At 39.2% G+C, this 72,089-nt stretch overlaps 2 protein-coding genes and 2 long non-coding RNA genes across 21 annotated transcripts; 2 read left to right on the top strand and 2 right to left on the bottom strand.

Moving 5' to 3' along the window:
- Nucleotides 1-18,252: 18,252 nt before the first annotated feature.
- LOC110926036 lies at nt 18,253-20,914 on the top strand. Its single transcript, XR_002584949.1, has 3 exons — nt 18,253-18,359; nt 19,103-19,188; nt 20,724-20,914. It is a non-coding gene; the product is annotated as an uncharacterized LOC110926036 (long non-coding RNA).
- Nucleotides 20,915-40,711: 19,797 nt separating this feature from the next.
- On the bottom strand, nt 40,712-41,940 carry LOC110924438. The gene is made up of 2 exons (XM_022168443.1): nt 41,851-41,940; nt 40,712-41,269 (listed from the first exon to the last, which is right to left on the bottom strand). Exons 1-2 carry the CDS (start codon nt 41,938-41,940, stop codon nt 40,712-40,714), a joined length of 648 nt encoding a protein of 215 aa, XP_022024135.1.
- An 8,886-nt stretch (nt 41,941-50,826) lies between these two features.
- On the top strand, nt 50,827-56,429 carry LOC110921090. Of its 18 annotated transcripts, none has more exons than XR_004887268.1 (16): nt 50,827-51,028; nt 51,203-51,228; nt 51,423-51,658; nt 51,758-51,818; nt 51,936-51,993; nt 52,112-52,198; nt 52,308-52,324; nt 52,410-52,568; nt 52,658-53,218; nt 53,348-53,429; nt 53,538-53,644; nt 54,220-54,268; nt 55,470-55,532; nt 55,712-55,809; nt 55,918-55,951; nt 56,191-56,429. It is a non-coding gene; the product is annotated as an uncharacterized LOC110921090 (long non-coding RNA). The 18 variants fall into 18 exon arrangements; XR_004887260.1 differs by having other exon boundaries at nt 50,833-51,228; nt 52,658-52,831; nt 53,082-53,218; XR_004887256.1 differs by having other exon boundaries at nt 50,833-51,228; nt 52,658-52,896; nt 53,082-53,218.
- A 3,467-nt stretch (nt 56,430-59,896) lies between these two features.
- Nucleotides 59,897-66,595, bottom strand: LOC110924434. Its single transcript, XM_022168441.1, has 2 exons — nt 65,455-66,595; nt 59,897-59,901 (listed from the first exon to the last, which is right to left on the bottom strand). The coding sequence occupies exons 1-2, from the start codon at nt 66,593-66,595 to the stop codon at nt 59,897-59,899; spliced, it is 1,146 nt and encodes a 381-aa protein (XP_022024133.1).
- Nucleotides 66,596-72,089: the final 5,494 nt, after the last annotated feature.

Here is a 72,089-nt window from a genome sequence, read left to right as displayed (position 1 = left end):
TAAGTGTTTAGTGTTGTTTTATGAACTTATGGAGCAAATTATATTTGTTAGGAACAATAAGTAAGAATGTAATGAACTTATGGCATGTTTAGTATCTTTAGATGATATTTTGGATATATTTCAAAAAAAACAAACAAACCTGTAGGACACAATTTTAAATACGTTTGTAATTTGTAATGACGTTTGACGTGTTTTTGATGATATATAAATTTTAGTTTGATGTTCTTTTGTCTTACATGATCCGACCCGACCCGCTATGAACCGATATTTTTATACAGCTAGGGGCCTAAAATCTTTGAAAATATTCCGCACCCCCAGGAAAAAATTCCTAGGTCCGCCACTGCTCGTATGAACAAAACACCCAAAAACCTATTTTCTTTCAGCCGTCAAAACGATGATATGAAGAACGATGATGGAAGTAATGATACTCCGGTGATGATGGAAGTAATGATCGGAGATGGAGACAGACGATGAAGATGGAGGAACGGTGACCGGTGATCGGAGTTTGAACGGAGAGGATGAAGATGTGCAAGTAGAAACCGCGGTTGCGACTCGAGAACTCGGTTGCGACTGTGGAGGTTGCGAGTCGAGACTGGTTGATGATAAGTCGAGACTCGAAATCTCTGATGAAGAATTGAAGTCGAAACCGATACCTCCCTCGAAACAGAGTGACTCGAGACCTGTTGACTCGAGAACTAAGTTGCTGCTGAAGATGAGTCGAAATATACTGAAGATTACAACCCGAGACCGTGTGCTGAAGATTACTCGAGTAGAGACCGTGTACTGAAGATACAATCAGCTATAACCAATTACACGAAGCAACTCGAGACTATGTTCTAGAATCGTGTGCAACTCGAGACTATGAAATTGAAACTGTGATGACTCGAGACAAATTAACCACTTACACAAAGTCAACTGATATTAACAATCAGTTTCAATTTACCTAAAATAAAGGATTTTTAAAATCTTTCAAAATATGAAGATATTTCAAGATACGTAATTTTCTTTTTAAATTTAACTTTATCCTTTAAATAATTTAAACAAAAATCGAACAAGCAGAATAGAATGGTTTTTCAATAAAAATCAATGAACACTTCGAAGAACGCGATGAATGCGAAGAACACCAAACCAAAAACAATGAAAATCTTGAATCTTTGATATCAAACCGAGCCTAGCAATAGGTTATAAAGGCTCTGATACCACTTGTAAGTCCCGTGAAACGGATCTTTCAATGATATCAAACCTAATCTTGTGAGAGTGCGGAATCCAATCACAAGATGGTTCAAGATAAACTGAAAACGATAAATAACAAGAACACCAAAATCACTTTTAACTCACACAAGTTTCGATTACTTGAACAAGCAAAAACGTCTGGTATGAGTACACCACTACAAATCGCCTCCCTTCTCTGATTCTCTAGAATTGTGTAACTGAGGCTCCAAAGATTCTAAGATATTCAAACCCTAAAACAAGTTAATAACTTGTTTATATACTAACTCAAGCCCACTTCCCTACATGGGCTTCCCTTGGGCCTGCTTGGCCCACATGGCCTAAAGCTTGGCCCAAGTGACCTATAAAGGTCCACAACCTAATATAAACTAACCCAGTAAAGCCCAGTTCGTAACCATAGCCCGTTGTATTAATTTGATGCGTTAGTCTCACACTTTAGGACCTAACAATTACGCATTTACTTTCTGTGAACTCGCTCAACTAGTTGTTGACTCTCTGTTACATGCCTTGCAGGTCGTTAGTTATACATGGAGCTTGCATGGGGAGGCGCGGTCGTTGTGGACAAGGATCGTGATGCTTTGATTAAACACTATGACTTTACATACTTTATTTACATTGGGCTTTTACTCAATTGCTTCCGCTAAACTTTGTTATTATACATATGTTTTGGAACACCTTTCATATGGATTGGTTTGGTTTAAATACAAATACTTTTACTATTTAGATTGTTCTATATGATTGGTGGCTTGATCCTGGTCAGTCACGATCCCAAGCGGTGATACTCCGCAGGTGGATTTTGGGGGTGTGACATAACCGATCGGGTGTTCAAAGACACGTGTTCAACTTTCCAAAAAAATTATGTCACATCCTATAGCTAATCTGAATCCACTTAAACCGACCCAAAACTCATTCGACCAACAGTTACACTAGTCAACCATTCATTGTGCCTAATGGTACTAAAAGACAAATGTGCCGCTAATTTTGTTCACTTGAAATGTAGTGATTTAAGAAATTAATGGCCGACAATTACTTCACAGTAAAACTATGATTGTGCCTTTCAAATTTTCACATGCAACTGTCAATAGCCTTACATGCACATTTAATAGCTGACATCAGTTCACATGTAATCCTGAATATGTTGACTCTAATGAAAACTGTTATTAGCTGATTGGTGCAAAAGTCGGTCGATCGAATAGGAAAGCTGGCCGATCGGCTGGATGCTAGCCGAATGCATGTGACGGTGGATCGAACAGGAATCCTAGCCGATCGGCTAGGGTCAACAAGTCAACATCCGTCTAAAATGAGTGTCAGTGATGTTGCTGTTCGATCGGCTAGATTCAAAAAGTCAACTCATTAAATGTTGTTCGATTGGTTGATTGTTACGGTGAAACGAATAGAAGTCCTAGCCGATCGGCTAGAGTCAACAAGTCAACCCTTTTAATGAAATGTAATGAATCGATTAGCCTAGCCGATCGGCTGGCTTGGCCGATCGGTTGGCATTCATCATCTTAACAACAACAGTAACCATTATTTCAGCTTTTTCGAACAGAAAATCCAAGATTTCTCCCAAATGGCTTGGAATTTTGACCTGAAAATTTGTAGGCTTGTAGATCAGATAGTTTCGCACAACATATCAAAAATTCAGCAATTTTTAACCGTAAAAAGTCATTTAATTTAGCAATTTTCAGTCAAAAACGTGAATAGATGAAAAAGTGAAGAAATTTTGACAAATCTGAGTGAAATCGACTCTGAATCTGATGAATTTCTGTGTGAATTCGTGCGTTTGATCCGTGCAATCGAGCTCCTGCTCTGATACCACTTGTTAGGACCGGTTTGACTCCGAAACGATTGCGTATGACACGTTCGACGTGCGGAATCCGTGAACGTGAACGACCGAAACACACGAGACGTACTCAATCTGTGATTCTATAGAAACGTATGAAAATGTACAAGCAACACGAATCACCTTTTGCCTTTCTCTCTCTACTTTCTCTCTCTAGCTTCTCTCTCTAACCTCTAACCTTCAAAGCTCCAAAATGGCAAAAGTTCTAAACTCTAACCCTAAGGGTTCTATTTATAGGCCAAGGCAATAAGGAATCTTTCCTTATTTACAATAATCCCACCTTGCCTTTACTAACTAGATATTACAACATAAACACTTAAATTCTTTGGTTTCTGTTACTAACGGAGTTGACAGAGGCGATAGACATTACTGCACTAACATTGTTTCAATTCAGAAAATTGTAACGGTCAGATTTGGCTCAATATTTCTCAGATTGTGCGCATTAGAACAAAGACAAATCCTGGAAAGTTTCATGTCAAAATACGAATTAAAAATGGATAAAATGACCTTCGGACATAGTTTAGCTTCAAGGGACACTTGAGGTTCCGCTTCAAACTACTACATAGTTCCGCTTATTCGGTCATTTTTCAGTGATTCCGCTTCAAATTACGAGATAGTTTCGCTTGTGTGTCACCTTAAGTGTGTTTCCGCTTCAAAAACATCAAAGATTCCGCTTCAAGATACACTAAGGTTCCGCTCCAAAATTCATCAGGGTTTCCGCTTCAAGGTTCCGCTTCAAGAGTCAGTGTTGGAATTTCGCTTATTGGTTTCGCTTCATTTATCATCTTAGGTTCCGCTTCAACAGTTTCGCTTATCTGAACAACTGTGGTTCCGCTTATTGTTACATCAACAGTTTCGATTCTGTGAACATCAGTTGTTTCGCTTATTTGTCACTTATTTTGAAAAACGTGTTAAGTCATCATGGATACCGAGTTCTACAACGCGTTTGCTACTCCGTCTGGTCCAGCTGCGATTGCTCAGGCCATGAACTTAGAGAACGAGACGGGAACCACCCAAAGGCCCCCGAAATTGATGAGTATCGAAGAATATTATGGGTGGAAAGATCGATTCGAGAACTGGGTTCAAGCAAACCATCTTAGATCATGTGAGTGTATATTGAAGAAGTATGTGTTGCCTCGAACAGAATTGCAGGTTATCAAACAGTTATCCGAATTCACGGATCAGGAACGGGTGATGTACAAAGCCGCGAAGATGATGACCAGTTTATTGCAGCAAGCGATCAAAGAAGATATATTCATTCTGTTACAGCACGACAAAACTGCGAAGTCGATCTGGGATGCTTTTAAAGTTAAATTTGAGGGAAGCGAGAACATGATAAAGAGCAAGAAAGCATTGCTAAAGAAAGAGTTTGATTTGTTCAGCAGCTTACCGGGAGAGGATACAAAGAAGCTGATTGAGAGATACCGTCACTTAGTGCGATCTATGTCTATGTTGAGCATTACTAAAGATCGTGAAGAGTGGGTGGATAAGTTAGCTGATGCACTACCGCAGAAAGAGTGGGGAACTTATCTGATGATTCTTAAGAATACAGGTGTTTATGATGGGTTGACAATCTCACGGTTCATCGAGAAGATCGAGAGTCAGGATCTGGAACAACAGAAGATCGCTAGGATGAACAGTCCAAGTGGTCAGCAGGATGTGAAGATGTACTATAAAGGTAGCATTCCAGTTCCTGAAGCTGAGAGAAGTCCGAAAATCCAAACTGCTTTCAGTGCTGGTGATTCAACAGAAAAAGCTGATCAGAGTTCAACAAAAAGCAGCAGCGGATTCTCTTCATTTCCAAGTGTCAATCCTAAAGAATCTAACACAAGCTTTCAGTCTCAAAGCACGAAAACTGGAAATGGTTATGTGATTCAATGCAACATAGCTCTAAATCTTCCAGAAGGTCAAAGCTTTTCAGAAGACACTGCTAAAGATCACATGGCTCTTCTTGGTTCAGTGTTGTTACCCTATGAGGGTCTAGTAGCTGGTCGGATTGGAAATCCTATGCTCACCAAAAAGGCTTACGACCAAATAGACGCCGAAGAGATGGAACTTATGGATATCAAATGGTTTCTTGCTAGTGTTCTTCGACGTGCTGAAAAGTTCAAAACAATCACCGGAAGAAATGACTTTCTGGATGCTCATGTATCTACTTTAGGTTTTGATAAATCTAAGGTTACTTGTTTTCGTTGCAGAGAGAAAGGCCATTTCAAATGGGAATGCAAGAACAGAGAAGCGAGTGGAGCTCAGAATCCGTTCGGAAAAGATGACTACTACCGGAAAGCCATTTATCAGCAGGTTGGTCAATCACAAGACTCACAGACGGCTCATGGTAGGAAGATTGAAGATTCTAAGAGAGCATGTTTAGTGGACTTCAACTGGAGCAACTACATATCTCCTGATAGCAAAGCCTGTATAGTTGATCAAGATGATGAGAGACTACCTGATGGCTTTAGTTGGGATATGTTTGTTGATGAGAAAGGAGAGTTCAAAGCTTTTATCGCCAAAATTGTCAGAGAGCCAGATATGTTTGCTACATGGATGAAATCTATCGGAGTGAATGTGTCGAGTGAGGATGAAAAGTCTGTTACATCTGATGAAAATTCAGAAAGTGTTGATGAACTTTCAGAAAATGTTGAGGAAATTTCAGAAAGTTCAAATGAGAGTGTTGAAAACGTTGCTAGTTCTGAAAAGGAAGTTGTAGTTGATCAAACACCATCTGATTCTGGTTCATCAGATGCTGATTCTGAAAAATTTGTACAGTTTGATCAGTCCCCAGTTGATAGTAGTAGTGATGATGAGGAAGAGAAACATATAAATGTTGCAAAATCTCATTTTTCTCCTGAAAGTTTTCATTTCTATTTTGCAGATCGCTTGGAAAAGTTGAAGGCAAAGAGAGCTGCAAAAGAACAAATGGAAATGAAGACTGAAAGTGTTGCTGAAGAGAATGATAAGACTGAGCTGGTGAGTGATGATAAGGTAATCGAAGCTGAGAAGGTGAAAGAAGAAGTAAAGGTGATTGAAGTTGTGAAAACAATCGAGATTGAAAAGATTGTTGAAGTTGTCAAGCCTTGCGAGAAGTGTTTGAAAGCTTGCAAGGAATGTGCAGCAAAAGATGACATAATAGCTGAGTACTAAAAGAAGAAAGAGCAGTTACTGTTTAACCTCAACTACGTGAAAGAATCATATGATGTCTTGAACAAAACAGTAACTAGTCTACAAAAGACGAACTCAGAGAGAGAACAAGCACTGACGATGATGAATGCAGTTATGATGTCAAAGCAAAAAGCCATAAATTTCTACATCGAAGAGAGTGCCAAGTGGAAACAAGAGTTGGAGACCGAAAAGATCGAAAATGAGAGGATTAGACGTTTACTGCAAAGCTATTCTAGTTCTGATTATCTCATTGATCATATTTACCCAACTGTTGCAGGAATGGAAGCTTTTCAAGACGAGAAGCCAAAGAAGAAGAAAGACTGTGGTAAGAAACCGACTGTTAGCTATAACAAGTGTCCGCCTCCAATTTGGGAAGGGTACTCTCCTAGAAAACCAAACGAGGAGCAACTTGAAAAAGCAGTCAATATAAAGCTTAAAACCGACACAACTGACGTTTTACCAGATAACATTGATGTCACGTTTACCTCGTCCGATACTGATCATGAGTCTGAGATAATTAAAAAAGTGGTTGATCAGGTGTTGGATACTGATGAGGAATCTGAGTCAAAGTTTGAGTCTGGAAAGTCAAGTTCGTCAGTCAACAGGGAAAATTCGTCGGTCAAACGGTCTTATAGTAAAGAATTTTTGTTATCAAAGGCAAATTTGAATGATGAAACATTCGAAGTTGTTTATACTTTGAATGGTTCTGACAAATTATATTACAACAAAGAATTCCCAATAATGAGTATTAAAACAGAATTAATTAACAAAACTTTCAAACTAATAGAAATTAATATTCCTGAGTTCAACAACGTCTAAACAAGAAAAAAGGTTACAATTCTGGTTCTGGTTTTCAAAAGAAACCTAACCAAAATCGTGGCTACAAAAAGAAAGGATTGGGTTTTGTTCCACCAGAAAATCATAAAAATGAGAAAAATACTAATACAAAAACAAAATTTGTGTCAGGTGGAAGCTCAGATGAGGAACAGAAGAAACCATTCTGGAGACAGTCAAACCAAGAGTTTCTTGCTGAAAAGAGAAAGAATGGAGTTGAAGTGGTATATCAAAGAGAGACTCGTACCTGTTACAAGTGCAATGAAGCTGGTCACATTGCATGGAATTGTTCAAAGAATGCAAAAACAAAACAGGGAGTTTCTCAGAAACGAAAAGAAAAAGTTGTTGATGTTGAACCACCAACTGAAAAACTTAAAGTTTTTAAAAACTCAACTTATGAGGTTGGTGAGTGTTCGAAGAGGAATTTGTATGAAAAGAAAGGAAAAGACAACCAAATGTGGGTTGTTAAGAAAGTTGATGTGAATGTCGGCGATGAATCTGGTTCCACAAAGCCAGAAGAGCCACAGGTTGAGGAGAAAATTTCAATGACTGATGATGAATTTCCATCTCTGAAAGTTGAAGAAGTTAAAAAGAAAATTGGAAAAGTTGATATTTCGAAACAGTTTTACACACAGAAAAATGAATTTGATGTCGAGAAAACTTTTAATGGAAGTGTAAAGAAAATTTTTGGGAAAATGTTGAATGGGAAAGCGAAGGGGGTTAAAGACTTTTACGCAACTAAAAAGGCAACATACAACCCCACTGTGCAAGAATTGAAAGCCATCAAGTCTGAGAAGACTTGGATGGAAGTCTACTTTCCATGATAGTTGAAAGACTATGCCGGAGATCCCAAGTTTATACCGTGGATCATGAATCGGCATCATTCATGTTTTGATAATTGTGCTTGAAAGATTTTGAATAGTGTTTGAATTTTACAGGTTGAATGACTACGCCGGAGCTTCCAGGTTGGTAAGTGTGAAGCAGGAATCGGCACTTTGATGAGTAAAATGTAGATGATTCATTCCTATAATTGGAGTTGATAGGTTATATCTACAAGTGGTTATTTTTTTACAAGTAATACAGGTTGCTTAACTGCAAAACAGTGAATCAAGGACATTAAGTTGTACTTGATTTACTTCATTGGATTAAACTAACAAGATGATGAACCATATCCCCATGCTTCACACGTGGTAAAATTAAAAGTGGTAAAAAAATCAAACTCATTTTCTGGAAAAATCATTTTGATTAAAACAAACTTAAGTGTTTTGAGATCTAAATGAGAAAATGGTTTGTGATAGGAGGAGTTCAGATTGTTTATGCCGAATGAATGGCGATTTGATGTGATTCGATGTCAGTTGTCAAGTTTCCGTACAGTTTGTGTTGTTTTCAAGTGGGTCAAGAGTCTAGTAGTTTTCAAATTTCTTTTGAAATGTGTTTGCATTTTAGGGGGAGTAGGGAAATTTCAGAAAATCCAAAAACATTTGAAAATTTGAAAAAGACAAAAACATGATAAAATTCAAAAATGAGTTTTGTTGTGAAAAGAGGAAATGATAGTACATCAGTAGGCTGTCATAACATGCTAAAGAAATGTAAAGATAAAATGTGATAAACAATCTCACCGAGGATGTGCCAGTAGGTTTTTACACACTTAGTAAATTGTGACGAGATATAAACTAAATTTCAAACTTGCTTGTTCTGTGGGTTAACACAAACTTGAATATATAGGTAACCCCTGAAATCTTGTTTGAAAGGTCCCTTATTCTGAGATACTAGGTCTTTATGCTCAGTGATATCTGGGGTATTATCCCGGGACTTCTGCTGTATGGAAGTACTGACCTAGTCCCCGGATAATGCTTTCCGCAAAAGCTTGAAACATAGCTTCGCCCTCAGCATGCTGATGAAACAATAAAATTGATAGTCGCTGCTGTTGAAATAAAAAGATCCTCTAAAGGGGACACACCAAAAGTCGAAGCCATCATCTCTCTGCGTATACGGAAGTATCGACCTGAGCTCTCACGGCCCTCGCATCTAACCCCTATACAGATATCAGCTGTGGTATACTCACCTGTAAGACTGAATATTGGGATCTGGATTCGGGAGTATATTCAAGCAGTGAGACACACGAATAAGTCAGTATCTAAGACATTAACATCGTATCTCGGATCAATTGAACTTTGTGTGAGAATTTTAGTGGACCGATATACTGACAATCTAGGTGAATTATTTAAAACTTAAAATGAAATGAAGCTTAATGGTGTTAGTGACATGTCTCATAAACTGATATGATCCTCTTACACGAACTCACAAAAATATGTTTGTAATTATTTCTTTACTGCATTTTTTATTACAAAATCCAAAAAGATTTTCAGTTTGTTTTAGCATAAAGTTTTGAAAAAGTCAAAAAGATTTTCGACAACTGATGTTGGAAAGCCGATTTTCAAAATTCCAAGTGCTAAACATGATGACATTGTTGTGAGGGGGAGAGTGTTTAATTGACAAAATATGTTTTTCAAATTATCAAGTGGTTCATCATAAGTGAATGATTTGAGGGAGAATTGTAGTTGGTGCACTCAAGTTGTTAAACTTAGAAATCTTATTGCTGGGTTAAGAATGTGCAGGTATAGTCAGGTTTGATCTTGGAACTGGAGATAGAATGTCAGGTTTCTATTCCTGAAGACCTCTTTTTGAGTCAGGCTGATCAATCCTGAGAACCTGTGTAGGCTAGACAATGATCCTGAAGATGTTGCTGAAGAACAAAGGAATACCAGCAAACCGAGAGGAGGAGTCTGAAGATATCTAAGTAAATTGAGAGCCAGATTTCAATCTTGGAACTAATGAACTTAAGAAATCAAGAGATCTGATCAAGAGAATTGATAAAGATAGAGAGAGAAAAGCCCAGAGACTGATCAAGACAGAAGATGTGAAGTCACAGCATGGTGATGAACGACTCCATCAACATCTGAGGGGGAGTCTGTTGGTGCACTACATCTGTTGATTTCGTCTTGGATCAAGTCAAACATTGTATTGTATAGATTAGGGCTCAATATACGAGAAAATAGGAGAGTATACATGTTGAGTGAACAGGTTTCGCTTATAAGGACATGGTATATAGGTTTCGCTTGAACAGACATGATGGTTCCGCTTATATGTGCACAAGTGGTTCCGCTGGTGTGGACATGTATGTATAAGCGGAATCCTCACACCTATATATAGCTGTCATATAAGCGAAACATGTAGAACTTTGACGATTTCCATACCGAGGAGGTGCCGGTGTGACGATTGAGCTGTAAACGTTGATAAATCAATAAAACAGGAGATTAAAGTGAAGAGCAAGCTATTTCTACCTAAGTTTCTTGTTATTCCGCACCTGAAACATAGGAGAACGCCTCTGAATGACTCGTTCGGGTCAGATTACGATCCTACAAGGGTGAAGATGAAGTTCCTCTTATGAAGCAGGTGGCTCTTTCGGCTCAGGAGATTCGGCCTGTGGTTCCTCAAGACGTTCCCGAACAAGCCGCAGCGGAAACCACTTCTTCAATCCCTCAAGGCTCACATGATCAAACTGTTGCAGAAACTACATCTTCAAAGGGCGCTGTCGGTTCCTCCGGATCACAGGCTGGTAAGAAATCAATTTTAGATGATGTGGATAGTGATTCGGAGGTTCGCAGTTTGGATGAGGCCCTTCAATACCGTCCCTCTTCTGCCTCTTTGAAAAGTAAGGGAGTAATGCATGGGGCAGACCATCAAACTCTTGTTCGGAAGAGAAAAACTGAATTTGTACAAATCTGTTCTTCTGATCCTCTCCCAATGCCGAAGATGAAGAAAAATAAGAAAGGTTCCTCACACTCTGGTGGCGACGTGATGGACGAGCTGGATGAACACCTTACTGGTGGTAAATTTTCTAGGGAGGAGGCCGCGTGGGCTCGCACTGAACCAACCCCTACTTTTTCTGGTGGTTTTCTTCCTGTTAATGAAGTGGAGAGTATGGAGACGGAGATTCCGGAAACTACGAGCAAGGAGAAGGAGAAAACTCATAATGAACCTAAGGTGGTGACTTTTTCAGGTATGACTTTGAGTTCATCCTTGGGTCCGGACCGTTTTGTCGGTGGTGAGGAAGATCAAGTATCCTCTCTTCCTTCGTCTTGGTTCGGACCTGAGTTGATGTCCTTCTTTCGATATGCAGATGTTTTTTGGGATGATATGGAGATTGATCCAGCAACAGCTGAAAATAAGTTCGTTCCTGACTGGGATATTCGGAACAAGGACTCTGTGATGGATGAACTAGTCGCAAGAACTCTCCTCTTTAATATAAGTACTCCGCTAGACCATTCTCGGAGCCAGAGAGTGAAAAGCCAAGATCTGGGGGTCGCGGTCTTAACCAACCAAGCCAAGTCCAATGTTTTGGTAACAGAAGTTTACCGAAGGTGGGTTGAGGCGGAATCCGTGAGGGAGAACTTGGAGAAGGAAACTCGTTCTTTAAAGCGCAAGATTCAAAGGGCTCCGGATGCAGAGAAAAAGATTGCTCAGCTTACTCAAGAACTTCAGTCCCAGCAGGAGAAAGTCAAGGCTCTGACTACTCAAAATCAATCTTCTCAAGCGGCTGCTGCCTCTGTTGCGGAAGACCGCGATAGAATATCGGCAGAATTAAAGAACTTTGCCGAATCTCTGAAGAAGAAAGATGAGGAGCACAAGGAAGTTATGATAAAGATGGAGGAGTCCTTTGCAAATGCTCGCTTGGCTTATGCGAACATGATGGTGTAACACTCCGAAAACGGGTTTGGTAATCAAACTCCGTTAATACTAAAAGACGGGTAACGTACCGTTAGTAGTAAAAATAACCCGGTAAATATATGGATTTAAATAAGAAATCCTAATATTAAATAAAAACGAATCAAAGTTTTAAGGAATTAAGTTTATAAGAGCCTAAGTTAACGGGACTTAAAATATGACGGGTTATAGCTTCCCGAACCCATCAACTTAACTAGGAGTAATTAACCTAGTTAATAAGGTGTAAATAAGTAAATAAAATATGGAGTTCTAGTCCCTAATAATTAAAATCTAAACTTGAGGGACCAAAACCGTTGAAAAGGAAACAAGTTCTAATTAATAAAAAAACAACAAAAAAACACACCACACACACAAGGTGTGTGTGGATCGATCATCAGGAGCGACCGAAGAGGGTGAAACCCTAAAGTGCCAAAAATCATCAAATTGAAGGTCGATTTCAGTCCTAAATCGATGCATGATCACATAAAAACAATCACCAAGTCATGGGGATCACAAGGTATGTAAAAATTTGATGATTCGTGAAGTTGCAAAATTTGAGTTAGCATCATGATTCGTGATCACCTATATGTGTGTTAAATGGGTGTTGCAAAATGATGAAGAACACTAGAAATTAGATTATAAATTGAGTGTTATTTATTTACATGAGGTGAATCTAGATGTTATTATGCATACTAGATATATTAAACTTGCAAGAATTGTTTAATCTTGGCTAAATAGTTAGTCATGAAACTTGATTTTTGATTTAGTGAAATTATGCCCACTAGGTGTTTGTTAAAATGCCTAAACGAAGCTAAAATGTTGAAATTCCATGTGAAGTGTGCATTTGAATAATTTGATGATTTACCACTTTTAGACAAGTGGGTTTTGATTGTGTAGTGAAGATAAGGATATGTTTATGCTAGAAATCATCATAGTTGACAGTTGATGCAAGATACTTGAACAATTTCCAAGTTTGAGTGTTGATCATACATGACTTGAAAAATGGGTTTTTGGATGATTTAATGAAATTGATGTTGTATTGGTGTTTATAAACACCATACTAACTTGTATGAATGAACTACTTGAACAAAAAAGGGAATTGTTAAGAGTTCATACTTGATTTGAAGTGGGTCTTGACAAAAGAATTAAACTCATGATTTATGATTTAGTTCAATAAGAAAAGTAGTCAAAGATTCATAAGGTGTGAAAGTCATGATTTAGAATGACTAATCTAACAACCTTGTGAATGATGAATGATAGTTGGCGCTTAAGAAGCTAGGTGAAGCTTGGGGAGGAAGCGGGTTGAACGAGTCAAGCATAAAGAAAAAGCGTATTCGGGATGCAAGGTAAGTGAAACTTACACAATTTTGTAGAATACTTGTTTATTCTATGCGATATAAATGCGATAACGATAATATAGAAAATATGAGTTTTCGACGCGATCGATACGAGTCGGAACATATAAAGATGATAAAAATCTTGGTTTATGGCAAAAAGGGCAAAATGGTAAATAAATCATGTAATGAATTAAGAAATTATGAATTCCTGTTAAGATTACCTTGTAGTGTAATCTAATAATGATAAAAAGGATAAAATGGAAATTTGTCAAGTGTTGACTAATGTAAATCGAAGTTAAAAGAATACCCATGGCGTAAGCCGAAATGGGTTGAATTTGTAAGAGAAGAGTTTAAAAGAAAAGAGGCATGATATTAAAATCCGGGATGGGATGGATGTATGAATTGGAAATCATAACGATGTTTTTGATTAATTAGATAACGTTGGGCATATAGTCCAAACGGGTCGAATGGTGGCAATAACACCATTTGACAATAACGACTAATGTGGTTGTCAAGCCTTGTGTTAACAGGACCGATTAGCCAATCGGATAATTGCGTCACCATTGATGGTGTGATAATGAAAACAAGCTATAAATCGGGTCTACTTATTGATCCGGGCCAGGTATGTATAATTATGTTGTAGTTAGAAGTGTTATTTTGGTCGAATAATTTGAGAGAGAGTCCTTCGTCATAAAAGGACTAAAATCGACCAAAACGCCCTTGTAGGCTAACTGGAACAAACGACCCTTAAAGGTAATTTGGAAACGAGTTTTATGACTAGGGAAATACTTAGAATAAGTATAGAAGCTGAAAGAGGTATTATATTAGCTAAATGGCACTATTTGAGTTTTTGCCGTAAAATAATGATTCGAGAGGTAAAATTTGGTTTATATCGATCACCACATTAAACCTACCTTAAATACAGTTGGGGTGGGAGATTATAGGATAGGAAATGTGGTAACGGAATGCTAGAAGCAATCGAAAGCTATTTTAGGCTTTAAAGTGCTTAAACACCTTTAACGGGTCAAAATAAGCATACTAGCATAAACGGGTTTAAATGGTGTAATAAAACTATGATTAGAACCTAATATAGTAGGTAACATTAATTTGACGAAGTGTATGAGATATAGGAATCAAATAAATACGTTTGTATGATAAAATGCATAAACGGGTTAAAATTCGGTAAAAAGGTAACGAGTCGAAGGCTTAGAAGTCTCAAAATTTCTTATGTAAGATGTAGAATTTTAACTCCATAAGATGGAGGATTAAATTACGGACGCGTAGGAAAAAGAATCGGGTAAAACGGATCAATAACGAAGAAGTTATGGCCGTTTCCGTGAAATCAGATCGTGCTGGGTATGTACAGCATCAGCTAAGGCAACAGGCTGTGAAAAACAGGGCTAGGCGTGACACTTAGGCCCTTGGCGTCACGTCTAGCCCCCTAACTCCGAAAATTTTTAAATTTTGTCATTTTTAACCCCTGTACTTGTTTGAACTTAATATTTGACTATCAAAACTAACTTTTAAGTTGGTTTTGATCATAGGTGAATGCCAAGAGTGCACGGATGAAGATCAAGCGTCGAGCAAGAACCGAACACGATTACGAAATAAGCTTCCGCACTATGTATCGTTATTATGTTAAACGACGAACGTACACATGATATGTTCTATACTTTTTAAATTGTAAAAAGTTTTAATAAACCCGTAATTTCCAATGCATATGTAATCTTAATTACGTGACTGTTTTTCGTAAATGATACGTTAAACCTTAATTTATAAGAACGGGTGTTACAAGTTGGTATCAGAGCCTTGGTTTAAGAGATTCAAGTATGGCGGGAAAGCTACGCTTGGACTTAAACCTTACGCTCTTGATAAAGATTGGTGTTCGGTTCGAGGCTTGATCGCAAATCCGGTAAGTACATGTATATCAATGGTTTAATATGATTAAAGTGTTGAGAACAACACATATGGTTATCGTGTAATACACGTTACACCAATAAAATCGATATAGAATAGATATAGTCAATGAAATTACATGCGTTGATGCGTATAGTAGAAAAGCCTTGCATTATAATACGGGCATCCTTTAATGTTGAAATTATTAACATTTGTAAATGTTTAGTTGAAGGACGCTCGCATCTGAAGATGACAAGAGTTGAATGAATTGTAGATATGACGGTGGAACGGTCCGAGGTATGACAAGCTGAGCACGCTCATTAAGGACCTAAATCGCGTGATGATTGCGAACAAAGTTCACAGCAAGAGAAGCCCGTTAGGGCAAGCGTTACCAGGTGCACGCTTTTAAATTTAATCGCATAAGTAGTAATATGCAACAAACACGTAGGGGATAACGGTTGCATATATCTGATAAAACTTGAATAGGATATCTATTCAGGATGATGTTTCTAAGAGAAGTTTAATAGAAATATGTGTTATTCACGATGATGAATAACAAAGAAATAATAGGATTAGTTCATATGGAAACTTGGACGGGGGGTAATTATCCAAGTGGAAAACTCTCAGTATAATGTATTGAGAAAAGTAGCGATCACATTAAAAAATGTGATTATATAATAGTTCGATAGAAAAGAATAACATTTTATATGTTCAAATGTAAAACTAGGAAAACTAATGATTGTTGTTTTGCAATTGAATAAAGTTTTACTAAATGAAATCAGAGATATGAAATAAATAGAGGCATTACTTACATAGGATGTGATGTGAAAGCTATAAAAGGGTCATGTGTATCATGTGTTGATTGCTTACTCTGGCCAAGTAAGAAGTGGCATATGATACCATGAGCTTCTTATAGCGGACACATTTACGTCTGATGTAGTAAGGGCGGGGTGAATGGGACTAACTTAAATGGTACCCAAATGAATCAAATAAATAAGATGTTTGATAGTAAACGTAAACGCAAGTCAGACGACGGAAGCGTATTACGTTAAAATGACGAGCCCGAGAGAAGGGACAAAGATCGAAGTAAATGAAAATACAAACCAACTAATAAGAATGCTAAGGCATGGGGATAAAGGTTTGACTGACATAAGTGATGAAATTCACGTGGACAAGTCAAACGAATTAAAAAAAAATGAATAAAGGACTCAATTGAATAAAAGCGATGGATTTCGCTAAGACGACCAAATAAATTAAAATGATGTCTAAAACCATATAAGAATGGTTACTTAATAATGATTACGGTAAAGATACCCGATGGACGGGTAGAATTGTGGGTGAATGCGTAAACCGAGAGACGGGAACGCGAAATAGAAAGTCAAAAGACTCGGAATATGAGTCAAGACTAAAAGATGACAAGAATTTTCGCAAACATAAGGTTTGGTAATTACGTTCAACCATTTCAAAGTTGGACGGGTTAAATAAAGAAGGAAGTTTGACATTCATAAGCAATGAAAATTCACCCAAAATGAGTCAAATGAGTCAATTAAGGAATAACGCTTAATATAATAGGAAAACGCAAACCGGTGAACCGGAAAGCTAAAAGCAATAAGATAGAGGGACCCGGATAATGGTTGTAAAGGAGTATAAGTATGAACCGGGTAACGGTAAGTGTAGGGCAAACTGACGTGTAATTGACGTTAGAAGTCACGAAGTCGGAAAGATAATTCGAAAGAAAACAATGTAGCCTTAGACTATGGTCAAGGTCAAACGAAATCCAAAAGGTATAAGTGAATAATTCTAAACATAAAAAGGGGTGCCTTAACGCCATATGCATATATAAACGTATACACATTTGAATAAAGACTCGAATAAGAGATAATCTACGGGATCATCATAACCTACGGGATATTAATTAGTGTAAAGGTCTACGGGGCCAAAATGACCCACGGGTCATGAATTGAAGCAAAGGGATCATAAGGGCCTCGCCTTAAAGAGGTGAAAGCTTAAGGAAATAGCCTATGAGGTTAAGTGAAGGAACCTACGGGTCAATAGTGTAAAGTGAGGGAACTTGTTACGATTCCCCGCGTAAAACGAGAACGGAAAAGAATAAATTTTGGGTTGTCAATTTTCCTAATATGAGTAATTGACGTAGTTAAAGAGAAAAACATTAAACTAAAATTCAGTTTTAGTAAGAAATAACGTTTTAACAAATATGAATACTATAAGAAGAATTCGGAAATAACAAATATCAAAGAGTATGGGTCTTAACATCGATAGGTGCGAGACGATACATTCGAAAAGAAGAAGTATGATAAAGAAAAGTTGAATTAAACTTAAACGTGACGTGACACGCTCACGGACAAGAAAAGAAATATAGAAAATGATCACGTTGTAACATGGGTTACGGGGTATGAAGTGACGGCGACTAATTAGTCTAGCTGGTAAAACTATTCAAAGTTAAGAAAGCGTCATCACAAATACAAGCGCTTGTTAATATAACACAAGCGCGGGATAAACCTGTTAAAAGACTAACGAGACTAAGTGGTCAAGTGACAACATAATCAATAAAGATAATGGATACAAGATGAAAGTAACTGCCCTCGAGGCCTTACACATGAAAGACGCACGCGTCAATGTAAAAGTGAAAACTTTTGACTAAAAGGAACGGATGCCTTGAAAATGAAACTAGATTTGTTTGATCAAACCAAGGAACTACGTAAATAAGGTTTCGGGGACGAAACCTCTTTAAGGGGGATAGACTTGTAACACCCCGAAAACGGATTTGGTAATCAAACTCTGTTAATACTAAAAGACGGGTAACATATCGTTAGTAGTAAAAATAACCTGGTAAATATTTGGATTTAAATAAGAAATCCTAATATTAAATAAAAACGAATCAAAGTTTTAAAGAATTGAGTTTATAAGAGCCTGAGTTAACGGGACTTAAAATATGACGGGTTATAGCTTCCCGAACCCATCAACTTAACTAGGAGTAATTAACCTAGTTAATAAGGTGTAAATAAGTAAATAAAATATGGAGTTCTAGTCCCTAATAATTAAAATCTAAACTTGAGGGACCAAAACCGTTGAAAAGGAAACAAGTTATAATTAATAAAAAAAACAACAAAAAAACACACCACACACACAAGGTGTGTGTGGATCGATCATCAGGAGCAACCAAAGAGGGTGAAACCCTAAAGTGCCAAAAATCATCAAATTGAAGGTCGATTTCAGTCCTAAATTGATGCATGATCACATAAAAACAATCACCAAGTCATGGGGATCACAAGGTATGTAAAAATTTGATGATTCGTGAAGTTGCAAAATTTGAGTTAGCATCATGATTCGTGATCACCTATATGTGTGTTAAATGGGTGTTGCAAAATGATGAAGAACACTAGAAATTAGATTATAAATTGAGTGTTAATTATTTACATGAGGTGAATCTAGATGTTATTATGCATACTAGATATATTAAACTTGCAAGAATTGTTTAATCTTGGCTAAATAGTTAGTCATGAAACTTGATTTTTGATTTAGTGAAATTATGCCCACTAGGTGTTTGTTAAAATGCCTAAACGAAGCTAAAATGTTGAAATTCCATGTGAAGTGTGCATTTGAATAATTTGATGATTTACCACTTTTAGACAAGTGGGTTTTGATTGTGTAGTGAAGATAAGGATATGTTTATGCTAGAAATCATCATAGTTGATAGTTGATGCAAGATACTTGAACAATTTCCAAGTTTGAGTGTTGATCATACATGACTTGAAAAATGGGTTTTTGGATGATTTAATGAAATTGATGTTGTATTGGTGTTTATAAACACCATACTAACTTGTATGAATGAACTACTTGAACAAAAAAGGGAATTGTTAAGAGTTCATACTTGATTTGAAGTGGGTCTTGACACAAGAATTAAACTCATGATTTATGATTTAGTTCAATAAGAAAAGTAGTCAAAGATTCATAAGGTGTGAAAGTCATGATTTAGAATGACTAATATAACAACCTTGTGAATGATGAATGATAGTTGGCGCTTAACAAGCTAGGTGAAGCTTGGGGAGGAAGCGGGTCGAACGAGTCAAGCATAAAGAAAAAGCGTATTCGGGATGCAAGGTAAGTAAAACTTACACAATTTTGTAGAATACTTGTTTATTCTATGCGATATAAATGCGATAACGATAATATAGAAAATATGAGTTTTCGACGCGATCGATACGAGTCGGAACATATAAAGATGATAAAAACCTTGGTTTATGGCAAAAAGGGCAAAATGGTAAATAAATCTGGTAATGAATTAAGAAATTATGAATTCCCGTTAAGATTACCTTGTAGTGTAATCTAATAATGATAAAAAGGATAAAATGGAAATTTGTCAAGTGTTGACTAATGCAAATCGAAGTTAAAAGAATACCCATGGCGTAAGCCGAAATGGGTTGAATTTGTAAGAAAAGAGTTTAAAAGAAAAGGGGCATGATATTAAAATCCGGGATGGGATGGATGTATGAATTGGAAATCATAACGATGTTTTTGATTAAATAGATAACGTTGGGAATATAGTCCAAACGGGTCGAATGGTGGCAATAACACCATTTGACAATAGCGACTAATGTGGTTGGCAAGCCTTGTGTTAACAGGACCGATTAGCCAATCGGATAATTGCGTCACCATTGATGGTGTGATAATGAAAACAAGCTATAAATCGGGTCTACTTGTTGATCCGGGCCAGGTATGTATAATTATGTTGTAGTTAGAAGTGTTATTTTGGTCGAATAATTTGAGAGAGAGTCCTTCGTTATAAAAGGACTAAAATCGACCAAAACGCCCTTGTAGGCTAAATGAAACAAACGACCCTTAAAGGTAATTTGGAAACGAGTTTTATGACTAGGGAAATACTTAGAATAAGTATAGAAGCTGAAAGAGGTATTATATTAGCTAAATGGCACTATTTGAGTTTTTGCCATAAAATAATGATTCGAGAGGTAAAATTTGGTTTATATCGATCACCACATTAAACCTACCTTAAATACAGTTGGGGTGGGAGATTATAGGATAGGAAATGTGGTAACGGAATGCTAGAAGCAATCGAAAGCTATTTTAGGCTTTAAAGTGCTTAAACACCCTTAACGGGTCAAAATAAGCATACGAGCATAAACGGGTTTAAATTGTGTAATAAACCTATGATTAGAACCTAATATAGTAGGTAACATTAATTTGACAAAGTGTATGAGATATAGGAATCAAATAAATACGTTTGTATGATAAAATGCATAAACGGGTTAAAATTCGGTAAAAAGGTAACGAGTCGAAGGCTTAGAAGTCTCAAAATTTCTTATGTTGGATGTAGGCTTTTAACTCCATAAGATGGAGGATTAAATTACGGACGCGTAGGAAAAAGAATCGGGTAAAACGGATCAATAACGAAGAAGTTATGGCCGTTTCCATGAAATCAGAACGTGCTGGGTATGTACAGCATCAGCTAAGGCAACAGGCTGTGAAAAACAGGGCTAGGCGTGACACCTAGGCCCTTGGCGTCACGTCTAGCCCCCTAACTCCGAAAATTTTTAAATTTTGTCATTTTTAACCCCTGTACTTGTTTGAACTTAATATTTGACTATCAAAACTAACTTTTAAGTTGGTTTTGATCATAGGTGAATGCCAAGAGTGCACGGATGAAGATCAAGCATCGAGCAAGAACCGAACACGATTACGAAATAAGCTTCCGCACTATGTATCGTTATTATGTTAAAGGACGAACGTACACATGATATGTTCTATACTTTTTAAATTGTAAAAAGTTTTAATAAACCCGTAATTTCCAATGCATATGTAATCTTAATTACATGACTGTTTTTCGTAAATGATACGTTAAACCTTAATTTATAAGAACGGGTGTTACAGATGGCTGGTGCATTTCTTCTTTCTTTGCTTGACCCATATCTTTCTTATTTTTGTTATCTTCCTCTAACACCTTAGACAGAGCGGGATGTGCTTAAATCAGGGGAAGCTGATTTGAAGGCACAGATTGAGGAGATGAAAGGGCATGAAGAAGAGATTGAAGCGGAGAATGCTTCTTTGAGAGCTAAGGTGGAGGAGCTTCAAGCGACGAAAACTTGGATGCTTTCGGAAGGAGCCAAACTTTTGGCCAAGAATATCCATAAGGGCCCGGAGATGACTGCTGCCATGGCCGCAGTTAATAACGCGATGAGTTCTGTTGGTGTTAACTCCGGTATTCATAACGATTATCTTCACGCTTTAAAGAAAAAAGACTCCTTATGTTGATGTTCCGATGCTAAACCATAATGCAACAGAGGAACTAAATGCGGCAGTTGCTTGTTTTGATACTCTTACCTTTCCGGTGGTAGAGGATCTTCCGAAGCTCATCAACGAACCACTTTCCAAGATCAAGAACGCCCTTCTCTTTGCAAGTGGAGAGTCATCGAAGGAATAAGGTGGACATGCCCGGTTTCTTGGGGTATGCACCTTGGTGAAAACTTTAGTTTGTTTATCTTTTTTAGGTGGACATGTCTGGTAGTTTGGGGCATGCACCTTGTTTTGATTCGGGATGAATGTAATGATGTTCTTACCATACCTGACAATTATTGTCACACCCTGGCTTTGCGGAAGCGTGGTTAATTTTGGTGTGACTTCTTAATACCATAGCTTAACCATAACAAGCTATATGAAATAAAACCATGCAAGATCATCCATTTAATTAAGTTTTAAAAAACCAAATACAACAACATTGTCTTAACTGAAACACATCCTAACGACATAAACATTGTTCAACAAACACAAACATCAACATGACATAAACATAGTTTAAGGACTGTGACTTGTCCAGGAAAGAGTCACATCCCCTAAACCCGGATGACCTCGTAACTAGTGCAGCGGGAAAACGTGTCATACCGCGCCAGATCCTTTAATTCCCTGAAATACATGTAAGTTGAAAAATCAACAATAATGTTGAGCGAGTTCATGTGTAAGTGAGTAAATAAACCTTTGTATGTATAAAAAAATCATGGTATGTAGCAAATAAGGAAAAAGAGATCAGCAATGGTTTGCAAGGCTATTGATATGTGTGAAGTGCAAGTAGGGAGACTCAAACCTAGCAGATTTATGCGTTGGGCACAAAGTCACTCCGAGGTCCATTTCTAGTTTGGCCTGGGGCTGGGCTCGCTACACCCAGATAGATCTACCGCTCCTGTCCCTCGGTCCTACCATGAGGATTAATGGCCCCATGTTGCTCCTACCCACTCACATGATCTATGTAGTAAACCTCCTTACGCTAACCATACCATGTATAAAGTACTTGTAATCATAGTAACATGTATTTCACCCCCGCAGTTTATAAAACTGAAAACAGTTAAGAGAAAAGGGGGACATGAACTCACAGTGGTGCGTCTCTACCAAGTATATCTCCTGCTCAGGCAGCTGTGCGACGACCTACACGTACTAACTCTATTAGACGGATGGCCGTGCCTTAGTTTTATGGTTTAAAGTTTTTGGGAAATAGTTAGACAACTATTTCGTGTTTACATTCTGTATATACTTGGTAATCATTTTCCTTCCCAAGGATGGGGGATTTAATACATGTGTGTTCGAAATATATTATTAAATCCACTTAAAATATATTTTATTTCCAACTTCAAAATATAAGTATTTTTCTCAAAAATATTATATTTTCTGTTACATAAAATTTTCCCAAAATAATACCTTGGCAAAATACTCGTTCAGTCATATTTTCTTAAAAATGCGTAAGTTACGCTTTAATGATCGAGTGGTAATAATAATTACCGGTGTAACTTATATATTTATCGTAGGGGCGTTCGTATTATTTTGGAGTCGTTAACACGATAATATTATTTTTACCCTAAAAATAATATTTGTACACTTCACAAAATAATCATAAACACATATCAGGTGACGTTATGAAAAATATATACTAAATATATATTTACCAAGTTTTATTTTGTGAAATCCCACCTCCGATATTTTGTAAATAAAGTCGTGGCGAAATCTATAATTTGAAAACAAGTCGAAAAGTATTTCTAACACTTGTGGTGAAAATAATTCTAAGTGTTAGGTTTTTGAAAAAAAATTTCGCCAGAGTTTCCCTTGTAACGGGAGGTGGCTACGCTTTCAAGCGTATCATTTTCTTTTATAAATCAAACCAACAATTTCCTTATTCAATCAAAACAATGTTCAGAACAACATACTAGTCAATAAATATGTAAATCGCAAGAATCTCATGAACTTGTGGTTTAACCAAAAATATGAAGTAAATCCCATTACTTTTAGCGGATCTTTATATATATCAATCCGGTTTCATAAAAACCTCGTTTTTAAAGAAATTCCGTCTTTACAACCTCTTGCCAGTTTTTACAAAAATAGTTATCTTTTCGAAACTTTATGTGTTACACACTCATGTGTTCTAAAAATCATCCTTGTTAGTGTAAGATCCGTCTTTAGTAAATTGTTGGTGCAGTCATCTGTCGACTACGTCTTAATACCGAGTCTCGGGTTCGTAGCGGTTTTGAATCAAACATGATGTCATCATCTTTGATGATGACATCATATGATTACATCATCAATACATCATCAACATCTCATAAAGGATGTAACCGTTTGAAAGTTCAAGAAATATAACATTCATATAAGACAAATTCTTTGGAGGTCCAATGAAAGATAGCCATTACAAGAACCAATGAGCATCCACTAAATGAAGGTTCAATGAGCTTCTTGCAACAAAAGGTCCAATAAGATGAAGGTTCATGTGAAGACAAAAGATTCTTGATGGTAAATGTATAGGATCGCTTATTCGGCTATATGTCAGATCGCTTTTACGAACATGTGGGAATCGCTTTTATGGTCAAACATATGGATCGCTTATTCGGTATTTTGCATGAATCGCTTATGTAGTCTGTCACTATGAGCGGTCCTAAAGTAGCATATATAGGCATCATTGTTCATTTCATTTGTAACAACTTTCAGATCTGATACCAATTGTAGGATCGGATTTCGACCTAAACGAGTCGTTCGGAAGAGCTCAACTCCGTTTCAGAGGCGGAAACAAGGAAACGGATGCGTACACAGCTTGTATCACATTTAAATCCTCTTGTATATTGATTTTACAACGTTTCGATTACAAACTTTGACTCTGTCAAAGTTGAAGATTGTGATGTAAAATCTGATGATGAACATGTTAAAATTGAAAAACAAAAATTGTTTTTAAATTTAAAAGAAAAATTTCAGAAAACTGTTCTACAATCAACTGAAAAAGGTGAATGTTCTAAACAGAAACCTTTGAAGAAGAAAGTGGAACAGAAACAAAAAGATAATAAAAGTTCATCAGATCGATCATCCAATCAAAAGAAAAAATTACAAAAAGTAAAAAATGAAAATTCAAAAATTGTTGGTTATAAGTGGTGCAGGTCGGACCACAGTGCTCAAAAGACAAAATCAGCAAACTTGAGGAAAGAATATCACCAAGCCAGACAATGCTATGATCTGAGCATTTGGTGTGAAAGTGGTATACGGTACGATAACAGAGTGTGTTACCGATGCGGTTATCAAGGACACATTGCTGTTAACTGCCGGAATTGGAGTTATGAGACCAGACGGTGCTTTAATTGCAACATCAAAGGTCACATTGCCAGAGAATGCCCAAGGAAATCGAATGACAGATTGAGGGTTAATTCTCAGAAATTGGCAAAGATTCCAGTCAAAGTCAAGCCCCAGGAACAGAAGGTTCTAAAACCTAAAGTTCAAGAACAGAAAATTCAAGAAAAGAATTCACAGGGGCAGAAAGACAGACTGAGGAAGAAAAGAAAGAAAGCAAGAGAATATCTCGAGAAGATATTGTCCTCGGGTTCACCGGACAGAAAGAATAAAAGTTCTGATGAATCAACTCCTTCAATTGCAAAGTCTAGCAAGACAGATTCATCAGATACAAATCTAAGGACGAAAGAGGAAAAGAAAAAGAAGAAAATGGTCGGCGATGAATCTGACAGGTCAAAGTCAGACAAGCCACCTGCAGGCAATGATTCTGGTTCGTTAAAACCAGAGGAGCCATTGGTTGAGGTAAAAAAGGAGAATTCAGGTTTAACAATGGATGATGCAAATTTTCCATCATTGTTGAACAAGAATTCGAAATCACCCAAGGACCGTCAGGCTTGGGTGAATCTGTTTAAATGAAAAACCTGACTTGCCGGAGATCCCAAGTTGGTAATAGTGGATCAGGAATCGGTATCTTTCTAGTGTTTGAAAAGTTTGTTTGAAAGATTTTGAATAGTGTTTGAATGTTTACAGGTGAGAGGTCTACGCCGGAGCTTCCAGGTTGGTAAGTGCGAAGCAGGAATCGGCATCCTGATTGGTAAAATGGTGATGTAGACGTAACATTCCTACAAGTAGTATTGTGTGCTTTTACAAGTGGTTATTTTTACAATTGGTTTAGAGATCGCTTGATTGCAAATGGTAAATCAGGGACATTAAGTTGTACTTGATTTACTACATATGGGTAAAAGATAGACAAGATGATGAACCACATCCCCGTACTTAAAAATGATAAACCTACAAGTGGTTTTTAATCAACCAAACTTATTTTCCGGAAAAATCATTTTGATTAAAACAAACTTAAGTGTTTTTAAATCTAAATGAGAAAATAGTTTGTAATAGGGGGAGTTCTGATTGTTTATGCCAAGTGAATGGCGAATTGATGCGATTTGATATCGGTTGTCATGGTTCTGTACAGTTTGTTTTCAATTTTCGTTAATGTGTTTGCATTTTATGGGGAGTAGAAAATTTCAGAAAATCCAAAAACATTAGAAAATTTGAAAAAGACAAAAACATGATAAAATTCAAAAATGAGTTTGTTGTGAAAAAGAGGAAATGATAGTACATCAGCAGACTATCACAACATGCTAAAGAATTGGAAAGATTAAAAGTGTTAAACAATCTTACTGTGGATATGTCAGTAGGTTTTTGCACATTTAATAAATTGTGACGAGATATAAACCTAAATTTCAAACTTGCTTGTTCTGTGGGTTAACAAAACTGCTTGGATATATAGGTAACCCTTGAAATCTTGTTTGAAAGGTCCCTTATTCTGAGATACTAGATCTTTATGCTCAGTGATATCTGGGGTATTATCCCGGGACTTCTGCTGTATGGAAGTACTGACCTAGTCCTCGGATAATACTTTCTGCAAATGCTTGAAAAAGCGCCGCCCTCAGCAAATCGATGAAACAATAAAATTGATAGTCATTGCTGTTGTAAAAAAGATCCTCTAAAGGGGACCCACCAAAAGTCGAGCCGTCATCTCTCTGCTGAACGGAAGTTCTGACCTGAGCTCTCACGGTTTCGCACCTAACCCCTTACAGATATCAGCTGTGGTATACTCACCTGTAAGACTGAATATTGGGATCTGGATACGGGAGTATATTCAAGTAGTGGGTCACACGAATAAGTTTTAGTTTCTAAGTCATTAATATCGTATCTCGGATCAGTTGAACTTTGTGTGAAAATTTAAGTGGATCAGTATACTGACAATCTAGGTAAATTGTTTAGAACTTAAAATGAAATGAAGCTTAACGGTGTTGGTGATTTGTCTCATAAGCTGATATGATCCTCTTACACGAACTCACAAAAATAATGTTTGTAAATATTTCTTTACTGCATTTTATTTCTCTTATGTCAAAAATCCAAAAAGATTTTCAGTGTGTTTTAGCATAAATTTTTTGAAAAATACAAAAAGATTTTCGACAACTGGTATTGAAAAGTTGATTTTCAAAATTCCGGGTGCTAAACATGATGAACAGATGGTTTGGGAGAGTGTGTTGGTTTTTGAAAACAAAAATGATATATATCTTCAAGTGGTTCTTCAAATTGTAAAATCATTCTGTGATTGTATAATTTCTGTGAATGATTCATTAGATATTTTCATATTATCATCGGGAGATTTATTTTTGGGTAGAGGATGTGCAGGTTTCAAAGAGATAAAGAACCAGGTTCCGATACCTGAAGATCTTGTGATTACAACATGCCAGACTGCGATCCCAGCATATCGAAAGGGGGAGTCTAAAGACATCTGAGTAGAGATTGTGCGTGGAGAGTCTATTGATGATGATGAGAAGAGAAGAGTAAGAGTTGAGGATGCTTGCACTGTGAGAAAGACTGAAGTCGTTGAAGACTCGACACTTAAGACTCGTCAACATCTGAGGGGGAGTCTGTTGGTGCAGTCATCTGTCGACTACGTCTTAATACCGAGTCTCGGGTTCGTAGCGGTTTTGAATCAAACATGATGTCATCATCTTTGATGATGACATCATATGATTACATCATCAATACATCATCAACATCTCATAAAGTATGTAACCGTTTGAAAGTTCAAGAAATATAACATTCATATAAGACAAATTCTTTGGAGGTCCAATGAAAGATAGCCATTACAAGAACCAATGAGCATCCACTAAATGAAGGTCCAATGAGCTTCTTGCAACAAAAGGTCCAATAAGATGAAGGTTCATGTGAAGACAAAAGATTCTTGATGGTAAATGTATAGGATCGCTTATTCGGCTATATGTCAGATCGCTTTTATGAACATGTGGGAATCGCTTTTATGGTCAAACATATGGATCGCTTATTCGGTATTTTGCATGAATCGCTTATGTAGTCTGTCACTATGAGCGGTCCTAAAGTAGTATATATAGGCATCATTGTTCATTTCATTTGTAACAACTTTCAGATCTGATACCAAGGTATTGCCGGTTTTTCCTTGTAATCGAAACGTTGTAAAATCAATATACAAGAGGATTTAAATGTGATACAAGCTGTGTACGCATCCGTTTCCTTGTTTCCGCCTCTGAAACGGAGTTGAGCTCTTCCGAACGACTCGTTTAGGTCGAAATCCGATCCTACATAAATATGGTTTCTTTGACACTCGGTCCTTTGAAAATACCGCTTGTAGATCCGTAGATCTACTAGTTTTAAAACTATTCCGTAAGTAAAACCATTTTTACACAAGTTCAAGTTTGAGGTGTGGTAGAGTTTCATCACTTAACCCTTGTTACACTTAAACAAGCATTATGTCATAATCCATGATCATGACCAATCCGTGTTAAACAATGATCCGAGCTACCACAACATAGATCGGGCCTAAATAACTACACAAATCAAATACTACAAGATTTACACATCATTCAAGCTTTTAACCATCATTACTTGCATTTTTAGTAGACTTTTATACTTCATCTTGTAAGATTACGAGTTTTAACCATTACATATCATTTTAACCATCTTAAAATAGTTCGAGAAGGTGATTCAAGCAACTTACTACTAGCTCGAGGCTAGGGAAGAATCTAGACGTAAAATGAGTGGATAAAAGCAAAGAGATGAGGTCATTCGAGTTCCGAATGCGCCAAGCCTCCTCTTACGTGATCCTTAACACTTGTGTGATCTTGGAATGTGATGATCAAAGTCGGATGATGGATGGATGGTAGTGTGGGTGTTCGGCCGAGAGCCTTTGAGAGAGAGAGAGAGAGGGAGTGTTGTTGGTGAGATGTTAAGTGAAAATGAATGATGGATTTAGTCTACTACTTATAGACATTACCTGAGTTCATTATCCAAAAGTTCTTGTGTAGTCTTGATATTAGACAAAGAGATTTGTTTAATCAAAATGGTACAAGGGAGTCCCCCAAGGGGACCGAATTCGGTTGAGAGGGGGGGGTCCCTAGTTCAAATCCAACCATCTAGTTAGTTTAGAGATAAGTTAAGTTAAGTTAGTTAAGTGATTAACCCGGTTACTAGTGTGTTGTGCATTACAGTGGGTGTTAGGGTATTCAGGGACCCTAACTGGCTCAGAAAAAGAAAAATAATGTATATGGCAATATTTTCATGTCCCGGGTAAAGTCCGGTTGTTCGGTTGGATAGTAATCCGTTAAAGCGCTTAACAAAGCTTTAAAGTGTCGTTATTATTATTTTTAGTGACACAACTTATTCCCGACACTTTGGAAAGTGTCTAGTAACATTTTTCTCATGTTTTGGCACTTTATTAGTTAGCTAAAAGCTGAATTGTTAATTAAAGTGCTGAATTTTGTACTTAGAGTTCGTTTTAGGCACATCCGATCACTGTAACTTATTCCTAGAGACGCAGTTCTACAACCCTTGTATCTCCACACTCACTATTAGTGTAGTTAACTATCTCGGGCTCATACAGGCCTTAGAGGCAGTATTTGCCTGGTGCTAGTTATGACAGCACGTTCAATAGGTTATCTGTTCATTGTGCTACTGTGCTTTTGTGCATCATGTTTGTCACTAAGGTTCAGCATGTAAATAATGGAGTGACAGTTAATAACGTATGATGCGAGTATGTGTATGTATCAGTATTCAAGTAGCAGTTTATCCACAATTTCAAACAAGCACAGTAATTAAGCAGTAATTAAATAGTAATTAACTCGTACGGATACCTGGTTTAGTGAGGGTTGTCACATTCTCCCCCCATTAGAAAAATTTCGTCCGAAATTTTAAGTTCTGCTTCTAGATGCAGGGTTCTTGGGAAATAAGTGGGGGTATTTCTCTTTCATCCGGTCCTCACACTCCCAGGTGTATTCAGGACCATGTCTAGCATTCCAACGAACTTTGACGAGCTTGACACTGCTCCGGTGGGTCTTGTTCACTTTCCAATCGGTAACCTCAACAGGTTCTTCAATGAAGTGGAGCGTGTCGTCAACATGAATCTCGTCGGTAGGAATGACAACGGTATCTTGAGTTGGACTCTTCTTCAAATTTGATACATGAAATGTATCGTGAACACCATTCACTTCAGCAGGTAAGTCCAGCTTGTATGCTACTAGCCCAATACTTTCCAAAATTCTGAATGGACCAATATATCGCGGATTCAACTTTCCACGCTTTCCGAAGCGTGCCACACCCTTCCAGGGTGATACTTTCAACAAAACCATATCACCTACCTCAAACTCTAGAGGTTTTCTTCTTCAATCCGCGTAACACTTTTGACAATCACGAGCCGCCTTGATGCAATCTCGGATTTGTGCGATCTTATCCGTGGTTTCCTGGACCACATCAGGACCAACCAGCTGTCTATCACCTGCGTCAGACCAACAAAGCGGCGATCGGCACTTGCGCCCATACAAGGCTTCAAATGGCGCGGCACCAATACTGGTGTGGTAGCTGTTGTTGTATGAAAATTCGACCAGTGGCAAATGTTTATCCCAGCTACCGCCCAAATCCATAACACACGCTCTCAGCATGTCTTCCAAAGTCTGTATCGTCCGCTCGCTTTGCCCGTCAGTCTGTGGGTGAAACGCGGTGCTCAAATTCAGTTGTGAGCCAAAAGCTTCTTGGAAGGATTGCCAAATCCTTGATACGAACCTTCCGTCTCTATCAGAGATGATCGAGAGAGGTACTCCATGGCGCGTAACGATTTCTCTCATGTAAATTTCGGCCAACTTGCTCGTATTATCCTTCTCTCTGATAGGTAAGAAGTGCGCTGACTTCGTTAATCGATCCACTATTACCCAAATAGTGTCATGGCCTCTTGGCGTTCTTGGCAACTTTGTAATAAAATCCATGGAGATTTGTTCCCATTTCCACTTGGGAATTTCCGGTTGTTGCAGAAGTCCTGAAGGCTTCTGGTATTCCGCTTTAACCTTAGCGCATGTTAAACACTTGCTCACATAAACAGCCACATCGCCTTTCATCCTAGGCCACCAATAGTAATCTTTAAGGTCCTGGTACATCTTATCCGCTCCAGGGTGGATAGAGTACTGCGATTTGTGAGCTTCATCGAAAATAACTTTCCTCAAACCTCCAAACAAAGGAACCCAAATCCTTTTCTCAAAACATAACATTCCTTCCTCGTTTGGCACCAATTGCTTCTCCATCCCACGGAGATATTCCTCTTCAAGGTTTCTTTCCTTAAGAGCTTCTTTTTGCGCGACACAAATGCGCAAGGAAAGATCGGTTTGGATAATCATCTCTAAAGCCCTAACCCTTATGGGCTTGATCCTCTCCTTTCGACTTAGGGCATTGGCGACCACATTCGCCTTCCCTGGATGATACTTTATCTCGCAGTCGTAATCATTCAACAACTCAACCCATCGTCTTTGTCTCATATTCAACTCCTTCTGATTGAATATGTGTTGTAGGCTCTTATGATCTGTGAAGATTGTACACTTCGTACCATAAAGGTAGTGCCTCCAGATCTTTAAAGCAAAAACCACTGCCAAGTTCCAAATCATGTGTGGTATAGTTCTTTTCGTGCACTTTCAATTGACGCGATGCGTACGCAATAACCTTTTGGCGTTGCATCAACACACAACCCAAACCTTGGCGTGAGGCGTCACAGTATACCACGAAATCATCTGTACCTTCTGGTAGTGCTAAGATTGGCGCATTGCAGAGCTTATCTTTCAATATCTGGAATGCTTCTTCCTATTTGATTCCCCAATCAAACTTCTTATCTTTCTGCGTGAGGAGCGTCAATGGTTGAGCGATTTTTGAAAAATCCTCAATGAATCTTCGGTAGTAACCAGCCAAACCTAAGAATTGTCGAATTTTGGTTGGCGTCTTTGGCGTTTCCCAATTCTTAATCGCTTCGATCTTGGTGGGATCCACGTGGATTCCATCTCCATTTACCACGTGCCCAAGGAATTGTACTTCTCGCAGCCAAAACTCGCACTTAGAGAATTTGGCGTACAGTCGCTCCTTTTTCAGCAATTCCAAAATAGCTCTTAAATGTTGTTCGTGCTCAGCCTTTGTCTTTGAATAAATCAAGATATCATCGATGAACACAATCACGAACTTGTCCAAGTAGGGCTTGCAAACTCGATTCATCAAATCCATGAACACTGCAGGTGCCTTTGTCAACCCAAACGGCATAACTAGGAACTCGTAGTGTCCATAACGAGTTCTGAAGGCTGTCTTTGGGATACTCTCCTCTTGTATCCTTAACTGATTGTATCCAGATCGAAGATCGATCTTAGAGTAAAAGCTTGAACCTTGCAGTTGGTCGAATAGATCATCGATCCTTGGCAGAGGGTATCTATTCTTGATCGTCAGCTTGTTCAACTACCGGTAGTCAATGCACATTCGAAAGCTATCGTCCTTCTTCTTGACAAACAAAACTGGAGCTCCCCAAGGTGAGAAGCTTGGTCGGATAAATCCCTTGTCTAACCACTCTTGAAGTTGTGTCGACAGTTCTTGCATCTCAGACGGAGCAAGTCTATAGGGTGCCTTAGCCACAGGCGCGGCGCCTGGAACTAAATCGATGTGAAACTCTACTTGCCTCTGAGGTGGCAGTCCAGGCAAGTCCTCTGGGAAGACTTCTGGGTATTCCCTCACGACAGGGATGTCTTCGTTTTTTGGTTCTACAGCTTTCTTGTCTAAAGTGTGTGCCAGAAAGGCAGCACAGCCCTTCTGCAAACACTTTCGCGCTTTGAGGCAGTTGATAATTCTTAACGGCGTCTCACGCTTCTCTCCATGAACCACAATTGTTTCGCCATCTTCGGTTGGGATGCGAACGACCTTTTCATGACAAACTATTTATGCCTTGTTGCCGGATAACCAATCCATTCCTACCACCACGTCGAAGCTTCCCAATTGGACTGGTAGTAGATCCAGAGCAAACTCACGCTCTCCCAATTCGATCACACAACCTCTGATAACTTCATTGGCTTCTACTAACTTTCCATTGGCCAATTCGATCGAGTACGGAACATCTAATTTACTACCGGATAAACCAAGCATATTCTTAAACTCTAACGACATGAAGCTATAATCGGCGCCAGTATCAAATAAAACGGATGCATAGCATTAGTTTACAGGGAACGTACCAGTAACGACATTGGGATCCTGGCGCGCCTCCCTCGCTTCAATATTAAACACTCTTCCACGGGCTTGGTTTAACTCTTGGCAGTTCCTCTTGTAGTGCCCAAGATCACCACAGTTGAAGCATCCGGGTCTTTGCCCATTTCCACCAGCTTGATTATTCCTCTGGTTGCGATTCACAGCGCCCGCTTGATTAGCATTGTTTCCTCGATTCCCATTTCCTCCAATGTTTCCTTGTGGGCGGTGTCCATTTCCACCCCGGTTATTTTTTCTGTTTCCGAATCCTCCCTGGCCTCCCTGGCCAACAGTGGCCCAACAAGAATCCTTCAAGTGGCCAGGTTTTCCACAAGCTTCGCATACTTTCACAGTACAATGGCCAGAATGATGTCGTTGGCAGGTATTACACTTGGGTTGGGTGCCCATATATCCTTTTCCTTTCTTTCCCCTACCAGATGTAACCTGAGCTGGCATGCTTGATTCTCCTTTCTTAACCACCCCGCTGGTGCCTTGCTTGAAGTTCGTGAACTTCCGTTTGTTACCTCCTGATGACTCGACGTGAGTCTCTTTCTTCTTTGGCTCAGCATCATCGAACTTGTTCAGGCGAATAGCCTCCTCAGTGAGAGCCACGCTCAGATCAATCGCCTCAGTAATTGTCGCAGGCTTGGAGGAGGTTACCATGCTTATGATTTGAGGAGCTAATCCCCAAATGAAACGTTCAATCCGCTTGAACTCTGGAGTGACCATATAGGGTACCACATGTGACAGGTCGTGGAACCTTTGAACGTATTCTGCGATCTTTGGACCTTCCATCTTTAAATGCCAGAATTCAGTCTCCAATTTTTGGATCTCCGCGCGAGAGCAGTACTTTTTATGCATAAGTTCCTTCAGTTCCGTCCAGGTTAGCGCATAGGCAGCAGCTTCACCAAGTGTCTATACTTGCAAATTCCACCAAGATAGGGCTCCATCCAAGAATAGCCCCGAAATGTAGGTGACCTGCTGGTCTGGTGCACATTTGCTCATGCGAAGAACAGATTCAGTTTTCTCAGCCCAACGAACAAAGGCGACAGCACCTCCAGTGCCATCAAAGTTGACAGGCTTGCAGTCTAGAAACTGCTTGTAGGTGCACCCTGCACATACATTATAACTTGTGAACGGCATTAGCATCTTGGCTATAGATATCCAATTAGGTCACGGTATGTCTTAATGACTCAGTATTACCATGAGGTGGATTGTTGTTGCCAGTGTTGCCAGAGTTACTTCCACTAGTCCCTCTTTGAGAGGCGGCGTATTGTGCGATGGCAGCAGCGATGATTTGCTGGAGTTCTGCCTCATTGGTTGGCATCGGCGTTTGACGTCTCGGCATCTTCTAAAGATGTGTTCACGTTGGTCAGGCCATAGTAAAACGTACGTATATAATAATAGTAATAGCACATAACATCTCATGTTATAAATAGACCAATCACAATACATCAATCACACAACATCCCATGTCACAAAAATATAAATAATCAATCAAACATCAAATATGATAAGAATACTGCGATTGCCATATATCGAGACCACATAGTAAGTGTACAAGTACATCATAGTGTCATACAACATCAGTCGACTAAGGGCTACATCACCCCAGTCCCAAAAACTATATCAAATCAGTGTCAATACATCCCATATACATGATCAACAAAAGTCAAAATCAGAAGGTAGTCTCCAAAAATGTTGTGCAGTCAAAAGCAATCGCTGTCTTCTCACCAACATCTACCCATACGGTACTGAAGAGCTCTACACTGATGGCGGTGGAGGAGGGGGAAAGTGGGTGTAACACAAGCGACGCAAATGGAGCAAGTCCTCCTCCATGGCTCTCTGGGTACGCAACCAAGAAGCAACCTGCTGCTCAAGTGCCGAAAGGCGTGCAGCATAGTCCGATGGTAAATGTCGAGGGTGCTGCAAAGAAGTAGGGTGGGTCTGACCCTGACACTGGCACGGCGGCGGCTGAGCTCTCTCAAGCTCCTGAATGCGCCGTGTGTGTGCCTCGTGCTGGGCAACAAATGACATCAAAACGTCCTCAATGGAATACCCCATATGGAAAGGATGGTAGGGGTCGGTCGGTGGCATAACAGGTGGTGACGACCAAAGAAATGGCTCACTGGCTGGATCAAAAGGTGCCACATGAAATGGAGGAACAGGGGAAAAAGTAGTAGAAGACGGTGGTATAGCTGGGATAGATACCGGTACATGTCCAAAAGGGTGAGCCGAAGAACCTCTCCAGGTCGAGCTGGAGGTGTAAACTGAGGGAATGAAAAGGAGGTATCAACGTGACGAGTATCAGTGGTATGTGGGGGAATAGGTGGAACCTCATCATCAGCAGGAATCCACCCGTGCTGGGCGTGCTCATACCTGGGATCAATGTGGGTCGCGAATAGTGCATGCTCGGGCTCCAGGGAAATGTGATCAGGTGGGGGAGCAACAAGAGGGTCAACAGGTGCATCAGCAATAAGTGGGGGATCAACATGATCAGCAGCAACGACATGATCGCCCTCCAACAATGGAGCATCCACAGGGTGATCATCAATAGGTGGGTCAGCAATCACAGGCTCAATAATGGGTGCGCCAGCATGAACTGGGTCATGCTCAAACGCAGGGTCTAGAGCGGGTACCTGCTCAGGGGCCATGGCAGGCTCGGGATCATCAAAGGCCATCTCAAAATCAAACTCAGGGTTGATAGGATCAACTGGGTCGACTGGGTCGATCGGATCCTCCATAGGCTGATCCATGGGTATAAACTCTATATCCTGATCTGGGTCGAATCCTGGGGGAAAAACAGGATCAGAATCCTCCTCAACATCGTGGTCGAAAGCAAAGCTAGGAACAGGGGCAACAAAGGATGCTCTATCTGGATCTGAACCGTGAGAAAAGTGCTGCGCACTCTGAGTGTGTGAAGGTGCGGAGGCCACAGACTCGAAAGAGTCTGGGACCGGTGAGTGTGCAGGTGACTCCTCAGCGGGAGCATCTGCGATCATCAAAAGATCACCAGCAGCAAGAAGGGCCTCGCCCTGAACATCCTCCTCTAAGGGCTCGTCATCAAACAGATCGACGTCGCCATCAACGTCGGCGTCGAGAAGCAAATCGTAAGTAGGATATGAAGCAAGTGGTATGGGAGCAGGGATCTCCACTAGTGGTAGGTCCCCGGCCAAAGGGCCATCAGCGAGCTCATCAGCACCATCAGGTAATGCAAAGGGCTGAAAGTCATCCTCGTCTGTGCTAGTAACGTCGGATGTGTGAACCTCGCGCTCTGAAGACTCTAGGTCATCTGATACTATAGGTCTAGGGCCTGTGGTGTCTGAACCACATACGCACAAACATGTCCTATGGCACTGGTGATTCATGATGTCTGTAACACAAACACAAATATGCACAAATAATCAGTCATACAATCAGGTAAACACATTAGTCACCAAGTAAGCAATCAAATAATTCTCCTAGTCCCACTAGCCTCCCAGTCACCTAGACTGATACTCCTAGTCTTGCTAGCCAAATTCTCCCAGCCTCTTAGACTGCTCTTCCTAGTCTCACTAGCCAAATTCTCCCAGCCTCTTAGGCTGCTCTTCCTAGTCTCACTAGCCATCTACCTCGATCTCTTAGATCGAGCCTCGGCCTCCAACACCGAGCCTCAGCCTCCCAGACTGAGCCTATAAATATTAAATAAAATGTGCTCAACATTTGTTTGTAAAAACGTTTTGGATGTGGACTTAAGTGGTATGCAGGAAAAATGTTTTCGTGAGAGCCCTAGTGATCATAGTCTAGACTCGAGAAGGAATCCTAGTTCGCTATGATCAGAGCTCTGATACCAAGCTGTCACACCCAGGCTTTGCGGAAGCATGGTTAATTTTGGTGTAACTTCTAAATACCATAGCTTAACCATAACAATCTATATGAAATAAAACCATGCAAGATCATCCATTTAATTAAGTTTTAAAAAACCAAATACAACAACATTGTCTTAACTGAAACACATCCTAACGACATAAACATTGTTCAACAAACACAAACATCAACATGACATAAACATAGTTTAAGGACTGTGACTTGTCCAGGAAAGAGTCACATCCCCTAAACCCGGATGACCTCGTAACTAGTGCAGCGGGAAAACGTGTCATACCGCGCCAGATCCTTTAATTCCCTGAAATACGTGTAAGTTGAAAATTCAACAATAATGTTGAGCGAGTTCATGTGTAAGTGAGTAAATAAACCTTTGTATGTATAAAAAAATCCTGGTATGTAGCAAATAAGGAAAAAGAGATCACCAATGGTTTGCAAGGCCATTGATATGTGTGAAGTGCAAGTAGGGAGACTCAAACCTAGCAGATTTATGCGTTGGGCACAAAGTCACCCCGAGGTCCTTTTCTAGTTGGCCTGGGGCTGGGCTCGCTACACCCAGATAGATCTACCGCTCCTGTCCCTCGGTCCTACCATGAGGATTAATGGCCCCATGTTGCTCCTACCCACTCACATGATCTATGTAGTAAACCTCCTTACGCTAACCATACCATGTATAAAGTACTTGTAATCATAGTAACATGTATTTCACCCCCGCAGTTTATAAAACTGAAAACAGTTAAGAGAAAAGGGGGACATGAACTCACAGTGGTGCGTCTCTACCAAGTATATCTCCTGCTCAGGCAGCTGTGCGACGACCTACACGTACTAACTCTATTAGACGGATGGCCGTGCCTTAGTTTTATGGTTTAAAGTTTTTGGGAAATAGTTAGACAACTATTTCGTGTTTACATTCTGTATATACTTGGTAATCATTTTCCTTCCCAAGGATGGGGGATTTAATACATGTGTGTTCGAAATATATTATTAAATCTCACTTAAAATATATTTTATTTCCAACTTCAAAATATAAGTATTTTTCTCAAAAATATTATATTTTCTGTTACATAAAATTTTCCCAAAATAATACCTTGGCAAAATACTCGTTCAGTCATATTTTCTTAAAAATGCGTAAGTTACGCTTTAATGATCGAGTGGTAATAATAATTACCGGTGTAACTTATATATTTATCGTAGGGGCGTTCGTATTATTTTGGAGTCGTTAACACGATAATATTATTTTTACCCTAAAAATAATATTTGTACACTTCACAAAATAATCATAAACACATATCAGATGACGTTATGAAAAATATATACTAAATATATATTTACCAAGTTTTATTTTGTGAAATCCCACCTCCGATATTTTGTAAATAAAGTCGTGGCGAAATCTATAATTTCAAAACAAGTCGAAAAGTATTTCTAACACTTGTGGTGAAAATAATTCTAAGTGTTAGGTTTTTGAAAAAAAAAAATCGCCAGAGTTTCCCTTGTAACGGGAGGTGGCCACGCTTTCAAGCGTATCATTTTCTTTTGTAAATCAAACCAACAATTTCCTTATTCAATCAAAACAATGTTCAGAACAACATACTAGTCAATAAATATGTAAATCGCAAGAATCTCATGAACTTGTGGTTTAACCTAAAATATGAAGTAAATCCCATTACTTTTAGCGGATCTTTATATATATCAATCCGGTTTCATAAAAACCTCGTTTTTAAAGAAATTCCGTCTTTACAACATCTTGCCAGTTTTTACAAAAATAGTTATCTTGTCGAAACTTTATGTGTTACACACTCGTGTGTTCTAAAAATCATCCTTGTTAGTGTAAGATCCGTCTTTAGTAAATATGGTTTCTTTGACACTCGGTCCTTTGAAAATACCGCTTGTAGATCCGTAGATCTACTAGTTTTAAAACTATTCCGTAAGTAAAACCATTTTTACACAAGTTCAAGTTTGAGGTGTGGTAGAGTTTCATCACTTAACCCTTGTTACACTTAAACAAGCTTTATGTCATAATCCATGATCATGACCAATCCGGGTTAAACAATGATCCGAGCTACCACAACATAGATCGGGCCTAAATAACTACACAAATCAAATACTACAAGATTTACACATCATTCAAGCTTTTAACCATCATTACTTGTCTTTTTAGTAGACTTTTATACTTCATCTTGTAAGATTACAAGTTTTAACCATTACATATCATTTTAACCATCTTAAAATAGTTCGAGAAGGTGATTCAAGCAACTTACTACTAGCTCGAGGCTAGGGAAGAATCTAGACGTAAAATGAGTGGATAAAAGCAAAGAGATGAGGTCCTTCGAGTTCCGAATACACCAAGCCTCCTCTTACGTAATCCTTAACACTTGTGTGATCTTGGAATGTGATGATCAAAGTCGGATGATGGATGGATGGTAGTGTGGGTGTTCGGCCGAGAGCCTTTGAGAGAGAGAGAGGGAGTGTTGTTGATGAGATGTTAAGTGAAAATGAATGATGGATTTAGTCTACTACTTATAGACATTACATGAGTTCATTATCCAAAAGTTCTTGTGTAGTCTTGGATATTAGACAAAGAGATTTGTTTAATCAAAATGGTACAAGGGAGTCCCCCAAGGGGACCGAATTCGGTTGAGAGGGGGGGTCCCTAGTTCAAATCCAACCATCTAGTTAGTTTAGAGATAAGTTAAGTTAAGTTAGCTAAGTGATTAACCCGGTTACTAGTGTGTTGTGCATTACAGTGGGTGTTAGGGTATTCAGGGACCCTATCTGGCTCAGAAAAAGACAAATAATGTATATGGCAATATTTTCATGTCCCGGGTAAAGTCCGGTTGTTCGGTTGGATAGTAATCCGTTAAAGCGCTTAACAAAGCTTTAAAGTGTCGTTATTATTATTTTTAGTGACACAACTTATTCCCGAAACTTTGGAAAGTGTCTAGTAACATTTTTCTCATGTTTTGGCACTTTATTAGTTAGCTAAAAGCTGAATTGTTAATTAAAGTGCTGAATTTTGTACTTAGAGTTCGTTTTAGGCACATCCGATCACTGTAACTTATTCCTAGAGACGCAGTTCTACAACCCTTGTATCTCCACACTCACTATTAGTGTAGTTAACTATCTCGGGCTCATACATGCCTTAGAGGCAGTATCTGCCTGGTGCTAGTTATGACAGCACGTTCAATAGGTTATCCGTTCATTGTGCTACTGTGCTTTTGTGCATCATGTTTGTCACTAAGGTTCAGCATGTAAATAATGGAGTGACAGTTAATAACGTATGATGCAAGTATATGTATGTATCAGTATTCAAGTAGCAGTTTATCCACAATTTCAAACAAGCACAGTAATTAAGCAGTAATTAAATAGTAATTAACTCGTACGGATACCTGGTTTAGTGAGGGTTGTCACAATTATCCTTTTAATATGTAAATGTTTTTGTAATTCCGGCTATATTAATTCAGTCAATATTGATGTAATCACTTGGTTGTGCATGCGTCCATGTTTTTTGTGTTTACATTTTTCTGCTTTTTGAACGTTCTTTTTTAGGTACGGATCCGATTTGTTTTTATTTTCTAGGATAATTTTTAAATGAAGGAAAAAAGCACGAACGAAACCCGTTCGTCCTTACCCTTTTAGGGCTGGTACCCTTGATTCGGCCGATGATATTTATGAGTTGCAACTTTGTTAATGATAGAAAATTTATCATTCTATTTATTTCGTCCGGAGATATACTTCTCCGGTTAACACATGGTAAAAACATTTTTAAAATAATCTGCGGGCAAAAACCCTCCGCAGTTCTTGGAATTATAAATGTGTTTTGTGCGGGTAAAACCATCCGCATTACAAGGAAAGTAAAGATGACGGAGATCGTAACCTCTATATTACAAACTTATTTTCAAAATAACATGAAAATTTTTCAAAGGAAACATCTCTTGAGGTGTGCTCCATTCCAAGTACGAGGGACGAGGGTTCCGTCCATCTTTTTGAGTGTGTAAGCACCGTCCTTTCCTGTAGTATTAATTTGATAAGGACCCTCCCACTTTGGAGCCATTTTTCTGGTGCCCTCAGCCAAGCTTGCCTCGTTGCTTCGCATAGCGTAATCTCCGATCCTGAACCGAACCTCCTTTACTTTTGAGTTGTAATGTTTTTCCAGTTCTTTTTTATACTTAGCTTCTCGGATGGCCGCAAGTTCTCTTCTTTCTTCGACCAGGTCGAGGTTCAGGCGGAGTTCTTGTTCGTTTTCTTCTTGGCTTTGTTGCATGCGAGGAGTGGGTATCGCTACTTCGGCAGGAATGACTGCTTCCGTACCATACGTCAAGCTAAAAGGAGTTTCTCTAGTGCTTGTCTTAGGCATCGTCCGGTGAGCCCACAGGACGTGCGGTAATTCATCCAACCATGAGACGCCCTCTTTCCCCAGGCGCTTTTTTATGCCCTCCACAATGCTGCGGTTGGCTCTTTCTACCTGCCCATTGGCCTGGAATGGGCAACCGAAGCAAAATTTTGCTCAATGTGCATTCTTTCGCACCAACTCTTCAATGGTTTTCTGCGAACTGCTTCCCATTGTCACTGACAATACAAAACGGCATCCCGTATCTGCATACTATATTTTCCCAAACAAACCTCAGCACTTGATCTCCTGTGATAGTTCGGAGGGGTTTGGCTTCAATCCATTTTATAAAGTAATCGATGGCCACTAGTAGGAACCTCACTCCTCCGGTGGACACAGGGAAAGGACCGACGATGTCAATCCCCCATTTCTGAAACGGCCAGGCCGAAGTTACAGGGACGAGGTTGTTTTTGGCTCAGTGACTGATGGGAGCGTGCTGCTGGCAGTCTTCACATGCTTGTAATTCATTAACAGCGCTTTGATGCATGCCCGGCCAGAAATAGTCGGCATTCATGGCCTTGGCTACAACCATCCTTGGTCTGGAGTGGATGCCGCATATCCCCCAATGAACTTCTCTTATGACATAACTGGCTTCCACCGGAGTTAGGCATTTTAGGAGCGGACCCAGGAAGGTCTTTCGGTAAAGTTGCCCATCATGGACCTGATACTGCAATGCTTTCACCTTTAGCTTCCGGGCCTAAGCTTTTTCTTCCAGTAGTGTTCCATCTTTCAAATATTCTAAGATCGGAGTTATCCATGATCTTTCCTGCACGGAGATTGACATTACGGACTCCGTTTGATGGATGGCCGGAGCTTGCAAGGTTTCAACTAGCACTTCCTTGGACAAATGACAGAAGGCTACGGACGCAAGTTTGCTCAGAGCATCCGCCTTTTTGTTCTTGCTTCGTGTTATGTGAACTATCTTGCAAGAATCAAACGAGGAGATCAAACTGTTAACTTGGCTTAGGTACCGGATCATGTTTTCTTCTCGTGCCTCGTACTCTCCGCTGACCTAATTGGCGACTAGTAGTGAATCAACATGAGCTAGTACGGAGGTCGCACTGGCCTTGGCCGCGGTTTGGAATCCTGCGAGAAGGGCCTCATATTCTGCTTCATTGTTTGAAGTTTTAAACTCAAAACACGGAGCATGGGTATATTCTATCCCCTCTGGATCTATCAGAATTAAACCGGCTCCTGACCCTTCTTTGCTGGAGGCTCCGTCTGTGTATAAGTTCCACAACTTTGGGAGGACAGACTTTTCTTTGGTGCTTTCTCCGGTTGGTACCTCCGTGAGGAAATCTGCCACAGCCTGGCCCTTTACCGGTCCTCTGGTTCGGTAGGTAATATCGAAAGCGCTAAGCTCAATTGCCCACTTGGTGAGGCGTCCGGAAACCTCCGGCTTTCTGAGAATTTGCTGGATCTGAAGATCGGTTTGTACTTCTATATTGAAAGCCTGAAAATACCTTCGGAGGCTTCTGGATGCATGAACCAAAGCAAGTGCCAATTTCTCTATTATTGGGTACCGAGTTTCATAATCTTTCAGGATGCGGCTTACGTAGTAAACCGGTATTTGTGCTTGATCCCGGTGCACCACAAGTACTGCACTTATAGTGAAATGCGAAGCGAAGAGATAAACAGTGACGGTTTCTCCAGTGATTGGTGCGGTCAGAGTGGGTAAAGACCCGAGACAAATTTTCAATTCTTGGAATGCTGAATCAGCTTCCGGTGTCTATTCTATTTGACCCTTTCCAGTTCGTTTTCAATACATTCATGAAAGGAATAGTGCGATCGGCCACTTTTGAAACAAAACGATGGAGAGCTACCAACTTACCGTTCAGTGATTGAATTTCCATGATCGTTTTAGGAGGTTGCATAGAGATCACTGCTTTAATTTTATCTGGGTGTGCTTGGATTCCGGATTGCGTTATCCATACACCCAGAAACTTTCCTTCTTCTAGACCGAAGGAACATTTTTTGGGATTAAGCTTGAGATTGATACTCCGAAGCCTGGCGAAGGTTTCGAGTATGTCGTCGATCATGTTGTCTTCGGCTTGACTTTTGATGACCAGATCATCCACATAAATCTCTAAGTTCCTTCCGATCTGACCCTTGAATGCTTTATCCATCAACTTCTGGTACGTTGCCCCGGCGTTCTTTAGTCCGAATGGCATTTTGGTATAACAAAAAAGTCCTTCATTTGTTACGAACGCCGTCTTGTCCTCGTCTTCCAAAGCCATCTGTATTTGGTGGTAACCTTTATATGCGTCCAAGAAGCATTTAAGACGGAAGCTAGAAAGAGAATCAATCTTTAAATCGATCTCCGGCAAAGGCTAACAATCCTTCGGACATGCATTATTTAGATCAGAAAAATCGACGCACATTCTCCAAGTTTTGTCTTACTTTGTTACCATTACCGGATTGGAGACCCATGTTTGATACCGCACTTCCCTGATAATACCAGCACTTAGCAGCTTCCGTACGTCCTCGGAGATGGCTTTGTTACGTGCCGGAGCCATGTTTCTTTTTCTTTGAGCGACCGGCTTTGCTGAATGTGACACTTTCAATTTGTGTTCGGCCAAACATCGAGGAATTCCGATCATATCAGAAGTTTGCCATGCAAACACATCAAGCGAACTGGACAGAAGTTTCCACAACCGTTTTTTGGTACGTTCAGGGAGCTGGGAACCAACGGCGATTTTTTGCTCCGGAAAATGGGGATGTATAGCCCATTCATCCGTTAGGAGGGTCGAAGGTTGTACATTACTTTCGCTTTGTCGTATTTCAGCTACGCACATTGTTGACTCGGAGTGCAAAGTTGCTACTCCTGCTGCGGTGGGAAATTTTAACGATCCATGGATGGTGGAACTGATAATACCAAAAGCGCACAACCCCGGTCTCCCGAGTATGACATTGTGAACGGACCTTGCCCCCACTACCAGGTACGTCAAGTTGACAGTTCTGACCAGGCCTTCGGCTCCCAATGTTGTTGGTAGGGTGATTTGCCCAATAGGCTGTACCACCTCTCCGGAGAAGCTTACCAACGGCATAGAAACTTGTATCAATTTTTCTTTGGTTTGCGGAGCTAGCTGTTGGAAACACTGTTGGTACATGATCTCAGTGGCACTTCCTCTGTCAACATAAATCCTCCGGACCTTGTGGCTTGCTATTATCGCAGACACTATGATTGGTCCGTCTTTGATTTCTCCGGAGGTGATGGGAGGGAAGGCGATCGGCTGCTGCATCCAAGCGGCCATATGGTGACTGGACCGCTTGATGCCTTGGTTATTTGTTTTTCTGATCATGCAAATTTCTGGTTGATTGTTTGGGTTATCTGCCGAATTCCCTGAAGACTTTCCTTCTTTCACTTCTTTTACTAGATGTGACAGCTTACCAGACCGCACTGCTTTTTCTATTTCTTGCTTTAGGGACCAGCAATCGTCTGTATTATGGCCCCGCGCATGATGATAATCACAATATTTTTTGGAGTTCTTGTCACCTGGATTTCGGAGCTTAGGTGGGACGGGAAAGCTTGCCCCTTCGGCGCTGAGGATCTCACTGGGAGTTTTGGAAAGATCCGATAAATTGTAAAATCTTGATCTGGAGCTTCTTCCTCGTTGAGGTCTATCATTCCTGTTGTAAGGGTGTGATCGTCCCCTACTTCCGGATGGAGTTTTATCGAATACGGACCCACCATTTTTCTTCCAGGAGGACATCTTATGATCTGACTCCGGTGCTGGATTACATGCGTTTTTTCCTCGAGCAAAAGCTCTGGCTCGCTCCATGAGTACTTCCATTGTCTTCGGAAGATTTTCATGTAACTCTTCGACCAGCTGGTTGTTCCAGACGCCATGACAGAATCCAGAGATTCTTAACTGGTCAACTACCCCACTGATCTGCATACTTTCTCGGTTGAATCGATCGATGAAACTATCCAAGGATTCCCCATCCTTTCTCCAGATGTTGTGAACTTCGGTGATTTCTTTGGAGTAGTGCCGTTGTTGGCTAAAGTTCTAGAGGAACAATCTTCGGAACTCCTCAAAGTCGTTTATCTCTCCTTCATTCAACGCATCAAACCACACCCGAGCAGCCCCGGTTAGTGTTTGTGCGAACATGAAACACCACGCCGGCATCGGCCATTGCTCTACTCGTGCAGCTCCGTCGAAATCAAACATATGATCATCTGGATCATTTGTACCGTCATACTTCTTTACTGTGGTTGGCATTTTAAGCTTCGAAGGGAGCTTGGCATGTGTGATGCGGGCGCTGAATTTGGACTTAGCAGTCATGGAAACCGGATGATATGGCTTTATGAGTTCCGAATCATTAATTACTTCCATTTGTGTTTCATTTCGTATTGCCATCGCTGGAGACGGTCCGAAGGAACCCTGCATATATCCATTATGAGTTTCCGAGGTAACAACTGTGGAGAAAGTAGGAGGTGTGAACATCGTAGGACCCATAGTCCTTACTGGAGTCTCCTCATGAAAGAGCCTGGTTCGTAAACCGAGGATCTGTTCATCTCTAGCCTGCTGTGCTTTTAATCTTCATAGAAGACTTGCATTTTTGGAATGAAATTTCTCATGAAACTCTGACGTTTGTGAAGTGGGAATTAGAATGAATGGCAAGGTTGTTCCTGATCCGGAGCTCAAAGGGGCTGAGATGGCAGAAACAACGCTTGCTGGGGCTGTTGTTTGCGTGCTAACAGCTATGGATCCCGAATTCGTAGAACCCGAAGCCGCCATAGATCAGTTCGTTGTTCAAGAAATTCACAAAAGTGAAGGACTGTGAGCTGTGAAATCGGATGGCGTCAATTGAAGAACCAAAGGATCGAATTTACGCCGGAGCCTGTGATCGAGGGTTTGGATCTTGTGAGAGAACTTGGGAAAATGGTCCTGCAAAACAGAAAACCGTTAGGCTCGTCGCAGAGATGGGAGGGCCCCTCTGCGACCACCCTCAGGCGTGAGGATAAGTATTGGTAGAGAGAGAAAGTAGAGAGAGGAAATAGGGACAGAGGCTCAGAAAATCGTACTTGGCCTTGTATTTGATGGGGTATTTATAATGGTCAACTGAGATTACGTCATTCTTCCAGACGCACTTCGAATGGAGGTCCGTCTTCGGTGTGGTGAGGGAACGGACATATGCGAGGTGTTCGTTCCAGTGGAGTCCGGTTCGTCCCAAAGGATCACGTCCGGACTCGGATATGTATCTTCACGCTTGATTCATGGATTATCTTGGATTCATGAACAAGTAGATCGGAGAACAATGAATTTGAATGAAATACACATTTTGAGTTATGGTTTAATTTTTTATTTTTTATTAACGTGCTAACTTTGGATCCGAATTATAGAACTCATAAAGAAGTTTACATTCATGTTCGATGGGGAAACAATCCTTAACTAATAGTTAATGCTAGAGGATCTTAAGATGTTGGTGAAATGAAATCAATGAAGAAGATGTTCACCACATGATTCACGAAGTCAATGGGCATAGACATGTAGGAGGGTTGAGACGACGTGCGTTCATTTTCTTCGGCTAACCCGATTGGTACAGTTAACAATTTAGGATCATGGATTTTGTGTTTTTAGGTAAAATATGCTAATTTTGTTTAAATGGGTTTGTGATTTTCACTATTTTGTTGCTTTGAGTTAGTTTTATATTAGGGAAAATTACCAAAATGTCTCTTGACCAAGTGCATTTTCAAAATTGTCACATTCCTGTGTCTTTGGAAGGTCCTCCCAGCCTCAGAAGCGTCCGCCTTTCACGTTGAAGCGTCCGCCTTTTACTTGAAGCGTCTGTTTCCATTCAAGCGACACGTGTCCGATGTTGAAGTGTCCGCCTTTCACGTTGAAGCGTCCGCCTTTCACGTTGAAGCGTCCGCCTTTCACTTGAAGCGTCCGTTTCCTTTCAAGCGACACGTGTCCGATGCAATGCGTCCGCGAAGCTTCTTAAGCGTCGGCCAACGACGCAGGTTCCGCATCTTTGTCCATTTTTTTAGTAACTTATAAACATTTTTCTAACATGGGATCATGTGCATGCTCTTTATAAAAATTAAACTATATGTATGTTAACGGAGCAAATTTTAAACGATATAAAACATGTTATTTTTTAGTTCAAAATTTTTATATTAAACATTAAAAACATAACATAATAAAAAACAAAAAAAATCAAAGTTTTTTTTAGAGCAATGTCTTCAACGTCAGTCCAGGAGGTGGCCATTGTCGGGTCGTTGACGGCGTCAGATTTTCTAGTGAAATGGTTGATTTTTGTTTGCAAAGTTTTTTTGAAAACGGCGGGTGTTTTGGTAAGTGATAAGTGAACGGGTTATATAGTGGGGTAAATGTGTGCAACGGTAAAAGTTAAACGGCTTTTGAGTTTCCATTTTTTTTTACCGAAGCGTCGGTCAAGCATCGGGGGAGCGTCGGGGTCAAGCCTCGGAAGCATCGTCCATGCCTCGAAAGCGTCGTCCAGGCCTCGGAAGCGTCGACCAGGCCTCGGAAACATCGGCCAGGCCTCGGAAACATACACATGGACGCATTAAAAAAATTGCGTCGGTGACTGACGCAATTTCGTAACGGAACGGACGCTTCAACACGTGTCGCTTGAAAGGGAACGGATGCTTCAACGTGACAGGCGGACGCTTAAACGCGAAAGGCGGACGCTTCCGATGCTGGGATGACCTTCCAAGGACGCAGGAAGGTGACAATTTTGCAAATGCACTTGGTCAAAAGACATTTTGGTAATTTTCCCTTTTATATTATTAATTAAAAAACAACCCTCCTGTTCCTTACTATTTATCACCTGTTTTCTTTTCTTTTCTTTTTGATGGATAACATTCTAACATTGTTTCCAGGTGTGTTTTTGAAGACGAAGATGGTGATCATTGGAACCATTTTGACAATGGGAGGCATCGGTGGGAGGGTCTCAACCATATTACATTCTTCAACATCATCATAACATGTGCTTCTGTTTTGTAGATCAACAACCTCTTTACCCCATTCCAAATAAGGGTGAGCGGGGCACCAGCGGGGAGGCGGATCGGTGACCCCATTCCTCGAGCGGGAACACCGCCGCCATCCCTGCGGGGACCCAAATCGGGGAGGGGGTTGGGGGAGGAGTCACCGCACAAGAAGAGAGGAGATGGTGGGCCCATAGCTTGTAACAACCAATCAATTATTTTTCTTTATTTATTTATTTATTTATTTTTAATAAAAAAAAAACAAGTCCCCTAAGAGGGGAGTGCCGCCATCAAATTTAGGATGTGACGGGAGTTTAAGAGGGGAGTTGACGTGGCATAACCTGATTAGGTATGTGTAGGAGAGGGGACTCCCCTAAGAGGGGAGTGTCCCGCTCACCCTAACCAAACTTTTTAATGTCCCCAAATCCTGTTCTCACTCCTTCAACCTCCATTCATGAATTGAAACCAAACGATGGGTAACGTTTGCCAACAAAGGTATACGCAAACAACGCAACTTTTGATCAGAGCTTTTGATGGTTGTTGGCATATATGATTTACCAATGCATACAAGGAAATTGTAACTGCAAAATGTGTTTGAGAGTATCCCACCATCTCCGTAAACATGATATAACAAGCGTCATTTGAAAAGAAATTACCAAACCGACATCTGTTTTCTGACCACCGTTTCCGCCATCGCTTGCCAACGTTTCACACCATATATAACTCGTACCTTCACAAAAATTATCTTATAACCCGTCTGCATTCCTATAAAATGGCGCCAAGAATGATCGATATAAAAACATATCCTGCGGTGGTACCGTATGCTCTTTTCATTTGTGAACCGAATTAACTATTCATGCTCACTTCAAAATATTACAAAGGGTTCTGTTGTGTCCTATAAAAAGAAATCATAATCCAAATAGATGTTGAATTGAAGAAGATCATCAACATCCGGAACGACATCGTCTTCATCGTCGGTGGTGGTGACACCACCATAACTGAAGTTTCCGTCATCGGCATCGGACGGATCGATAACATGCCATGAATCAAAGTCAGAGAAGTCAACGTCGACTAATTTGCAGGCCTCTCCGGTTAACGTTAAAGCCGTAACCACCGATTTGATCGTCATTTTAGAATTTCGATTTTTTGTTTTTGTTGATTTTGTTTTAACTAGAATTACGACCCGCCGCAATGCGGCGGGGATTCTTTAGTTAACTAAATCGATTTAGGATAAGCACGTTATGTTGAACCCGTCAAACAAAAAAAACGTAGATGATGTAAAAATGTTCACCCACACACGCACGTTGCGTCTTGTTAACTCGCAAAATTTAGAACGAAACGTAAAAATGCTAAACCAAAGACGCACGTTGCGATGTGTTAAGTCGCAAAATTTAGAACGAAACATATAGTGAAAAATTTGCGGAAAATGAAAACTATAAAGGACCAAAGTTGAAAGTAAAAAAAGTTGTGAGGATAGATTGCAAAAGATAAAAAGTTTTGTGTTAAAAGTAAAAAAAAAATAGTTTTGGGTTAAAAGTAATTTATGAAATACTTTTGGGTGAAAAGTAAAAAAAAATCATTTTTTTTAAAAACCTCCAAAGCCAAGGTTACAACAACCATATATATGATCATTTTTTCTTTGAAAAACCTCTAAAGTCAAGATTACAAGACATAAGTAAAAAAAATCAAAGTGGTTAAATCGCAAAAGATGGAAACTTTTGAATTAGAAGTAAAAAATCAAATTAATCAAAGGGGTTAATTTACCAAAAATTAAAACTTTAAAGTTAAATTGTTAAAGATTAAAACTTTAGTGTTAAAAAGGAAATAAAGATTAAAAATTTTAAACTTAAATTGTTAAATATTAAAACTTTAGGGTAAATTGTCAAAGATTAAAACTTTAGGGTTAAAAGAAAACAAAAATTAGAAGTTTAAACTTAAATTGTCAAACATTAAAACTTTAGGGTTAAAAGAAAACAAAAATTAGAAGTTTAAACTTAAATTGTCAAACATTAAAACTTTAGGGTTAAAAAAAAATTTTCCATTTTTTTTGAAAAACTCCCAAAGCCTAACTTACAACACATACATGCACATGTAAGTTCCTTCTTTATAGTGTTTAATGTTTAATATCTTTGTCTCGCAATGGAAGTTGATGGTGGGGTACTACTGGCCAGAAAAGAGAGTTGTTTCGTGTATTCGATAGTTACTGCCACGTGTGGGTTTTTTTTAATCTGTTCTATGTGGATGTTTGCTGAAATTCTTTTGTATTAATATTTATATTATCAATATTCTGAGTATGATAACACACCGAACATTTTTCATGGGTTGATATGAAAACACACAACAAACCCGTTAAAATATTTACTCTCTCTTAGAAATTGAACCGATGAATTTGAAAAAAAATATTTGGTCTTATTTTTTATATGGATGAAAAAACATCACAACTTGCATAGTTATTATTATTTTCGTAATTTGAATTAAAACTAATACATCACTCACGTTCTACCTCAAAACTAAAAATTTCAAAGCTTCTTCGATTCAATTGATTCAACAATACATATATCGATTAGAGCGTATGATTTTCTATGTTTTTTTATCCCTTCCTTGAATCTCTATGGGGTATCGATTCAATACACATACCAAATCTATTATATATAATAAACATAAAGATTTGGGCTGACGTGGCATCACCTTAGAGCCTCCTAGATTCATTTTTGGCGGGAAAATGAGCTGGGTTAATTTTTGTTCGCGGATCCCGGTTTTGATGTGATCCAACCCGTTTTATGACCCGGGTATATAAATCACCTAAAAACCTAAATTCATGTGGCCTCATTATTTTCCTTCACTGGTTCACACCGAAACCCTAGCCTCCGTCTTCTTCTGCCATCTGAGAGGTTCTAACATCTTTTCTTTGCTAAAACCCTAGATATCTCTACTACTGCGCTTCCTCAGATCATATTGGATCTTCAACAATTTCTCTTCATCTCAATCACCATCGATTATGTGGATTTGAGGTCATAATTTCATCGAAAAACTAATGTTTTGTTGTAATTCTTCTCTACTTGCAGACATCCAACACGGATTTTACATGAAGGTACACTTTTTCTCATCTTTAAGTGTTTATCTACTGCATCTTAATCCTTTTGTTAATCGATTAGACTTCTTTTGGTTTTGATTTCTGTTTCATTTTTTATGTTTGATTGATTGCTTGCTTACTTACAGGATTTTGAATAGTTTTGATTATTATTTGATTCTTGCTATCATTCTTGGTGTGGTTTTATGTTACAGATCTGAAAACTAGGACAAAATGCCCTAGCCGCCCCTTCAGCTTATACGGCTAGGGTTCCGGTCATTAGTCATCCGTTTTTCGCTTCAGAATCCATGGTGTTTAGGTATCCCCAAATTATTGTTTGTTATATTGATTTTTTATTGTTTGCAAATAGTGTGTTTGTTGGTTTGTGATCTTATAACCAGTACCCAAAGGATAAAGATTGAAAATTTATGTGTATTGTTTGATAATTGAGGTGGGTTTGTTCTCTAATTTCATAAATGTAAGTTTTCTTCATGATTCGTGCTTTATAGCTGCAAAATCTTTATTTAAAATTCGTTTGTTCATCAATTAGGGTTTTTCAAAACTTGGATATGATCATTCTTTTCCGTAGATGTTCCAATACTGTTTCCAAGGTTAGTATATGTTCATCTTTCTTCTATAAATGCTTTTGAGTATTTTTTTAATCAATTAAATGGGTTTCGGGTATTGTTTCCTTGAAAGCTTTGAAATTGATGTGGAATTTATTACAGATACGGTATTAATGGCCAAAACTGAATATGAGTATCACATAATTTTGATTTTTTTTGGGTATGGATTTTGAGTTTTATACCTTTTCAATATGCTTTCACATTCTTTTCCATGCCAGACTATTTTATTTTACTAGATTACTAGAGTAAAAAGTGTGTCTTTGACTATATAATTTAAGGTACGGGAATCTACTGGGGTTTGTATGCAAGTTCAGGGACACAATGATGCATTTGCCTTAGAATTGTTGGTATCGTGAAAGCAACAGGTATGATAAATTTAACAAACTTATCATCTTGGTTATACACGCATATTTCGTATTCGTTTTGTTTTCTTTTTTATGAAATAAAAATTTAATATTTGTGGAATGATGGCAGCTTATGGTCAGCCTTTGGTAAGACACATGATCTCATATATCTATCTTTATATTTATAGGTGTCATGTGTGGGTACTCAATTCATTTTAATTGTGTTTTGTAGGTTCATCCTCAGTTTCTTGAGCAAGCAAGGATGCCTTTGCCACTTGAAATGGCGCAAGAGCCTGTTTACGTGAATGCCAAAAAATACCATGCGATATTAAGGCGAAGGCAATCCTGTGCAAAAGTAGAGCTTGAGAAGAAACTTATAAAAGACAGAAAGGTCAGTTATAGTTTTATAGTTTTATATATATATTTTGTGTGTGAAAATCTGGCTAGGCAAATTGGTAAACAATTTTGTGATATTTACAGCCTTATCTTCATGAATCACGGCATCAGCATGCTATGACAAGGGTAAGGGGCTCCGGTGGTTGTTTTGCAAAGGAAACTGACGTTAATAAGAACACAACAGGTTCGGGTTCAAGTTCTGCCATGTCATCATCCCAGTCGGTGAATTCAAACCGGGTGCACTTGAGCAATGGAAAAGTAAAGCGGTTACTCAAGATATGTTAATTTATGCTAAAATTATGGTCATGCATTAATGATTAATGGTACCGTTTCTTTTAACTTTAGTAATTCCTTTATCTCATATTTACACCCGGTGAGATAAAACGAAAGAGTGAAAAGTTTAACCACTGTCGGATGTTAAAACCACATTATACTTATTGTGCTTTTAATGCGGCGAATGCACTCTTAATCGACCTGATTATTTATTGTTTCTTTCTACATGATCAAGTTTACTAAACGGAACGGTTTCTTCTTCTAAAAGCAAGTTTGATGATAAAATAGAAGCATCTTATGCTAAAACGTATTTCCATTACTGCGGGCAACTGCTTCATCAGCAAAATATGATGCAGGATTATGTGAGAACAGGTCAATATATATCGCTTTCTTTTTCTTTTTTGAGTTGCATGTATCATATTGTGCTTATTAAAGCACGGGTCAAATGAACACATTTGGGATTTTATGGAGCTGAATTACACGATAAATGTTTTTTTCTAGGTTCCTACTATGCTGCGGTTATTGAGAATAAAGCCGATAGCTGGTGATATTTTCAAGTTGTTTTAGTATTTGTGTAGTCTCGGTAAACTTTTGTGAATACTTGGTGGTTAACTTATAAGCTTTATTATTTATAGTTTTGAATCCAATTTTGTTAAAATTACAAAATTGAGTCTAATTTCATTTTTTCCAGCAACTTGGAGATTATTCACTTAATCAGTTAACCAAGTTAATTCACTGTTCGTGAGTATTTTATTCATACAACTTCAAGCCTTTTACGACGTTCACCTGTCAATCACGGTAAGTGTCAAATGGGTCGAATCAGTTATACGGGTTGAAAGTTTCAACCTGTTCACTTAGAAAAATATTAGCTAATAATGAGTCAAGTCAGTCAAACAAGTCAAATAAAAAGTTCACACAAGTTAAAATTTCAACTAGGTCAGTAAATACCAATTTTAACATAATCACCTCATATATTACAGATTACAAACCTTTGCATTACTTTTTTAGAAATATAAGTGGGTCTCAAAATGCGGTGTGTAGGCGTGTTGTAGCTGGTATGATTAAGTTTAGATCAAAGCGGACCCTTTTTGCTGCAGGCCAAAATGGGTCGGCTGGATTGGTCTGATTTTTTTTCCGATAATGGTTCCTACCGGGTCAGTACTGGTTGGATTGGGTTGATCCTTTTGTTGTCTACTTTTTCTAATAAAAAATTTAGGAGCATATGTTTATTAAAATTTCCAGATACACTTTGTGTGACATTCGAAATGTTTGTATTTTTAGCTATTTTTTTATTTTATTTCAATTTTAGCCGTTTGGTGTGTTGTAACTGGTCAAAATGGGTTTTGGTCATAACTGGTCATTTTTTAATGCAGGTAAAGACAGGTCGCTTGGGTTGATCAAAAGTCCTTTTGTCTAAAACGGGTACGTCCAGGGGGGTCTGGTTATGTATTAAAATGCATTATGTGACATCCAACACCCTTTTTCTAATCTAACTAATATTTTTTGAGTGAAATACTATTTTCGTCCTTGTGGTTTGCTCAACAAATCGATTTCAATCCAAAAGATTTTTTTGGTCTTTTTTGGTCCATTTGTTTCGGTTTTGTGTTGAAATTAAACACCCCATTCAAGCCATCCATTTTGCCGTTTTACTTCTGCCCTCATGCCCCTCATTTGAGGGGCATATTAGTCTTTTTCACTCTTAACTCCTTTTAACTCTCTTTATTATTTACAATAATTAATAAACCCTAATGGTATTTATGTAATGCATTATGAATACTGCATTTTGTATTATTCCCCATTTTGGTTGAATTTCATTGGCCATTTTATAGGCTGTATGGATTTTATATAAATCTTAATGCTACAATTCAGTTTGTACAGCAAAAGCTTGAATTTCATTGGGAGTTTTCCATGTTGTAAGGGTTATAAATTGTTTCATTGTTGATGGTCAAAATTATGCAGTGTTTGGTTTAAAAATCTGTTGTTTTATGTCTCAAAATTCTGCGCTTTTATGCCTCCAAATTCTGTGCTTTTATAGTTATAATTCTGCTCTTTATTGTTCATAATTTTGCAGTGTTTGGTTGAAAAATCTGTTGTTTTATGCCTTAAAATTCTGCAGTGTTTGGTTAAAAAATTCCTCAATTTTATGCTCAAAATTATGTGCTTTTGTGTCTCGAAATTCTGCTCTTTAATGGTCATAATTCTGCGCTTTAGTGGTCATAATTCTGCAGTTTTATGCCTCAATTTTCTGCACTTTTATGCAGTGTTATGCAGTGTTCGGTTGAAAAATATGTTGTTTTATGCCTCAAATAAAGATAGTTAAAAGGGGTTAAGTGAAAAAGACTAAAAAGCCCCTCAAATGAGGAGCATGAGGGCTGAAGTAAACGGCAGAATGGATGGCGTGAAGGGCGTGTTTACTTTTGACACAAAACTGAAAAAAATGGACCAAAAAAGGCCATAATTTCTTTTGGATTGAAATGAATTTGTTTAGCAAACCACAAGGACGGAAATAGTATTTAACTCCATTTTTTTTTTGTTTTTACCCATCTTAACCATTAGAGATAATATATGTAAATTTAAATCGACCGATTCAAATAAACAGGTGATGGATTGTTTCTTGATTTAGGTATACAAGGAAGAGGCTATTAAAGGCAAGGAGATATACAATAGCGAAATGACGCATTACAAAGTGTGGGCAAGCTTAATATGTCATACTTTTTGTGTGATTTTAATTATGTATTAATCAATCGTAGATAGTTGTTAATATAGATAACTTTCTCGAGCCCGGGAAGCAATCCCAGGTGATGACATTGTCTGTGCTTCCATGTATCTTTGTTGTATATAATTGAGTTTCGTTGTCACGTGCAGCTGAGTACTCTACCTTCTCTGGAATCAAGAAAGGAGCAGTTCTTCAGGAAGCTAGGGTCGTTAATGATCCTCAGTTGGATTCAAGGAGGTGTTCTCAGGTGCTTCTTTTGTTTATTTATATCAACATATAGGTGTTACATAATGTATCGATTCATCCTCTTACATGAACATGATCCAACATATTATTTTCAGATTTATGTTGCCAGGTTATCACAAACCTGCTTAATCTCTTGAATAAAGGTGATACCTTCACAAATGTCAGATCATGTTTTATAAACTGTCCAGATGCTTTATAAGTTTCTTTATATCTCACACGTTAATATGTCAATTTCTTTATATGATTTTAATTATAGATTAGTCATTAATAATTAATATATAGAACTAATGTGCATTTGGTTAATAATTAATATATAGAACTAACGTGCATTTGGCTGAGATCACTGTGTATTATAATGACCTTAAATGGTTCTATTGAATAGGTGTACAGTGTGACGGCTTCTCATCACAAGGTCCGCAACCATCACATCCGGGTAATCATAAGTACTACCATTCCTGCTAAGCTTTGTCAAGAGGGAGTTCACTATAGATTTGTGGATTTTATTGTTTTTTATTTGTAAATTTTGTTTGTAATTCAATTTTTGTTATTTAATTCAATATGCAACTTTGTTTATAAGAAATTTATTAACACAATAATGAATTATATATATTATGTTCAACCTGTGTGGTAGACGTCCATTGGTCGAGCACATATACACATTGAAGGTAAATAGCGCATATCTGTCTGGCCTATAGAATATTATGAAAAACTCGAAATAATAAATCGTAGAAAAATATAACCGTCAGATGGGGTTCGGTAAAATATGAAACTGGAACTATTTGGGCAAGGTTGTAAAGAATCGGGTACTAACCAGTAAATTGAGGAAATCTTGCATTTATAATATAATACTCATGGTGTTGATGTTTTTTATAGTTAATACGCATTGGCTTTTGGAATCAAAACACACGGTAGCGCCTCATGCCTTTTAAAACCAAGCAACATTTTGAAAGTGATTTATATAATATGTCAATATGTTTGTATTATTTAGTTAATATATCGATCATTAATAATTAATATTAATAACTTTCTCCAGCCCGGGAAGCATTTCCCGGGTGATAACCTAGTCAAACATAAGGGTGGTTGATTCAGTTATTTTTCTCACTGGGTGGCTTCATGGAGATCAAGAATGATAATAAATTAGTCATTTTATTTATTATATTTGATTTATGCATATCGTTTAAGTTATTTAGTTTGCTTACAATTCAAAGTCACATGTATACACCTTGAAATATGATTGTTTAAGGGTGATAAAACAACAAGAAAAGAATGTTTTCAATAAACGTTTTCACATATAATATAACTACTAAAACATGGGTCTCACTATTCCCACAACCATAAAATCTTATTTTCACACCCTTACATGTATACGATCCGTATAGAGTTATACGGGTCGTATAAATGATTGTTTCACAAAAAAAAATCAGGGAATGTTTATTTGTCTATGTATACGGGCCGTATAACATTATACGGCCCGTATAGAATGTTATACGACCCATATAATGTTATACGACCCGTATAAGGTTATACGACCGGTATAGAATGTTATACGGCCTAATATTTTCTCTATGTCTATGAGTCGTATATCATTATACAAGCCATATACTATTATACAGCTAAATATTTGTCATGTTAAATTATTCTATACGGGCTGTATAATGTTATACGACCCGTATACAAGGTGTGAAATTAAGATTTTAGGGTGTGTGATTATTAGGACCCCTAAAACATTTATAATTATTATCCCGCCGCAACAGGCGAGCTAAAGTCAACTCGTTAAAAGAAAAACATTAAATAACATCAGAAGGTAACTAAGGTAGTGTTTCGTATGTAGGAATGAGATGCGGAATGGAATGGATCATTATGAGGGAATGAAGAAAGAGGTGTTTGATTGGTCAATGGAATGGAATCACCCGTTCCATATGGCATTCCATTCCCTTAAAATCATTTAATCCACTCCCCATGTTTTTTTTCATTCCATCCCATCTAGCACCATTCATCACCAACACCACAACCCACCACCTTCGCCACCACCCACCACCACCACAGACGCCATCGTCGCCTCCACCCGCAACCCGTCAACACCGCCACCCCAACAGCCACCAGTGTCGCCGCCACCCACCCGCCACCGTTGCCACCCACCACTGTTGCCACCCACCGCCGCTGCCACCCACCGCCGCTACCAAGCACCATCGTCGCCAACGCCAGTCGCCGCCGCCACCCACCATCACCGACACAACCAACAACCGTCGTCGCCACCACCCACTGCTAACTCTGCCTCCACGCACCCCCCGGTTACCACCACCCGCCATCGCCGCCGCCACCCCCATCTACCGCCGCTGCCACCCACCACCGTCGCTGCCACCCACAATCACTACCATCGACCACCACCACTCACCACTGATTTTATTCCTTCGTTTTTTTTCCTACCAAACAATACATAATAATAAGAGTAAATTACAAGTTTTGTCCTTTATGTTTACATCAAATTTCAGGCGCTGTCCTTTTGGCAAAAAGTTTACAGGCGGTGTCCTTTACCTTTCAAAATCTTGCACGTTTTGTCCTTTAAGCCAAACCCAGTTAAATTTTTTGGTTAAATCTAGTCATGTGTAAGGCACATGAGGGTACTATTGTAATTTCACCTCCTAAGGGGCTATTGTGTAAGTAATATATACATTGGGACTATTTTGTAAAATAGAAAATATATTAAAAAGTAAACATATGCTCTCTCTCTCTCTCTCTTATCCCTCTTTCTTCTCTCTCTCTCTACTGTACTCACTCTCTCTCTAAAAAAAACCACTCACTCTCTCTCTCTCTCTCTGAAAAACTCTGTACGGCGGTGGGTGGTGGATAGTGGTGGGGTGTGATGGTGTGTTTAGCGGTGGTGGGAGGTTTCCGGTGGTGGGTGCGATGGTGATGATGGGTGGCGGTGGCGGTGGTGGGAGGTGTACGATGGTGGGTGCGACGGTGATGATGGGTGGCAGTGGTGGGAGGTGTACGGTGATGGGTTTTGGATGGTGAAGGTGGATGTGGTGGTGGGTTTTGGATGGTGAAGGTGGATGTGATGGTGGGTTGTGGATAGGGGTGTTCATGAACCGATCCGATCCGATCGAGGGTATGCTCATGCTCGGATTGATTTACAACCGATTCGATCCGAGCGGATCAAATTTGCAAAACCGAGCGCAAAAGTGATGCTCATGCTCGGATTGAATTTGAATCGATCGGCTCAGTTTCGCTCGGTTTCGCTCGGTTTTTATCAAATCCTAAAAAAAATCGAGCGGATCGTTTTCGCTCGATTGAATGATAAGGCTTCGTTCAACAAAAACAAATTCTAACTTAATTAAAACATGTCCAACACTTTACTAACAAAAGCAATACATAACTCAAATCATGATTCTAAAAATGTTCTAAAAATAAAGTGCGAATATAAATTGTCATTTAGTTCAAAAGCCATAAACTTCTTCTTTAAGCTTGATCATCTTCATCCACAAAATTCAACTTCAAATCAACATTTAGCCTATAAACACAAGCATTAAACAAAACCATAATATATATTTTTTTGGGGTATTATATTTTTTTGGGTTTTTAATCTATAAAATCTATAATATATATATATATATATTAATTATTAATAAAAATAATTCGAGCGAAACCGAGCGATCGTCGAGCGAGCGGAGCTTTGCTCATGCTCGGATTGAATTTGAATCGAACCGATCCGATCGGCTCATTTACAAACTGAGCGGGAATCGAACGATCATTTTTCGAGCATTTTTCGAGCGATCGTCGAGCAGTTTGGACAGCCCTAGTTGTGGATGGTGAAGGTGTGTTTGCTGGAGGTGGGTTGTGGTGTCACACCCCAACCGATCGCGGAAACATCGGGATGAGACGAACAAATTGCTCAAAACATCATAACACTATGTGACAATATTAATTTAGTTCAAAATTTCATTTCAAGACTAAATGTCATACAAGATTCAAATAAAAATAGCAACATTGTTTCAAATTGTAACATAACAACAAAAGATAGATTAATCTAGGTGTGTATCTAGTCCACCCTAAATCTTGTTTCGTCTTGCATATCATCTTAATAATTAACCTGCAACATGTATTAAAATAGAGTTCAATGCAAAAGCAAAGACGAGTATACAAGTTTGACTACATGGCATAAAAGAATAAAAACTCGTATCCAACATGTTACATGTTGGCGTACTATATGATCAAACCCAAGAATACAACGCATAAAATAGCCTAATCCCAATAGTTTAGCGGGGTGGTAATGTTTAACTTAACAATACCCAATAGAATAGCGGGCGGGGCGTTAATCCTATAGCGCTATAATTGTTAAGGTGGGCTAGCAAAGTTAATGAGAATATAACGTTCCAAATCGTTCATAGAGCATACAAGCATAGCAAATATTCACAATAGTTTCATGTTTCGTTCATAGATAGAGTATGTTTTGTTTAAGCAAAAAGGTTGTTTTGAATAGACATACATGTTGCATCTCAAAGTGTAAAGGGGAAAAAGGGATCGAGTAGACTCACGGTTTACAAGTCTTGACTTGGAGATCCGAGAGTAAGTTTGGTGATGGATTACCTTGGTGCACCTAGTCCTTCTACACGAGGAAACATAGGTGTGTGAGTTTGGCGTTCAACGAAAGATTATAAATTCGGAGTTTAATATAACATAAAGTAGAATAAAGTACGATACGAAAAATAATCATCTTTAACTTAGTAACCCTTGTATGACACTATGTAACCGCTAGGGTTAGAATGTTTTCATGGGTAGTACACCCATTAGAATCATACTTTAGAGTTTTAGGTCTTAGATGTTATCCTACTACTTTAAGATATAAACACAAGTTTAATGTTAAAGGTTCGAATGAGTGTATGTACATATTTAGGTTAAGTATTACATATTATTTAGTTCAATAGTTCAAGTAGGAAGTAGAAGATTAGAATCTTCGTTTAGGCACCTCGAGTTATCATGGATGTCATGTATGGGGTAGGAAGAACATGCTTCCATTTAGGAACCCCTTGAATGTTCACCACTTCACTTGATGTAAAAACAACCAACGAGGGTCACAAACTAGGATTAGTACAATAATACAAACAACCTAACTAAAGAGAAATCATCAAATCATGTGAGGATTTTATGTTGGAACAACCCAAGTTGTTCCATAATCACTTCTCATCAAGAACCAAGCTTGGACATGACTTGTGGGTGAAATACCCTAATAAAAACAGAAAGTATTTGAGGTTTTAACCTTTGATTTATAGTGTCTCAACCTTGTTTTTAAGCTTAACCAACCATAAGAGAGGTTGTAAGCATTAGGACATAGGCTTGAGATGTGTTAGACACAAGTTGGATGAAATTTAAACAAGTTTGAAAGAGTATGAAACAAAACAGAAAGTTCTTGGACCATTTCAGAGCAATTCCAGGTCTGAATTCTCCAAGGAGGAGTCAAGGAATCGAACCTCATGATTATCCAAGCAAGTAGGAAGAAGAATCAAGTAATTTCGTTGAGAAATGAGCAAGTTATACTCATTTTAGTGCAAGAGTATGAATCTGTCCGAAAATGCAGATTTGCAACAATTTGAGAGTGAATTTGTGAGTTGTAGAGAGTTGTGAAAGTGTAAAAATGCTTGGAGAAGGTGTGTATTTATAGTGGAAGAGGTTAGAGGTGATTGGAGGTGATTAGAGGTGGATTAAAGGTGATTGGGGAGTGTTAGAACTTGGGATTTCGTGCAAAATCGCGTTAAAATGCAGCTGATTACGTTTTCTGCAGATCTGGGGTCCATGCGGCCCGCCTGAGATATCAGGGTAAGTCCACGCGGGCCGCCCGGGCTTGTTTATTCGAAATAAGTTTCAAAAAGTTACAATTTAGCCCCCAGACTTGTTATTTTGGTGATTTTAGGGCATTTAAGGACTATTCTTGCCACCAAAGCATAGTTTAAGGTAGATCTAAGTATGAGGGGCATAAACCAAGTATAATTAAGCGTATGAGTATCAAAATCAAGTGTCGTTCTTGTTCAAAACACGTTTCATGCATATGTTTAGATTAATTACAAGTTAAGCACATAGTTTCCAAGAATAACCATTAAGCACCAATTGATTCACCGCTTCGAACATACGAGCATATATGAAGCGTGTATAACATATTTGTAACAAAACTACGAGCTTCATTAATGATCCAAGTCTCGGTTTGACAAAGATTATAAAGAAAGGAACGATTACAACGATACAAGGTTTCCAAAAATAGAATTACGAACAAAACTTTCTATAAATGGAAAGTACAAAAGAGCCGAGCGTTACAGTCTCCCCTCCTTTAGGAAATTTCGTCCCGAAATTTAGGAAGACGTAGGGAAGAGATGAGGATATTTTGACTTCATATCCTTTTTGAGTTCCCAAGTAAATTCAGCGCCACGTTTTCCTTCCCATCTAACCTTAACGATAGGAATTTTACTGCGCCGTAGCAACTTGACTTCTTGTTCCACGATTTCCACCGGCTTTTCCACAAAATGCATAGTTTCGTTGATTTGAAGATCTTTGAGAGGAACTTGAAGTCCTTCATCAGCGAGACATTTCTTTAGGTTCGAGACGTGGAACGTTGGATGAACATTGCTGAGCTCTTGAGGTAAATCGAGTCGATAAGCCACCTTACCAATCCTTTCGAATATCTTGAAAGGACCAACATAGCGAGGGGCAAGTTTTCCCTTTTTACCAAAACGAACCACTCCCTTCCAAGGAGACACCTTGAGAAGGACATGGTCTCCAACGTTGAATTCCATAGGTTTGCGTCCCTTGTCAGCGTAGCTCTTTTGACGACTTCGAGCCTTGAGTAGATTGTCACGGATTTGGAGAATCTTATCCGTTGCTTCTTGTATGATCTCAGGGCTAGTAAAATGTTTGTCACCAATCTCATGCCAGCTTAAAGGAGATCGGCATTTGCGACCGTACAATGCCTCGAAGGGAGCCATTTGAATACTGGAGTGGTAGCTATTGTTGTACGAGAACTCGATCAAAGGTAAATGCACATCCCAACTACCACCAAAGTCGATGACACAAGAACGGAGCGTGTCCTCTAGGGTTTGGATAGTACGTTCAGTCTGTCCATCCGTTTGAGGATGAAAAGCCGTACTGAAGTTCAAACGAGTACCCATAGCGGACTGAAAAGTTTGCCAGAGACGCGAAGTGAATCGACCATCACAATCAGAAATGATGTCGAGAGGAACACCATGATGGCGTATGACTTCATTGGTATAGATATGAGCAAGTCGTTCAACCTTGAAATCCTCACGAATGGGAATGAATTGAGCGGACTTGGTCAAACGATCAATGACCACCCAAATGCTATCGTAACCGGAAGGTGTACGAGGGAGCTTAGTTATGAAGTCCATCGCAATGCTATCCCATTTCCACATGGGGATTTCAGGTTGTTCGAGTAGACCAGAAGGTCGTTGGTGCTCGGCTTTGACTTTCGAACAGGTAAGACACTTGGAAACGTACATAGCAATGTCTCTCTTCATACCGGGCCACCAATAGGACGTACGTAGATTATGGTACATCTTGTCAGCGCCAGGATGAATTGAGTACCTAGATTTGTGTGCTTCGTTCATGATGAGGTCACGAAGATTGTCACGATCTGGTATCTAGACGCGATCACAACAATAGAGGAGACCATCAGGTTTCGAAGCGAGTTGACTGTCAGATGCTCCACGTATTTCTACAGCCATGGAACCTTCATTGATAGCTGAGTACTACGCTTCACGAATGCGATTGTGAAGATCGCTCGAGATATGAAAACAACGAATGACATCTACATGAGCCTTATGACTAAGTGCATCGGCCACGACATTCGCCTTGCCAGGGTGGTAGCGAATCTCGCAGTCGTAGTCGTTGAGCAATTCCACCCAACGTCGCTGACGCATATTGAGTTCTTTTTGGTCAAAGATGTGTTGTAGGCTTTTATGGTCAGTGAAAACCACACACTTCGTACCATATAGGTAGTGTCGCCAAATCTTTAACGCAAAAACAACTGCGCCAAGCTCGAGGTTGTGGGTAGTATAATTCATCTCATGTATTTTAAGTTGGCGAGAGGCGTAAGCGATGACTTTGTCCCGTTGCATGAGCACACAACCAAGGCCACGATTCGAGGCATCGCAATACACCACGAAATCATCATTCCCATCAGGAAGAGCGAGGATAGGAGCGTTGCAAAGCAAGTCCTTGAGAGTTTGAAAAGATTCCTCTTGCTCAGGACCCCAAGCAAAAGGTTTCTCCTTTTGAGTCAGTGAAGTGAGAGGAACGGCGATTTTTGAAAAGTTCGAGATGAATCGACGGTAATAACCCGCCAATCCTAAGAATGAACGGATTTCAGAAGGAGATTTAGGCGCGGTCCAATTCTTCACGGCTTCGATTTTTGAAGGGTCGACATGGATTCCTTTTTCACTAACAACGTGCCCAAGGAACTGAACTTCTTTGATCCAAAACTCGCATTTAGAGAACTTAGCGTATAAACTTTCAGTACCCAAGAGTTCGAGTATAAGGCGGAGATGACGCTCATGATCGGCTCGAGATTTAGAATAAATGAGAATATCATCAATGAAGACGATCACGAAGCGATCCAAGTAAGGCTTACAAATATGATTCATGAGATCCATGAACACAGCGGGTGCGTTGGTCAAGCCAAAAGGCATAACCACGAACTCGTAATGTCCATAGCGAGTGCGAAAAGCGGTTTTGGGAACGTCCTCTTCGAGGACTCGAAGTTGGTGATAACCAGAACGAAGATCGATTTTGGAGAAACAGGTAGCGCCTTGAAGTTTATCAAAGAGGTCGTCGATACGCGAAAGAGGATAGCGATTCTTGACGGTGAGTTTATTGAGCTCACGATAATCAATGCACATGCGGAAAGAACCATCTTTCTTCTTAACGAAAAGTACAGGAGCACCCCAAGGAGAGGTACTTAGACGAATGAAACCCTTATCGAGGAGTTCTTGAAGCTGAGTAGACAATTCTTGCATCTCGGAAGGTGCAAGACAATAAGGAGCCTTGGCAACAGGAGTTGCACCAGGTATGAGGTCAATACGAAAATCAACAGATCGAGGAGGAGTAGGACCGGGTAGATCTTCAGGAAAGACGTCAGGGAAGTCGCGCACCACTGGAACATCACTTAAACTTTTTCCCTTGCCCTTTTCTTCCACAACGTGGGCTAAAAAGCCAAAGTACTGTTTGCGTAAGTACTTGTTCGCTTGTGTGCAGGACATCAACTTTAGTCCCTTTGAAGGTCGATCTCCATAAACGTGCAAAACGTCACCGGATGGAAGAGGTAACCGAATGAATTTCTCGTGACACGCGATTTCAGCATGGTTCTTTTGAAGCCAATCCATGCCTATGATGACGTCGAAACTACCCAATTGCATGGGTATAAGATCGATAGAGAAAGCGTGCTCGTTAAGAGTAAGACGACAATCGAGGAGAATGGAATCGACTAAGATGGACTTGCCATTGGCGACTTCAACGGAAAACGACTTAGGTAGCTTAGAGCGTGCACAATTTAACAATGATTCGAATTCCAAGGACACAAAGCTTTTGTCCGCACCAGTATCAAATAGTATCGAAGCATAAAGGTGGTTAACAAGAAACGTACCATTAACGACGTCATTGTCGTTGCGCGCTTGATTTGCGTTTAAGTTGAAGGCGCGTCCACGAGGAGGTTGTTGTTGCTCTTGATTCCATAACGGACATTGAGGGCGAATATGATTAACATCCCCACATTTGAAACAAGCCCTAGCTGGTCTTGCGTTTTGAGGAGCAGGTGGAGCTTGTTGCGCTTGCTGAGCTTGTGGTGCTTGTTGTTGTTGGTAGCGGCAAAAGGCGGTGTCGTGTCCATAACGGTTACAATGGCCACAACGGCGACACCTAGCATTGACGGGATGATGGTAGTTACAAGTGGCACACTTGGGGTGAATCCCAGTGTACGACTTTTGGGTGTTATCAGGAGCAACAGGGTTCGAGTTAACAGGCGGCACAATCGCGTTACAAACGGGGTTGGATTGCTTTCGCTTCTTCCCCCTATTGTTATTCGATTGTTGGGTGATTTGATGGGCTGGCTTCGAAGGAGCGGGGTTTGCGGCTTGCTTATCGCGAACACGGTTGTTGTTCAAGGATGCGACCAAACGGTAAATGGCTTCGATGCTATCGAGTTTGGCTCCCTCGATCGTATCACGCATGCTAGGGGGTAAACCATTGATATACTTGCTCTTCTGGCGCTCAGGGGTTGAGACAAGGTGAGGGGCTATGAAACTGAGTTGCTTGAATCTGGTGGTATAGGCTAGGTTATCATCTCCCACTTGCTTAAGAGCCCAAAATTCTTCCCCTAGTTTTCGTTGCTCATGAGGCGGGCAAAACTCGTCCATCATCAAAGCTTTGACTTCCTCCCAAGTCAACGCATACGCTAGCTCGTTCGACCGGATGTTTCTTTCGCTCGTCCACCACTCAAGAGCTCGGGCTTGGAATACCCCAGTTGCGCTGCGCGTTTTTAGCTCTTCAGGGCAGTCACTGTTGATGAAAGTGACCTCGATGCTATCGAACCACGCGAGCATGGCGGTCACCCCATCATTGCCAGTGAATGGCTTGGGATTGCAAGACGAGAAGTGTTTAAAGTTGAACGAAGCGGGCTTGCGTGCTTCGACCTTAGAGTCGACGGAAGAGTAAGGAGTTTCGGAAGCTCGAATCTCGGAAATGACTCTGGGGACGACACGCGCAAATTGATCGGCCATGAAAGCCATCATCTTCTTGGTGGAGCGAGACTTTGACTTCTTAGACGCGTTGGAGTGACGAGAAGACATCTAAGATTCAAAAGAACGAATAGGTGAGACTTGGTCATAATGTTTGTTTAAGAAATGAACTTGATCACATAGCATAAAGGATCACATAGCATAAAAGGTTCAACTTGATTTACATAGCATAAAAGGTTCAATTTGATTCACATAGCATAAAATGTCATATAGCATAAAAGGTTCATAAAAGATTATGACGTCTCACATAGTATAATCATGGGTTTCACATAGCATAACATGGATAAGGAAAGCATTGTAAATTTAGTTTCTTCATGAGAGGGATTATTATTGTTTGTGATTGCGATAACGTGCGAAATGATTAAACGACATTTGGAAATGAACGAACGTTCAAGTATAAAATCACATATAAATTGAGATACATAAAAGAGAGGCTCAATAAAACATTGGATTGTTTCGGGTAGAGAAACGTCGACTATTCCAAAGTGGGTCGAAAGTTCTTTCGAATTAGAGATATTGTGCTTTGGCCTATAAGTAAGATACTCTCGTCGAGAAGCGATTAACGGTATCTTACCCTTCCGGTTACTACACATCTCTAAATGATTGAAACATTCGGGACTTTGGCGAGAATAAAAATCGAGGAATGGGACTTAATCGACGAGATGCGGGTTTCACCCCTAACTTGACGATTTCGTACCCTAAATGTGGTTGGTACTCGTCGATCAAAATAAAATTTTGACACTTTGACAAGGGTCCACTAGAGTTGAAATGGAAATTACCATTAAGTTGTGGATGTCACTCCTAGCTTAATGGTGGAATTTCGTGCAAAATAGATTAAAGGTAGAATGAGAGTCGTTTACCAAATTGTGGGTTTCACGCCTATATTGGTAAATTCTTCTCGTTGGTGTTACAAGAGTATAAAAATAGCATAAGTGTATTCGTGTTAGCCTTAGGAAAGGCACATAAAGTTAATCGAAAAGAAGTATAGCTAGGAAGCATGCATGGTAGAGTACAAAAGTTTTAAACAACAAATAAGAGGCAAAATTCCTAGAACTATAGATTAGGGCAAAAGCATGGCAATTTTCCTAATTCTCTATAGTTATGGCTCTGATACCAATCTGTCACACCCCAACCGATGGCGGAAACATCGGGATGAGACGAACAAATTGCTCAAAACATCATAACAATATGTGACAATATTAACTTAGTTCAAAATTTCATTTCAAGACTAAATGTCATACAAGATTCAAATAAAAATAGCAACATTGCTTCAAATTGTAACATAACAACAAAAGATAGATTAATCTAGGTGTGTATCTAGTCCACCCTAAATCTTGTTTCGTCTTGCATATCATCTCAATAATTAACCTGCAACATGTATTAAAATAGAGTTCAATGCAAAAGCAAAGGCGAGTATACAAGTTTGACTACATGGCATAATAGAATAAAAACTCTTATCCAACATGTTACATAGTGAATAAATTTACTAGCAATGCAATGTTGGCGTACTATATGATCAAACCCAAGAATACAACGCATAAAATAGCCTAATCCCAATAGTTTAGCGGGGTGGTAATGTTTAACTTAACAATACCCAATAGAATAGCGGGCGGGGCGTTAATCCTATAGCGCTATAAATGTTAAGGTGGGCTAGCAAAGTTAATGAGCATATAACGTTCCAAATCGTTCATAGAGCATACAAGCATAGCAAATATTCACAATAGTTCCATGTTTCGTTCATAGATAGAGTATGTTTTGTTTAAGCATAAAAGTTGTTTTGAATAGACATACATGTTGCATCCCAAAGTGTAAAGGGGAAAAAGGGATCGAGTAGACTCACGGTTTACAAGTCTTGATTTGGAGATCCGAGAGTAAGTTTGGTGATGGATTACCTTGGTGCACCTAGTCCTTCTACACGAGGAAACATAGGTGTGTGAGTTTGGCTTTCAACGGAAGATTATAAATTCGGAGTTTAATATAACATAAAGTAGAATAAAGTACGATACGAAAAATAATCATCTTTAACTTAGTAACCCTTGTATGACACTATGTAACCGCTAGGGTTAGAATGTTTTCATGGGGAGTACACCCATTAGAATCATACTTTAGAGTTTTAGGTCTTAGATGTTATCCTACTACTTTAACATATAAACACAAGTTTAATGTTAAAGGTTCGAATGAGTGTATGTACATATTTAGGTTAAGTATTACATATTATTTAGTTCAATAGTTCAAGTAGGAGGTAGAAGATTAGAATCTTCGTTTAGGCACCTCGAGTTATCATGGATGTCATGTATGGGGTAGGAAGAACATGCTTCCATTTAGGAACCCCTTGAATGTTCACCACTTCACTTGATGTAAAAACAACCAAGGAGGGTCACGAACTAGGATTAGTACAATAATACAAACAACCTAACTAAAGAGAAATCATCAAATCATGTGAGGATTTTATGTTGGAACAACCCAAGTTGTTCCATAATCACTTCTCATCAAGAACCAAGCTTGGACATGACTTGTGGGTGAAATACCCTAATAAAAACAGAAAGTATTTGAGGTTTTAACCTCTGATTTATAGTGTCTCAACCTTGTTTTTAAGCTTAACCAACCATAAGAGAGGTTGTAAGCATTAGGACATAGGCTTGAGATGTGTTAGACACAAGTTGGATGAAATTTAAACAAGTTTGAAAGAGTATGAAACAAAACAGAAAGTTCTTGGACCATTTTAGAGCAATTCCAGGTCTGATTTCTCCAAGGAGAAGTCAAGGAATCGAACCCCATTATTATCTAAGCAAGTAGGAAGAAGAATCAAGTAATTTCGTTGAGAAATGAGCAAGTTATACTCACTTTAGTGCAAGAGTATGAATCTGTCCGAAAATGCAGATTTGCAACAATTTGAGAGTGAATTTGTGAGTTGTAGAGAGTTGTGAAAGTGTAAAAATGCTTGGAGAAGGTGTGTATTTATAGTGGAAGAGGTTAGAGGTGATTGGAGGTGATTAGAGGTGGATTAAAGGTGATTGGGGAGTGTTAGAACTTGGGATTTCGTGCAAAATCGCGTTAAAATGCAGCTGATTACGTTTTCTGCAGATCCGGGGTCCATGCGGCCCGCCTGAGATATCAAGGTAAGTCCACGCGGGCCGCCCGGGCTTGTTTATTCGAAATAAGTTTCAAAAAGTTACAATTTAGCCCCCCAGACTTGTTATTTTGGTGATTTTAGGGCATTTAAGGACTATTCTTGCCACCAAAGCATAGTTTAAGGTAGATCTAAGTATGAGGGGCATAAACCAAGTATAATTAAGCGTATGAGTATCAAAATCAAGTGTCGTTCTCGTTCAAAACACGTTTCATGCATATGTTTAGATTAATTACAAGTTAAGCACATAGTTTCCAAGAATAACCATTAAGCACCAATTGATTCACCGTTTCGAACATACGAGCATATATGAAGCGTATATAACATATTTGTAACAAAAATACGAGCTTCATTAATGATCCAAGTCTCGGTTTGACAAAGATTATAAAGAAAGGAACGATTACAAGGATACAAGGTTTCCAAAAATAGAATTAGGAACAAAACTTTCTATAAATGGAAAGTACAAAAGAGCCGGGCGTTACATGTGGATTCTAATTGGTTCGTTTTTTTCTGACATTTGTTGTTTGGTTTTGAATTTTTACATTAGAGAGTCTCCGGAGGTGAAAAAAAGGGTTTTTGTGTGCCCGGAACCGAGCTGCTTGCACCATGATCCTTGTCATGCACTTGGGGATCTTGTTGGGATTAAGAAACATTATAGGAGAAAACATAGTGATGATAAATAATGGGGTTGTGAGAAATGTTCAAAGGGTTATGCTGTTCAGTCTGATTATAAAGCTCATCTTAAAACTTGTGGCACTCGTGGCCATTCTTGCGATTGTGGAAGAGTTTTCTCCAGGTTTTTTTTTTTTGGTTTTTTTCTTATGTTTTCTTAACTTGTGACACTGATTAATATTTAGATGATTATTATATCAAAACAGATATTAGAGAGCTACCCAGAATGTCACACCCCAACCGATGGCAGAATCCTCGGGGCATGGCACTGAGCGAAACGGATTGTCCAGAAGTTTTCATAACAACTATCATCACTATTTAGTTTAAATAACACGTCCCATACCGTGTCCCAAATAATAAACAAATTATTACAGATAACAATCAGTCAAATATTCTGTTCCGACAACTCAGATTTAAATAAAACGAATAAATATTGTTTCAAATGCTCCTAAAGACCCAGTCGGACAAGATCTACAGACAACTATGCTCTAGACGCTTGTTCCTGACAGACAACTATTTGTTGGGGGCCTCTAGAGCTTTATTCTAGCCTCGCTTTCCTAGCAAGCAAACATCTTAAACACCTGTCACATACGTTAAAATAAAGTCAATACATATAATGTAAAGGTGAGCATACAAGTTTGATAATAGCATATAGAGTTCGAAATAGTTTACGCATAACCAGCACGTACACAGAGGAAAACGAAGCATGTTAATTATCGACATGGATCTATTGATACCAATGACTGCGGGTTGACTGTCCGAGACAGTTCGCAATACATGATTACCACTGTAATCCATGCAAGTAATTGTCCTTAACAACCCCCGTGTGAACGGGTGCTGAGTCCAAACTATAGTACTACGTCGTTAAGGCAGGTAGACAGCATTCCACGTGTAAACACAATCAACAAGCATTCATTTAGTCACGTAGTACATGCATAATGGTTAGCGTTCAAATAGTTTGAGTAGTGTGATCGTTTGTGTTTTGATATAAGTAACGTATGTAACACCCAAAAGTGCTAAAAGCAAAAAGGGATCGAGTATACTCACAGCGATTGATTGATGGATTGAAGGGAGCGCTTGGGAGTACGGTTAGCCTGAATAGTTCGATAGTATAACAATGAGCAACATGAATGGAAACAGGTGATGACGGGTTGAACAGCCTGGTCGATCGAACAGCAGGTTTGATCGGACAGGTTGTTCGTTCGGCTAGACAGTCCGTTCGGACAGTCTGTTCGATCGGCCGGTAGGCTCGATCGGCTGGACTATTCGAGTGGATTGTTTCTTCCTTTGAGTAGGATGTGTTTGTGTATGATGGTTTGACCTTTTGAAGTTTTTGTTGTCGTATTCGAGAACATTGAAGTGTTCTTACCTTTCAGGTCGATCGGTCGAACGGTCTGTTCGATCGGCCGGTTTAACCGATCGGTTAGGAACTTCAAAAGTAGTCCTCAGCAGGGTGTCACTCGATCGAACAGCATGCTCGATCGGGTGGCACTCCATACTACGAACGAGTTGTAAATCGATTAAGTGTTGAAGCATAGTATCTCATGATCCGAGGAGTAATGTTATCTAACCCCTCGTTCGATCGAACATCACCTCGTTCAATACCATACTTCATGAAATTTTCAAAGTGTGGGGCCATATGCTAGCCGATCGGCTGGCCTGGTCGATCGGCTGGCATGTCCG

The sequence above is a fragment of the Helianthus annuus genome, chromosome 17 (genome assembly GCF_002127325.2).
Source record: "Helianthus annuus cultivar XRQ/B chromosome 17, HanXRQr2.0-SUNRISE, whole genome shotgun sequence".
Classification (NCBI taxonomy): domain Eukaryota; kingdom Viridiplantae; phylum Streptophyta; class Magnoliopsida; order Asterales; family Asteraceae; genus Helianthus; species Helianthus annuus.
The sequence above is the reverse complement of the archived record's forward strand: the minus strand, read 5'-3'. Positions and strand labels throughout refer to the sequence as shown.

Excerpts from the sequence above, each read along its gene's own strand:
- LOC110924438 (XM_022168443.1), bottom strand. The coding sequence starts at position 41,940 with ATGGATAACTCCGATCTTAGAATATTTGAAAGATGGAACACTACTGGA. Across the intron at positions 41,270-41,850 it reads CTAAAGGTGAAAGCATTGCA|GCCAATGGGCAGGTAGAAAG; the intron begins GTATCAGGTCCA and ends TGCCCATTCCAG.
- LOC110924434 (XM_022168441.1), bottom strand. The coding sequence starts at position 66,595 with ATGGCTTTCATGGCCGATCAATTTGCGCGTGTCGTCCCCAGAGTCATT.